Raw genomic sequence first — 72,089 nt, forward strand, 5'->3', positions numbered from 1 at the left:
TACATGTCCTTTTTGTAGATTATGCTAGGGTGGTTTAGTGTAGGATAACTTAGTTTTGGATTAGGATATGCCTTCAACCTTGCGATTAACTTAAATGGTGCCCCTACTATAGGTATGGCGATGCGACCTCACGAAATGGCTCCCCCTCCTCTTATGCTTGTGAACCGTTACGTCTGGTGTACATCCGATGTAACGAGCACTTCCTCTAGGGAGACCACAGAGGAACTATAAGAGCTCTGTGAGACGAGGGCAATATGTGAGGCGGTCCCAAGGAAGGGAACTACGAGCTTTTGGTTCCAGGCCCCCAGGAACGCATCTGTCAACTTAATTTTGATGCCTCCCGCATTCCTGACTGAATGTGGGTGTACAAGCCCATGTTTGGGCATTCGATTTCCCTTTTCTCCTTTTATTCTAGCTCTCTTAAATCAGTGTGATGTTGCTCCTTTTCAATTTCATCCGAACATCTGGGCTGCTATCCGGTGCTTCGAGATGGTCTGCGAGTATCTAGAGCTCCTAGCTACTGTAAAGGTCTTTTCTTCCTTTTTCCTACTTACAAATTCCTCCCGGGAGGGTAAACATAAAAAGGGGTATCTTTCCTTTTGAGTTGTGCAAAACCGAAGGATCTTTGGCCTCTTCGAGGACTCTTTCCACGATTTCAAAGCGACTTTTTTCAAGGTGAGACCAACTCAAGGTCGTCATCCCTTTTGGCTTACCCTTGAGGTGGAAAGGCGTATCCCGATTTACTGGAGCTTTGGCGCTGGCTCCAGTTATTTGATCAAAGTGACCTATAGGGCATAGGTCGGGAGAACCAGCAGAAAGTCGACGTTCTGCTGGTTGTGTTTGGCTCCAACCCCCCTTAATCTTCATCTTTTGATGAGTAACTGGGATGGCGGCCGAGATTGTGTTGGTAAGCCTAGGATGTTTGATTCTACTATCGCTTTCCCGTTTTTGTTTGCTTCTATTTTATTGACGACTTAGTGACTTAATTTAATTTTTCCTTGCAATTGAGATGGCAACTAGGAACACAACTCTTAGTCGCCTGATGACCCATTTCTTCCCTGACAGAGACGACGCCGCCTCTGACTCTCTCGACCCTTAGGTAGAGATCCCCCAGCTTGAAGGGCCGGAGGTCCAACCTCACCCTCAACCTGATCCCCAACCTGGGCATAGTGCTACCGATGATGTTGACCAGAGAAAGGGTGCTGCGGTTGAGCACTCTTTGGGTGCTCGGGTGGAGGAGGATGATGTACTCGTGATTCCCAATCCAAAGAAAAAAAAGGTTAGGTCCAATCCAGGTCAACTTCTCTCCGTGATGGAAAACCACTTTGACGCAGGCACTTTTATTGACTCCTAACTATTGCCGGGTACCAAAAGTTTGATGAAGACCTGGCGATACAGGCCAAGTGGACATATTGGAGCTTTCTCCAAGATGTTGCCATCGCGAGGAAGGTGGAGCTGGTTTTGGTCTAATGCTAGATGCTGGAGGGGAAGTATAGGATAGCTCAGCATGGAATTTCTAAGTTGAAGGCTGAGGGAAAAACTATGGGGACCAAGATAGCAGGTGCCGAGAAGCAGCTGAAGGAGGCCGAAGAGGAGATCCAACGCCTGTCTGACCGAGATATCAAGGCCGTTCAAAGTCGGCAGAGAATCGAGTGAAAGATCTTAAGAAAGAACTGTTCAAAGCCCTGAAGTCAATGGATTCTACTCATCTTGAGGCCACCAATATGCGGAAGAAGAACAACGAGATCATAAAGGATGCCCGAGATGCCATTTCCGCTACCGAGGAGGCGATGAAAACGCAAGTGCTTCTGCTTGCTCCCAGTTTCGACACTTATGCTATTGGAGCTTTCAAAATTATCCAAGATGGCAAGATTGTGGATATGCTGAGGAAGTAGCTGCCTCTGCTCCCGTAGTCAACTATTTCTCTTTGCTATAATTGAACTCTGTAGTTGCTTTTGTGTTGTTGGGCCGACTTATTTCCCTTTTAGTAGACCTTTGAACTTGTGATTTGTAAACTTTGAACTTATACTCATTTTGCATGTTTTAAACTAGTTTGGCTGTTTAGTTGTGTGATGTTTATGCTAATTTGGCCGTTTACTCGTATTTCGATATCTGTTTTTCTCGCATAGGGGCCTCCCGGGTCGATCAGTCCCTGGAACAGTCCTTGGGAAGCCATAGTCATAACTTAAAAAATAATATCCTCAAAAGAAAAAATGAATTTTAAAAAATGGGCCTCGTTAAACCTCTTGTCACTGTTTTGTACTAACGGAAAGGGAAAAGAGTATCCCTTCTTTTTATAAACTACAATAGTACAAGATTGTGTGATAAAAGTAAAGATAAAACAAGGCATAGGCAAATCAAAAGTAAAAAAAATGAGGATGAAAAAATAAGGATGAAAAATAACAAGGTATAGGTATAACCAAATCATGCTCGGGAGATTGTTGAGGCGTGAGAAGCATTGCTCCTTACAAGTAGAATGTCCTTGGGTTCGTTGCATTCTAGGTTCTTGGGAGCTCCTTCCCATCTAGCCGCTCTAGTTTGTATGCACCTTTCCCTTGTACTGCTTTCACCCTATAGGGGCTTTCCTAATTGGGAGATAAGTTTTCTTCCCTTAGCGTCGGTGGCCTGATGCTGTTGTACCGTAAGACTAGGTCTCCTTATTCAAATCTTCTATTACCCCCTTCAGTGCCGCTTCCCACAAGTGGGCCATTGCCCTTTTTCCGTCTACTAAGTCCTTTTCGATCGCCTTGTCACCTCCCTCTAAAAGGAGACTCGGACTGGGTTCCCCCATCTCGACCGGAATAATGACATCGACCCCATAGGTAAGTCAGAAGGGCATTTCTTCAGCGGTGGACTGTGGTGTCGTTCTATAGGACCATAGGACTGACGCTAGCTCGTCTGCCCACAAACCTTTCTTCTACTCCAGGCACTTTTTTAACCCTTTTAGGATGACCTTGTTCACCGCCTCCACTTGCCCGTTACTCTGGAGGTGTTCTACAGAGGAGAATCGTTGCTTGATACCAAGACCTGCTAGGAACTCTCCAAATTTATTAACGGAGAACTGCGTCCCATTGTCCGATATCGCGGCTTCAGGGATTCCAAACCTGGCGATCACCTGCCTCCACAAAAATTTGCGGCAATTTACCGATGAAATACTTGCTAGTGGCTCTGCCTCCACCCACTTCGTATAATAGTCGATGGCCACAATTAGGTACTTGACTTGCCCAAGTGCCATCAGAAACGGTCCTAATAAATCAATTTTCCATTGGGAGAAAGGTCGGAAGGCCATGATGGAGCTCACCTCTTCTGCCAGTGCCTTGTGAAAGTTCGCGTTGTCTTTGTACTTGGTACATTTTTCCACATACTCGCTAGCATCAGTCATGATTGTGGGCCAACAGTATCCAACTCTAACGAGCTTCTGAGCTAAGGATTTTCTGCCGATGTGATGCCCGCAGCATCCTTCGTGTACCTCCTTCAAGACGTATTCCGTCTGCCCAGGTCGTAAACATTTCAGCAGAGGCTGATTAAGCCCTCTCCTGTATAGTTGGCCTTGCACTACCGTATACTTGGTGGCCTCTCTTCTCACGAGCTTGGCTTCTTCCGTGTTCTCGGGTAGGCTTCCCTTTTCAAGGAACCATTGGATTAGGTCAATCCAAGAGAGGAGCTCCTGGTGATTGTCCTGGGTGAAGCATAAAGCTATCGATGACTCTTTTACCATGCCTTGAATGAAAGAATGATTTCTTGTGCCAGTTTTATGCTGGCCAGTTTTGGCAGCAGGTCCGCTCTAGCATTCCTTTTCCTGGGAAAGTGTTTCACAACCACCTCGTTGAAACTCCTATACAACTGTTTGGTCTTTTCTAGGTACTTCTGCAACAGTAGGTTGCGAGCTTAGTACGTTTCGTTCACTTGTGCCATTATGACCTGGGAGTCACTACTGATCTTGAGTCTTGTCATGCCGACTTCTTTTGCTAGCGTTAAGCCCCCGATCATGGTTTCATACTCTTGTTGGTTATTCGAGACCGGGAACCCGAACTTGATAGATTGCTCGTAGGTCACTCCCTCCGAGTTCTCTAATATTATTCCTGCTCCACTGAACGCTTGGTTGGATGCACCATCAATGCGGAGCTTCCACCGTGTGTTCGGGACCTTGGGAGGGTGATGTAAGGTTACCGCCGGTTTAGAATTTTTCACAAAATAATTCCGTTGAAGTATAGATCCAAACCGACAAACAACCCTCAATCAAAATTTAATTTTGGTTGTCACAAGTTTAACCCAATAAAAATATCGAGAGTTTTGCTCCCGGGTCGTTCTCCTTAAAAATTACAATCGAGTGCTCAATTATTAGTTAAGATCAAGTGGGTTGATGATTGAAAGGGGCAAGAAATTAAATGACAATAAAGTAAAGGAAACAACTAAAGATAACAAATACTAAAGAGACGCATTCATGGAAAGGATTGATAATTGAGGTTTTCTATCCTAGTCATTAATCATGACACAATAATTATCAAGAGCTAATCCTATTTTGTTATCTCCAATATCGGGAGAAAGTTAAATAAGCCTAATTGATCCCAATCCATAAGTAATGTTAATGAAAACAAGATTAACTAATCACTCTAGATCACCAATCTAAAGTGGGTATCAATGACTCAAGATTGCCTAACTTCTCTTTTCAAGCCAAGAATGTACAAAATCTACTCTACACCTAAGCCAAGCATTTTAACAAACACTTGGTGTGCATAAAAGGAAAAACATATTAAATTGCAAGAATAATAAAATCTACTACTACCAAATACAAGAAGATAACAATAATAACTCAAGCAAGCAAGAAAGAACATAAAACATCAAATTGCATTAAATGAAATTAAAAGTGACAAGAGTGTTCAAAACTAAAGAGTAGCTCAAAAGAGAAATTAACAAGAGAAAACAAGAGAATTAAACTACTAGAACATGAAAATGTAAAGAGAACTACACTAAAACAAGAAATAAAATCTGAAATTAAAGAGAAAATTAACTTAAGAACCCTAATTCTAGAGGGAAGAGGGAGCTTCTTTCTTTAGAAAATTACCCTAAGACATGGTTCTACACTACACTAATTGCTCCCCCCTTCACCCTTCTTGATTTTGGCCTCTAATAGTTTTAGAAATGAGTTGGATTTGGGCTTGATGCAGCTCAGAAATCGCCAGTCACATTTACTTTAACGAAGTCACGTGCTGCTTGTCACACGTACGCGTCACCTTATGTACGCGTCGCCATGAATTCACCAAATCTTCATTTCTTCATGAATTCTCTATCTTGCATGCTTTTTCTTCACTTCTTTGATCCAATCCTTGCCTCTTAAACCTGAAATCACTAACAAATATATCAAGGCATCGAGTGGAATCAAAGTGGATTGAATTTAACTAATTAAAAGCCTAAAAAGCATGCATGTTTTCAACCATAAAGCACAATTAGGAGAAATTCACAAAATCATGCTATTTCATTGAATAAATGTGAGAAAAGTTGATAAAATCCACTAAATTCAACACAAGATAAACCACAAAATTGGGGTTTATCAACCTCTCAACACTTAAACCAAGTATGTCCTCATGCTAAACCAAGAAAGATGCAAGAAAGGGGTATCAACATTTATTCAATGCAAGTACTATCTACATGCAAACTATCTATATGCATATAACTATTCTAATTACTATCTCTTTATATATATATAAGCATATATATAGTCAAAGTAGATCAAATTTTCAAGAAAGCATGTTTGCACAATCAAGGCCTAAAATAATCATAACAAAATCAAATTCACAATTGAATTGAGTTATTTAAGAGAATTTACAAACTTACAAGATAAGCAATGATAAAAAATGGAAATATGGAATTGAGTAATTGAACCCTCACCGAATGTGTAGATACACTCTAGTCGCTCAAGTGTTTAGGGTTAATTCACTTAATTCTCCTTTAATCATGCTTTCTAAAGTTTGTTCTTCATCTAACCAATCAACAAATATTTAATGTACATATGCAATTATCATAAGGACTTTTCAAGGTTGTAATGGGGATAAGGTAAAGGCGAGGATATATGTATGGCCAAGTGAGCTTGAATTTGAATCTTTGATTAACCTAAGTTCTCATCGAATATCAAACTTAGCTACCCAAAATCTCACTTTTACATATACACACACTCATGCATTTTAATTCAATTCATCACATATGCATTGATTCTTATTGAATTTCTCATAGGGGTAATTTTGTCCTCTTATTATTATTAATATTTTTTTAAGAAACATAATATATACAAAAGACATCAATGCATAGGGTATCTATAGTATTACATGAACATGTACCCTAAATTCTCAATATTTCTCAATAAGCATAAAACACATTTTCATCAACTCAAGTTTCCAAATTTTTCCACACTTAGTTGACACACACACTCACTATCTTAAACTAATCAAAGATTCAAATAGGACAATTAATTGTCTTCCGCTTAAGGTTAGTGATGTGGTAATATAAAGAACAAAGGGGGGGGGGGGTTACAAGGCTCAAAGTGGTAAACAAAGGTAAATGAAATAGTAGGCTATTTGGGTTAAGTGAGCTATAATGAAGTGATGGCCTCAATCATATAAATGCATAAATATACACTAAATAATGGACATATAGAATTAAACAAACCAAATATTGCAATCGTAGAGAAGAGACACACAAAAATCAAAATTATGGTTAATTGATGTAACCATACAATGTAGGCTCAAAAACTCACAGGTTGTGTGTTCTTTAGCTCAAAAATCATATTCCAAACTATATACATCATGCAAGTTTCAGTGAAAAATTTCAACCCAATTCAATTTGAATCTTAATGCCCTTTTAAGAAAAAGAATTCCTTGAAAATTTCATCAAAATGACTAACATTTATTCTTTATATATAATATGATATGATGTGATTGAGAAAATAAAAAATCCTTAGTTTATTTCCTTCTTTCAACCAAATCAATTTCTCATATGTCTATCAGAATAAACTAAGTTCAATTATGCGCATTTTCCAATCACAACTAATCAGCTACACTAAACTATATGTATCTATATACTACCAACATAAAAAGATGAAAACTAATTAAAAATCTAAAATATATACAAGCAAAAGTGTAAAGTGCAATAAACTAAAGAGTGTTTAAACCAACCAATATGTACACAAATCCAAAAGCATACTAAAATAAAGGTGCAAGTACGAAAAATAAAATAAAATAAAAGTGTCTGGAATGGAATGGTTCATCCAAAATAAATCTGCCGATGAAGGCGGCCTCCTCACACTTAAATGTTAGTATCGTCCTCAATACTCCTCAATCAAGCCGGGTGAGAAGGGTCATCGCCATCCTGTCCACCGTCTGCTGCGGGTGGCTGTGGCTCCGCCGGCTGCTCATGCTGATCCTCCTCCTCCTCCTCAGATTGGTCAGATAGAGTGTCGGGGTCAGAGAAAATGTCAGTGTCGCCAGAAGTCACAATCCACTTCAAGTGTGCATAACATCGCTTGTTGCGACGTTTCATCTAATCCATGCGCTTAAAGAGAAGCTGCACTAGATGGTAGATCGGCTGAGATATGGATGATGGTGCTGGTCTAGAAGGTGTTGATGGTGCTGCTGAAGGTCCTGCTGAAGGTCCTGCTATAGCTGAAGAAGTAGCCGGCTCAGTAGCTGCGGCAAGTGCAGCTCGGTCTCGGCGTCGGGCTACTGGATGATCACCGAACCAGTTCCCTCAAGGAATGACTTTCTCCTTCTTGCTGTGAACTGTCGGTGTCTCATCTCCTTACTCCCAGGGTACCTCAGCCTGGTGAGCTAACTGTGTGATCAAACAGGGGAATGACAGGTTGCCTCTGATGTGGGCCCGGGCCATGTATCTCCTGATGAGTCTTGGAAGGTAGAGTTCCTTCCCCTCCAAGACACACCATATCAGAACAACCATATCGGCCGGGACTTCGGTAGTGTGAGTGCTAGGCATGACATAAATACTCAGGATCTGCTGCCACACCTTAGCCTCCTGCATCAGATAATAAAACTTGATACCTTTGGGAGTTGGTTTAGAATGACCATACTCCCAAGGGACATCAGGACGAATAGCAATAACCTGGCGCACTGCGTCCCAATCAAAGTCCATACAATAAATCACCTCCTCGGCCTTATGGAAGTCATCTTTATCACTGATCTTCGGCCGGAAATGAAGGATCTTCTCAATAGCCTCCTCTGTGATCAAAATCTGTCTGTCTCTGAGATTAACTGCATCAAGTGTCACTCGGTAAAAATTACAGTAAAACTCTCGGACCCAAGATTCGTTCACTCGCACTAACTCTCTGTCCAAGAATACCCAACCGCGCTCCTCAATCCGACGCTCAGTAAACTGCGTCATATCGAAGGGTACAACTAATTTTCTCTCCAGACTGAGGTTCCGCTGTAGAAACTGCGGAAATCTAAGCTCACCGTACAGATTGGCGAACTTAATTGGGTTGGAGGAAGGCATATCTTGGTCAGCCTTCTCCTTCTCAGTAAGGTGCCTCGCAGATAAAGCTACATTCGCCAACTCAGCGGATGGCTGTGACCTTTTCCTCTTACTGGAGGTGGCCTTAGCTTTGCCTTTTCCTCTATCAGCCATCCTGAAAACGGAATTCACAGGATATAGAATATCAAATAAAAGCAGAAGAATGGAAAGCAAACAGTATACAATCAAACAGACAGAAAATAGAAAATAGAAAAGTTAGAAATAAAACATGAAGTGAGTGTATAAAATGTAATTTCTTGGAATGGACGAAAGACAGAATTCAAAATCAATAAGAAATTGCATTCCAAGAAATTAAACACAATAAGATTTAGAATGCTTGTCCGTTAAGAAATAAAAATTGTTATGCCTTAAAAGAATTTAAAAAGAGTTGATAGGAAAAGGCAAAATTAAAAAGAAAAGTTAGAAAGTTAGTTAAACTAAAAGTTAGAAAAGAAAGTTAGAAGTTAGAGAACAATTAATGATCTTAACTAAGATAATTTCAAAAATTTTGAGAGACAAGCATACTCACATTCATGAAATGCAATGCAAGTCATTGATGATGAAAGTGTAATGCAACATAAGCACGAAGATAAAATGAAAGTCATCATTAATGCGTTTGATCACTTAAGTGTAAAAATTGGTGTGGAAGAATTAAACATGTACTCATGTAACCGAAAGTAAACTGAAAAATAAGAGTCTATTGAAAACGGTTACAAAAGGAAAAAAATGTACCAATAATTGCAACTTGAAAGAACCTCAGTAAAAAAAAAAAAAAAGATTAGGCCAATTTTGAAAATTTAGGAAAACAACATCAATGGTTAAGGAAAAATTAAAAGTGAAATAGAACCATGAAAAAGAAAAAGTACTGACCTAACTTGAAAAATGAAAAACATAAAAGAGGTTCAAAATCAAATGGCTGACAATGACCTATTTGACACAGAAATCCGTCAAATAGCTCCTTGATGCCGTCAATCATTAATTCAAATAAAAGGGAACCAAAAGAGCGGAAATGCCAACCGACCAATTCATGAATTGAGTTTGGTAATAACCAAATGAAACCAAAGTCAAAATGTACCAAATTCAATTCACAAATTGGAGATTAATAGCACAAAAATTTTAGAAAAATTCGGCAGCATTCCGGCAGTAAATTAAGCGTTCCTGAAATACAATTAAGCAGCAAACTCAGCCCATATGAATTCAAAACAATTCCAACTTAAGCAGCAGCATATGAATTCATATAAACTAAAGTAAATAATCAAACATGAGCAGCGACAAAAGCATCAACACAATATATATATTGAAAAAGGAAATCACCAACATCATCACATACATGAAACAATTAAGCACAAACAGCCATTTAGACAACAAAAATAACAAAATTCAAACCTAAATCCACTACAGATTCAGATTCGCTAACCACCTAAGAAAAACTAAACATGCAATTCTAAACTAACTAATTCAATAGAAATGAAACTAAATACTAAAATTAAAACTGAATTTAATTGACAGAAATGAAAGACAGAATTGAAAAACAGCAAGAAGCTAGAACCTGAAGGAAGACAGAAATGGAAATGGAAAAGGTCAGGGAAATTGGAGGAGGGAAGGGCTGCCGCTCTAGAGGCGGCAAAAATGGCAGTCCGCAGTGGTGGTTGAACGGGAAGTGAGGAACTTAAAAACAGGGGAACAGTGAGCCCTGTTAATGTTGCAAAGATAGAGGAAGGGGAAATGTGGAAGAAGAAAATAGGGGATATGGAAGAAAGAAGTCGGTCGCTGGATTGAGGGGACGCCGGCGGCGAAGGCGTGGCCGCGGTGGTGCTGCTGGGTGCGGTGACAGGGAAGAGAGGGGAAAAGGGAGAAGAGAAAGAAAGAAGAGGAGAGAAAGAGGGAAGAGGAAAGAAAGAGAAGAGAACGGCAGGAAGGACTGGGTGGCAGTGGTTGGTCGAAGGTGCTTCAATGGAGGATGGGAGCAAAAAAAGGGAGACGTTGCAGGGAGACAAATGGTTCACGGCTTCACGCAAATGAGCTAGGGCTCCTCGCGTTAGGGTTTAGTGAATTCAAACCCACGCGTACGGGTGGGTTATGCGTACGCGTGGTAGGGGAAATAGGCATCAACGTGTACGCGTCTCGCATGCGTAGGCGTGGCAAGGGAAAAGAGAAGGAAATGCGTACGCAGGATCCAACACGCGACGCAGCCAAACCTCTCTGTCTTGAGGTTTCGCGTACGCGTGATAATAGCTGCGTGCGCAACTAGGCAAAATAAAGGGGGTCACGCGTACGCGTGGCTCTAGCATACGTGTGACGTGCCTCTTTTTTTTTTTCTTTTTTTTTCAAAGAAGCATATAACAGAAATTAAACTCTCCCAACACTATATATAACTCTAAACCAACCAAAATTCAAATTTAATAAAATCTTTAAGTTTTTGAATATATATATTTTTTTCAAAAATTATACTAGGCAATTCAAGCAAAACTTGCAATTCAAACAAGATGCAATTTAAAACACTAACCTAATTTAGTACATAAATCTAACAAATAATCTAGCAACAAAGCAATATATACAAGAGTATAGGAAGAAGAAAAGTACTTAACAATGGTAATTCAATTCATTCATTGTTTATATATACAAGAGAATGGAAAGAATTTACCATGGTGGGGTGTCTCCCACCTAGCACTTTAATTTATTGTCCTTAAGTTGGACAATTGATGGGGCTCTTGTTAAGGTGGCTTGTGCTTGAATACTTCTTTGAATTCCCACCAATGCTTCCATATCCAATATCCATCAGGATCCCAAACTAGACGCACTAAGCTCTCAAGCAAATTTAAACGAGTGACAAGGCCCCAAGAGTGTTGATTGTTGAAGTGAATTTCGAGGTCCCAAACCTTGTTTTTACACTCCTCTTCTTAATCTTTATGCTTCCATTCAGGTGACAAGGTTGAAGAATTCTCATTCAAGCACCAAAGCTTTCCTCTAAATCCTTTCAATTGAGTACCACACCAATATTTACACTTAAACTTTGATGACTTAACCATAATGAACCTTGACTTGTAGTGCCAACCACTAACCATCTCTTTCTTACTTCCCACTCCACAAAGAGTTCTAAGTTGACCATCCGTTTCAAGCAAACCGTATTCAAGTAGGACAATAAAGCTTAAGGACAAGAATTTTACCCACTTAAATGATGTAATGGATGATGGTAACTTAGGAGGAGATGCTTCCAACGGTCTTGATAGGGCAATTTCCACTCCTATCCATCCTCTTTGAAGGGTCTCCACCACTTGACAAGATGCTTCAAGTCCTACCCCTTGCCAAGCTTCCTCAAATTCACATTCTCTCTCACCAATTTCTTCTAGATCTTCTCCACCACTCAAATCATATCTTGGAGGTTGTGTAAGATCTACATCAACACCCATTTCAATTTCAACTAGGGAAGGCTCAACAAGATCATCAAGGGGATTGGTAAGTATGGACAAAAAATCATTAATGATGAAATCCACTTCTTGATCAATTCCCCTCAATTCTCCAACCACTTCTTCAATGCCCATGATTTCAACTTTCTCCTCTTATTGCAACTCTTGCTTCAACTCTTTTTCTTCACCATGAAGCTGTAAATTCACTTCCTCACTATGCTATTTAGTTGATCCTCCACATTTGTCAATGGGAGTACTTTGACCGCATGAATGTAGGGAGACTAAGTGGTGAATGGCTTCGGTTATGGTGGCCATCATGACTTCCAACCCTTTTAGCTTCTTTTGATCCTCTTCTTATTGCTTTTGAAGACGAGAATAGATATCTTTTTCCTCTTGCATTAAGGGTTAGAGAACTTCATTTAATGAAGGAGATGGTGGAGAGAATGGCTCATTGCTTAGGAGAAAGTTTCATAATTGGAAGGTGGTTCATATTGGTGAAAGTATGAAGGTGGTGTACATGGAGAAGGTGGTTCTTGGGAGCATTGATGTTGGAATGGTGGTGGCTCTAGATATGGTTCATATAGTTGTTGGTATGGTGGGTATAGGCTAAGATCATATAGAGGTGAATGGTGATATGGGGCTTGTGAATAAGGTTGTTGAAAGCTATATTGAGGGAAGTGGTCATATGCATATGGTGGTTGTGGTTGACAACCACAATGAGGTTCACCACATCCATTAGATTGGTTGGCATTAGGAGTTGGATTATACCCATAAGAAACCAAAGGAGGTTGTTGCCAAGAAGGTTGTCTATATGCTTGAGACTCCTCCCACCTTTGATTGTTCCATTCTTGATGCATATCCTCATTGAAGCTTCTATTCCCTACAACATAGTTTGAACTAAACTCATAGCCAAAAGGGTGAGAATTCATAGTGAAAAGAGAAAATAAAAAAAAAAACTAACAAAAAACAAGAAAAACAAGATGCTACAACTAGCAAAAACTAGCGAGCAAACAAACTAAAAATCAAGCTATTTACAATATTAACATATATACAATAACCAACAACAAGCACACATTGCAATTCTCCGGCAACGGCGCCAAAAACTTGATGCAAGGTTACCATCAGTTTAGAATTTTTCACAAAATAATTCCATTGAAGTATAGATCCAAATTGACAAACAACCTCAATCAAAATTTAATTTTGGTTGTCACAAGTTCAACCCAATAAAAATAACAGAGAGTATTGCTCCCGGGTCGTTCTCCCTAGAAATTACAATCGAGTACTCAATTATTGGTTATGAGGTCAAGTGGGTTGATGATTGAAAGGCGGAAGAAATTAAATGACAAGAAATTTAAATGACAATAAAGTAAAGAAAACAACTAAAGATAACAAATACTAAAGAGAGGCACTCATGGCAAGGATTGAGAATTGAGGTTTTCTATCCTAGTCATTAATCATGACATAATAATTATCAAGAGCTAATCCTATTTCGTTATCTCCAACATCGGGAGAAAGTCAAATAAGCCTAGTTGATCCCAATCCATAAGTAATGTTAATGGAAACAAGATTAACTAATCACTCTAGATCACCAATCTAAATTTGGTATCAATGACTCAATATTGCCTAACTTCTCTTTCCAAGCCGAGAATGCACAAAATCTACTCTAAACCTAAGCCAAGTATTTTATCAAATACTTGGTGTGCATAAAAGGGAAAACATATTAAATTGCAAGAATAATAAAATCTACTACTACCAAATGCAAGAAGATAACAATAATAACTCAAGCAAGCAAGAAAGAACATAAAACATCAAATTGTATTAAATGAAATTAAAAGTGACAAGAGCATTCAAAACTAAAGAGTAGCTCAAAAGAGAAATTAACAAGAGAAAACAAGAGAATTAAACTACTAGAGCATGAAAATATAAAGATAACTACACTAAAACAAGAAATAAAATATGAAATTAAAGAGAAAATTAACCTAAGAACCCTAATTCTAGAGAGAAGAGGGAGCTTCTCTCTCTAGAAAACTATCCTAAGACATGGTTCTACACTACACTAATTGCTCCCCTTTCATCCTTCTTGATTTTGGCCTCTAATAGCTTCAGAAATGAGTTGGATTTGGGCCTGATGCAGCTCAGAAATCGCTAGTCACGTTTTCTATAATGAAGTCACGTGCTGTTTGTCACGCGTACGCGTGGGTCACGCGTACGTGTCACCGTACGAAAACCTCTCTCACGTGTATGCGTGGGTCACGTGTACGTATTGCCAATTCACCAAATCTTCATATTTTCATGAATTCTCCATTTTGCATGCTTTTTCTTCACTTCTTTGATCCAATCCTTGCCTCTTAAACCTGAAATCACTAACAAACATATCAAGGCATCGAGTGGAATCAAAGTGGATTAAATTTAACTAATTAAAAGCCTAAAAAGCATGTTTTCAACCATAAAGCACAATTAGGAGAAATTCACAAAACCATGCTATTTCATTGAATAAATGTGAGAAAAGTTGATAAAATCTACTAAATTCAATACGAGATAAACCACAAAATTGGGGTTTATCAGAGGACCCCCGACTACTTCTGCTCCTAGTCGACCATTGCTTGGGCTTTAATGGCGTGATGAGGCTCGTACTAATGTCGTACTGGGATAGCTTTATTTCCCAGGTCATCATCCGCCCTGCCAGATCGAGCTTCTGCAGGATCTGCTTGATGGCATAGTCGGTTCTTACCGCGATCAGATGCGCCTGAAAATATTACCTTAGCTTCCTAGAAGAAATTAGTAGGCGAAAAGCCACTTTTTCTAGCATTGTATACCTTAGTTTCGTCCTTTGGAGCACCTTGCTTAAGAAGTACATAGGCTGCTATTGTTTACCCTCCTCACGCACCAAAGTGGCGGCTAAGGCCTCTTTCGTTACCGTGAGGTACAGGTATAAGGGCTCGCCTTCCTTCGGCTTTCTGAGTATCGGAGGCTCCGACAATATTTTTTTGATGTGGTTAAAAGCCTCTTTGCAAATCGGGCCCCACTCGAAGGCTATCCCCTTCTTCATCAGGTTAAAGAAGACTAGCGCCTTGGCTATTGAGGCGCCAAGAAAATAGGAAAAAGTCGTCAACCTTCCTGTTAACCTTTGTATGTCCTTCACACACTTGGGGCTCGCCATGCAAAGCACGGCTTCACATTTGTTTAGGTTGGCTTCTACCCGCTTTTGGGTGATCATAAACCCTAGGAACTTCCCCACTTCCATGCCAAAAGCGCATTTCAGGGGGTTTAGCCTCATATTGTGTCTTCGGAGGGAGTCAAAGATAACCTGCAAGTTGGACACTAGAGACTCCGGCTCTGCCATCTTGACAAGCATGTCATCAACATAAACCTCCACCGACTTCCCTTTGTGATCCTTGAAGACCTTGTTCATTAGTTTTTGGTAGGTCGCCCCCGTATTTTTTAAGGCAAATGGCATGACTCTGTAACAATATGTCCCCCGTGGTGTTATGAACATTGTCTTCTCCTCATCAGGTTGGTGCATTAGGATCTGGTTGTATCCCGAGTAGGCGTCCATGAAAGTCAGGAACTTGTATCCTGTCGCCGCGTCCACCAGCACGTCTATATTGGGGACGGAAAACGAGTCTATTGGGCAGGCCTTGTTAAGGTCCGAGTAATCCACGCACATCTTCCATTTTCCATTTGGCTTCTTCATGAGAACAACATTTGACAGCCATGTGTAGTAGTCTAGTTCTCTGATAAAATCGACTTCCAACAAGCTGACCGTCTGCTTGGCTACCTCGTTTGCTCTTTCTGTTGACACACATATTCTGCTTAACAGCCAAGTGGTAGGACATAAACTCTGGGTCTATACCCGACATATCGACAGGGGTCAAGGCGAAGAGGTCTCTATTAGCTCGGACGAACTCAACCAAGGGTCCTTTTAGTCATAAGGTAGATTATAGATCACAAATGTGAACTTGTCCTCTGCCCACCTACTTGGAATTTTTCCAATTTGCCTTGGGGTTCCGGCTTAGGATGCTCGTTAATCCTTGTGTCCAAATCTGCCAAGAAGATGCTGGCTGCATCCTTGAACCTTCTTTGTAAGGATAGACTAGCGTTATCACAAGCGATGGCCGTTTCCAGGTCTCCCCGAATCGTCCCAATCGACCCGTCATCCATCACAAACTTCATTATTAGGAATTTGGTGTAAATGACCACCAGCAGTTCATTGATGATTCTTCGCCCGTCATTTGTGTTTAATGCAGTTCGGAACATAATACTCGAGTCAGCCCCTGTGTCCACTAGCATTCGCTTGACCAGGCCCATCCCGACTCTTGCAATTACCACCATTGGAGGGACCTCGGGTAGGTCGTCACACCACCAGTCCCTAGGAATGAATGATATTTCGGGAAGTTCTCTGGGGGAAGGTCTCCCCCCAGTCATAACGGCAAGCACCTTAGCGTTCTTCTTCGATGCAAACTTCAATTTTGGTAGGGCACTTCTTCCAACCACAACATTCACTACTACCGTGGGACTTGTGTCTGGGTTCTCCGGACGCTTTGTTTGGGCTTGATAACCCGACCTTGATCTTTTTTAGACCACTCCCTTTCTTTTCTCCTTGGTTCTCGGATGAACTGAGAGAACTCACTCAACTTGCCTTCCTGGAAGGCCTGCTCCAACGCGTCTTTTAGGTCAAAGCAGTCTTGCATCTTGTGCCCGAAGCCCTTGTGGTAATCGCAATAGAGGCTCCTATTTCCCCTGTCCTATCTTTCAACTACCTCGGTTTAGGCAAAATGTCTATATCTGCGATCTGATGGAAAACCTCGACTATTGGGGGTGGTTAGGGGGTGTGTAGTTCATGAACTTCCCTATCTGGGGGACGGGTTTGAACGTTCTTCCAGTTGTCATCTCCTTTAGGACATCCTGTGCTTTATCTGGGTTGGCGGCCTGGCAGGAAGGCTAGGCAGCTAGCTACCGTTTATTGGTGGCCACTACCTGGCTGACTTCCTCCTCATTTATGTATTCTCTCGCCACACATTGTATCTCCTGCATTGTCCAAATGGGATTGGTGGTTAGGTGCTTCCAGAAGTCCTCTTTCACCAGGTCGTTCGTCAGGTACAAGCTGGTCACAGAGTCTATGAGACCATCGATTTCCAGGCATTTGTCGTTGAAACAGTCCAAGTACTTCCTCGTAGGCTTATCGACGTGTTGTGTTATCCCTAAGAGATTGATCAGATGTTTTGTCTTGGCGTTCTAAGTGGTGAATTGAGCTAGGAACTTCTGAGAGATATCTGAAAAAGTAGTTATGGAGCCTTGTGGGAGGGAGTTGAACCAACGGATTGCTAGCCCAGCCAAGGTTACGGGGAACACCCGGCATTTAACCACGTCCCCCATGCCCTCTAGATTCATCCTGGCCTCGAAGGCCGTAATGTGCTCATGTAGGTCTTTGATACCATTATATCTCATGTCCGTCAGCTTATCGAAGTTCTTGGGCAACCGGACTCTAAGGGTAGAAGAGTGGAAAGGGGTGGCGCCGATCATGACGGGGTCTCGACGCTTCTTCTTCCTCTCCTCCCTTCTTTCCCAGCTTCTCGACTTATCTCGGGAGTGATGGAACTGGGTGCGACCTTCAGTCTAGTCGCGCCCGTCGTCCTTCTCCCCCGTACCCTGCCGCTCTTCCGACCTTCATTGCGAGGATTGGGTACGCAAATAGCTCGTCATGCCTCTGCACGCGAACGAGCATCTTGGCTAGCCTCGGGGTTATAGTGGTCCCTGCCGCCAACTTTCTCTCGAGATTTTGGACCATGTGTCTAAGCTCTTGCATGATCCAAGAATTGTCACTGCCTGTTCCCCCGAAGGGACGCCTTCCTGGGGATTGGTCATGGGAGTGATCCTGGTAAGAGGGGGGTGGGCTGCTATCTTTGAGAGGTCCCTGTGCTCAGCCTACTCATGAGACAACCCCCTGTCGTTCGCTGCTCGTGCCCTCTCCTAGCTCATCCTTTGGGTGAAGAAAAGCCTCCATTCTCTGTGCGTCAGATTCTCATAAATGGCACCATTTTTCGTTAGTTCATTGTGTCAGTTGGTGATGAGATGTTGAGGTAAGGATCAGGACCTGAGCACGCATTTGGAGGAAGGAGCACCGCTAGCAGGTCGTTAGTTGGTTGACGGGTGGAGCCACCTGCAAGGACACTCCGATGCTTAAGTTAGGGTAATGATGACTGACGAATGGATTTTTGACGGTTTAGAATTTCACTAATGAAATCTCGTTGTAAAGTATAGTTTCTAAACCAATCACTAATCCTTTCATACAAAAAGTTGTTTGTCACAAGTACAAACCCCTAAAATTTATAAACCGAAGTATTTAAACCTCGGGTCGTTCTCCCTAGGACTTACAATGAAGTGTCTTGTTATCGGTTATGAGTTATTTTGGGGTTTCGGATAAGAAGCATGAAAAGTAAATGGCAATGAAAATAAACTAACAACTATAAAAGGCTCTTGGCAAGGTATGAAAATTAGAAGTCCTATCCTAGTTATCCTTTTCAATTGTGATGAGACTTGTTCATTGCTACCACTTAGTTAACCCTCACTAATTGAAGGAAAGTCAAGTGGATGAATTGATTTGATTTCTCAAGTCCTAATCAACTCCTAAAGGAATGACTAGCTTTAGAGGTTTTCAAATCAATTAGCAATCTATCCAATTATCAATCAACAAGGGAATTAGATAACTCAAGTGTCACTAATTACTCTACCTAAGCCAAGAGGAACAAAATCTATACTAAAATCTAACCAAGCATTTCATCAAACACTTGGAAGGCACAAAAGAAAAACATAGTAAATCAACAACAAGAATGAAATCTAACAACAATTATTGAAAGGAATTAACAACAACAATCAAGGAAATCACAATTATCATGAATTACCTCAAATTGCATTATTGAAAGAAAACCAAGGAACAACAATATATCCAAAACAAAATGAAGAATTACAATTATTAAAGCACACATCTAGAAAGAAGAAGAGGAGAAGATTAAGAATTGGTAAATGAAAAGTGAATCAAAGCATGAGTTAAACCTAGATCTAAGAAGGGAGATTAACCTAAACCTAATCCTAATCCTAGAGAGAAGAGAGAGCTTCTCTCTCTAGAAACTAATTACAAAGATAAAACTAAACTAATTGGTAACTAACACCTAAAGTATGAAAAGTATGAAAGTGATGAAAAATGATGATGCCTTCTCCTTAATCCTTCATCCTTTTATTCCTTTCCCTTAGCAATTTGGCGCCAAAAATGGGTTCAGAAACCCTCTCAAATCGCCAGGCACGTGTTGCATTAATGAGGTCATGTGCTAGCATCGGCGCGTGCGCGCATGGTACGCGTGCGCGTCCCTGGTCGATTCTGCAATGTGCGCGCGAGCGCCTTGTGCGCGTGCGCGTGCATGGCTGACTTTGCTTCTTTGACTTTTTATGCTTCTCTCCACTTGTATGCTTCCTTCCTTGCTTCCTTTGATCCATGCCTAGCCTATTTCAACCCTGGAATTACTAGCAAACACATCAAGGCATCTTATGGAATCAAACAGAAACTAGAATTCGCCAAAATAAGGCTTAAAAAGTATGTTTTTACACTTAAGCACAGTCATGGAAGAGATAACAAAACCATGCTAATTCTTAGGCTAAATGTGACAAAAGGTTATCAAAATGTTCTAAATTCAAGGCAAAACAAACCGTCAAATTGGGGTTTGTCAACCTCCCCACACTTAAGCCTTAGCATGTCCTCATGCTAAAATAAGAAGGAGCTAAGGGGTATGGCATTTATTGAACGCAACTAAACTATATGAGTCCTATCTAAATGCAACTATCTAAAGCAATTGGAAATGCTTAGTTCAAACAAATCAATTCCCAAGAGAGCATGTGTAAGTACAAGAGCTAAGTAATAAGGACCAAGTCCAAACCACAACTGTATTGAATTGTTAAAAAGAGTTCAAACTTGCAAGAATATAGATAATGTGGGTGAACACATGTGATTGAACTTTTGAACCCTCACCGGATGTGTATCCGCTCTATTCACTCAAGTGTTTAAGGGTTAATTCACTCAATTCTCTTCTAATCATGTTTTCCAAAATTTGATTTTCTTCTAACAATCAACACCTATTCAATGCATGCATACATTCATCATGAGGTCTTTCATTTAGGTTGTAATGGGGTTAGGGTCAAGGTAGGATCATTTATGGTCAATTGGGCTAGAATTTGAATCTTTGATTAGCATAGACTTTCCCACCCAACCTAATTAATGACCTATACAAATAAGTTCTAATCTAACTACCCATTTTTCACTTTTTCTTACATACTCATGCATTTTCTTTTCATTTCTCAATACTTATGCATTGATTCTTAGTGAGCTTCACTTTGGGGCATTTTGTCCCCTTTATTGCTTTTCTCTCTCTTTTTTTTTTTTTTCAAACTAAATACGAGAACATCAATGCATAAGGTCTCTATATTTAATCAATACATGAACGTATGCCCAATTCCTAATCATAAAAGTGTGTTGCCCCTTTTTATCCCATCCAATGTTCCCAAGCCTCACCAACTTTGAATAATAAAACACTCTCATTAGCCTAAGCCAATCAAGGATCTAAACAAGGACTTTTCATTGGTTTTCCGCCTTGGGCTTGTAATGAGCTGAAATAAGGATGAGTTGGTTAAGCATAGGCTCAAAATTGGCTAACAATGGAGAGTAAAAGGTTGGCTATTTGGGTAAGTGGCAAATGAAATAATGGCCTCAATCATATAAATGCACAAACACAAGAAATAAACGGATATATAGAATCAAGCAAATTAAGGATCACAATCATGGAAAGAGAACAATTTCACACAAGAATGGAAAATAAGTGGTTATAAAATGTAACCACATCAATAGGCTCAAGTCTCACAAGCTTGTGTTCTCAATTCAATACATGCTTCACAAGGTATGAATTTCAAGCAAGTTTCAAAAATTTTCTTTCAATCAATTGGGTTAATGCCCTATATTTAAACTTTCTTGAAAAACCTCAATGTTTGACTAAGCATTGTTGCGATTGAAAAATTCAAAAATTTTTCTTAGTTTACCCTTTTCTTTTTCACTCAAAACCAATTTCTTATGCAAAAAGGGTGACTAAGTTTTACTTAAAACATGATTTCTAATCACAACCACAAACTAAAAGGAGAATATACAAAAGGAGATATGCAAAAATGTATAAAGAAAAATCAAACTAAAATATGGAATCTATCATCCAAAATATCTAAAAATATCCAGAAGCATCAAAATATCTAAAATCCAAAATAAGCAATAAAAGTATTCAAAGCAAACTAGAAATGCATCAAAATATATACAAAAATGTGCAAAATGAGATAACTAGGCCGAAAAAAATTCACCGGTTCCCAAATAATGCTACCGGTGCCCTCCCCACACTTAAAATGAAGCATCGTCCTCGATGCTAAACCGGAGGATCAGTGGGAGGTACAACGATAGGCTCTGGCTCTGTCTGTGGCTGTGGGACCGGCTGAGTCTCCTGTGTCTGAGGTGGTGCCTCCATGTGTGCTGGCTCTGTAGTGTCAGGGGCACCCTGCTGAACTGGTGCCTCCGCGTCCTCCTCCTGATGATCCTGCTCATCAGAGGCCGGAGAATCGGGAAGCGGAGGTAGCTCGGCACCCAGAGAGATAAGGGCCTGGTCCATCCGATCCAAACGGCGTCTGACATGGTGTCGCTCGCGCTCTAAGAACCGGAAGAGACGCTGGACCAGGAGATAGGTAGGCTCAGGTGCTGCTGGAGGGTCTGTAGATGGCGGAGGAGCTGCGGCTGTAGAAGATGATGGGCCAGCTACAGGGGCTGGTGGTGAAGGTGTCCCTATGACAGCCCTAGCCCGAGAGCGGCGGCTAGCAGGTGGCTTCTCGTGCACCCAAACACCCCAGGGGATAGTAATCTCCCTGTCATCTGCATCAGCTGGTAGTGGTCGCACATCATCATCTGACCACGGGACATCAGCCAAGGCTGCCATACTCGTGACCAAGGTAGGAAACGGAAGTAGGCCACGAATATGCGCCCGCCACATGCACTGTCGGATAAGTCTAGGGAAGGAGACATCCTTCCCTTCCATAACACACCCGATCAACAGAAGCATCTCCATGGGGACCTCAGAAAAGTGGGTGGTAGGCAGGACGTAGTGGGCGAAGATCATCTGCCAAGTCTTGGCCTCCCTAGTCAAATGAGTGAACAACATCCCCTTTGGCTTGGTGTTGCCCGCATCCATAACCCATGAAGCCTCCGGTATCCCAATCACGCGCCGAAGTGCCTCATAATCAAAAGTCATGGTATGGATGGCTATCTCAGCCTGATGATGGGCACACTGGTCATGTGGAATGTGCCGGCAATGTAGTGCCTCCCCAATGGCGGCCTCGGTGAGCATAATCTCTCTACCCCTCACCTGAACTGAATCCAAGGTCGGACGGAAGAAGTTGCAGTAGAATTCCTTCACCCAAGATATATTGATGTCACCCAAGTCCCGGTCAACAAAATCAATACCTAACTCAAGGATCCGACCATTAATGCGCCGTCTCACATCATTAGGTAGGAGCAACTTCTTCTCAATATTCAGCTTCGTGGTTCGATATCTAGAGAACCGAAGCTCACAGTAGAGATTGGGGAATTTGCCAGGATTGGTAGAAGGTAACTGCTGATTCTCTTTATCCTCGTCCTGCAAAGGATTCCTAGCATAGTTCTTGTAGATGGAAGGAATGGAGGGGGTAGAGTGTTTTCTCTTCTTGGAGGCGGTGGCTATGGCTTTGCCTTTATCCGACATCCTGAAAAGAATGTGAGAGAATATATAAAACATTTAGCATGTAACAAAGAAGACATGTTCAGGATATCAGTATCAAAGAGCAATCATGATGTTGCACTGAATATGTAAAAGTGAACAAGTAAGCATAAGTGACTGAACCAAAACCGTAATCCTCATTAAAGGTAACACCTCATATGCAAAAGGCACTAATATTGTCATATTCATAAAAGAATTGTTAAAGAGGGTTAAAAGTGAGTGTAAGTAAAATGGTGAAAGAAATTAGTGAGTTAGAAAAATGGATTAGCGATATGATGATATATAGGCTCAATTGAACGAAAAACGGCGGTTCATGTTCACGATGATTGTGCAAATCCGGGAAGTCAAAAAGGAAACGGAAATTTGCCCAAAACTGAAATAAAGATCAAAATGAAACTAATTTCCTTGAAAATTGGGCAGCATTCCGGCTTAAAATTGGACGTTCCCGGATAGCAGAGTGGTACAAATAGTAAGAAAGCAGCATCAATTAAGCACAGCAGCAGTGGTATAGCATTCAGGCAACAAGAAGTGCATAAAAAAAACAGTCCAAAATCAGCATACAACATTCAAACAGACAAACAGCAAGTAAGCACATACGGAGCACTTATCAGGCCTAGAATCCTCTATCCAGTCCTAGCTACCTAACCGCAAGTATTTCTAACTAATCCTAACATACAACATTCCAATGCTAACTAACATGCAATTCTAGGAATTAACATAAATGAACAAATAAAAAGGGAAAATAGAAACAGAGATAGCAGAAATGGAGCAGGAACCTGGGAGCCGGGAAAAACTGAAAATGAAAAAAAAGGGGAAATGACGATAAGGCAGGGGGCAGCGGAGACAGACTGGCACCGCCGTGAATGGTGGCGCGGTGGTTCGGCTGAAGGGATGAGAAACTGAGGGGAGGGGGAAGGGTGATGGTGAGAGGGGAGAAGGAAAGGAGGATGTGCAGGGGGGCAGAGAGGGGGAAGCGCGCCGCCGGCAGTGAAGACGGGGTGGCGGCGGAGAGATTGGTCACGGCGTGGTTGAGAGGAGTGAGAGGGAGAGAGAGAGAACGGGTAGTGGTGAGAAGGGAAGAGGGGTTGAGGGTGAGTAGCCGGCGGTGATGATGCCGCGGCGGCGGCCGGCGCTGCTGCTGCGAGGGCAGATGGGGGAGAGGAGAAGAAGAAGATGAGGTTGGGGGTTGGGGTGCGCGACTGCGCAGTGTGCCTCGCGAGCTAGGGTTATCCCGATTTTTGAATTGGCGCGTGCGCGCACCTTGCGCGTCCGCGCCCATTGATAGAATGTTGTCCCGACGCGTGCGCGTACAACGCGCTTAAGCGGGGATGAGCAGAAAGAGGAAGGGACGCGTGCGCGTACCGTGCGCGCACGCGGGCATGGAGTTGGGCCAGGGGCTTAGAGTTGGCCCAGATCAGGCCTAACTCTCTGGAAAATGGCCTGAAGGCTGCGCTACTAGACCTGCGCGCACGCGGCATGTGCGCATCCGCGTGTATTGACAGTTTATCGTAGGACGCGCAAGCACGATGCGTGCGCTTGCGTCTTTTCCTGCTTTTGGCATATATGCGCGCACGCGGCCTGTGCGCGTCCGCGCGAGGTGAGTTGAGCTGGGGGCTTAAAGTTGGCCCAGATTTAGCGCAACTCTCTGGATATTGGCCCAGAAGTTGCATCAGCGAATCGACGCGGATGCGGCAAGTGCGCGTACGCGTGTAGTTTCCCATAGCTGTATGTGCGCGTACGCACGTAGCGCGCGTCAGCGTGGAATGAGTTGGGCTGGAGGCACAACGCTGGCCCAGGAGAGGCCCAACTCTCTGGAATGTGGCTTGTGGTGCATGCGCGTCAGGACGCGTACGCGCACGTTGCGCGCGCGCGTCCATGCCCATTTCTTCATCTCTCTCTCTTTTTTTTTTTTTTTTGGAAGAAAAACTTGCTGGGTGCTCCCCTTAGTGTTCACAACTCTTATTCACTCAACCATCATACAATTCACAAAAATGCACTTTTTTATATTATTCATCTACTACTAAACACAACATGCATGTGACTAAGCTAACAATTAAATTGTACAAACAAATTATGTGAAACATCTACCTACAATGGTAACTCAAATCACTTATTAGGCAAATTTAAAAGGGAATGGAAAGAGTTTACCATGGTGGGGTGTCTCCCACCGAGCACTTTTAGTTTAAGTCCTTAAGTTGGACATTTTGAGATGCTTATTGTCATGGTGGCTTATGTTTGTACTCATCCTTGAATCTCCAAGAATCTTTGCTCCTCAATTGGTCGACAGAATTTCCAACCATATTCATCAAACTTGGGCAAAGTTCTACCCAAGATATGAGTCCCCACAGTTGGTCTTCACATAGCGAACCGGGATCCCATATCTTGTCTTCACACCCATCCGTTAATTGAGTTTCATGGTTTTGTCGGATGAGCGGTTGACATAAAGGTGATTGGCACATAGAATTCTCTATACTCCACCAATGCTTCCTCCTAGATCCATATAAAGTAATTCTTGTCCCAACATCATCCCTATACCTTGAAGCTTTGGTCTTGATAAGCTTAACACATACTTTCCAACCACTACCCAACTCGTTTTTACGTTTAATACCACAAAGAGTTCTAAGTTGACCATCATTTTCAAGCAAACCATATTCAAGTGAGAGGTTAAAGCTTAGAGATAGAGATTTCCCCCACTTAAATGTTGTATTGGATGGTAGCTTGGGAAGGGAGACTTCCCCACACTTAGACAATGCAAGGTCTACTTCCTTGTGCTCTTCTTTGTGTATGTCCACCTCTTTGCGAGCTTCCTTGATTCCAACCTTTCCCCTTTTATCACATAGCTTGGTGTTGTCTTCAAGAACTTTGATTTCTTGCCTAATGGGAGGTGGTTCAATTTTGGATAGGAATTCATTGATGAATAAATCCATTTCTTGGTCAACCTCTTCATATTCTTCAATTTCGATATACACCATGCTAACATTTTCCTCTTGGTAGCTCTCTTTCTCATAGCTCACTAAGGGTATGGGAGGTTGTGCACACTCTTTTATACTTTCAACTCTATATCCAATGGGAGGGGATCCCATTGTAGAGAGAAATTCATCCATGATTGAATCCATTTCTTGATAAACCGCTTCCAAGTTTCCAACGATGATATGTCTTGGAGATTGCGCGCCCTCCTCAACATCAATATCAAGCTTCTTGGAAGAGTTCTCCATGATGCTACATTCCCATGGACTTTCAACATCTCCGAGATCTTCAACCACTTCTCTCCTTTCTTCAATGATTATAGGCTTCTCCAATTGTTCCAACACAAAATTGGACTCCTCCTTTTCCACCGAATTTTCCAATTTCTCCTTCATGCAAACCCCTAAAAATTATCCCCGGCAACGGCGCCATTTTGACGAATGGATTTTTGACGGTTTAGAATTTCACTAATGAAATCTCGTTGTAAAGTATAGTTTCTAAACCAATCACTAATCCTTTCATACAAAAAGTTGTTTGTCACAAGTACAAACCCCTAAAATTTATAAACCGAAGTATTTAAACCTTGGGTCGTTCTCCCTAGGACTTACAATGAAGTGTCTTGTTATCGGTTATGAGTTATTTTGGGGTTTCGGATAAGAAGCATGAAAAGTAAATGGCAATGAAAATAAACTAACAACTATAAAAGGCTCTTGGCAAGGTATGAAAATTAGAAGTCCTATCCTAGTTATCCTTTTCAATTGTGATGAGACTTGTTCATTGCTACCACTTAGTTAACCCTCACTAATTAAAGGAAAGTCAAGTGGATGAATCGATTTGATTTCTCAAGTCCTAATCAACTCCTAAAGGAATGACTAGCTTTAGAGGTTTTCAAATCAATTAGCAATCTATCCAATTATCAATCAACAAGGGAATTAGATAACTCAAGTGTCACTAATTACTCTACCTAAGCCAAGAGGAACAAAATCTATACTAAAATCCAACCAAGCATTTCATCAAACACTTGGAAGGCACAAAAGAAAAATATAGTAAATCAACAACAAGAATGAAATCTAACAACAATTATTGAAAGGAATTAACAACAACAATCAAGGAAATCACAATTATCATGAATTACCTCAAATTGCATTATTGAAAGAAAACCAAGGAACAACAATATATCCAAAACAAAATGAAGAATTACAATTATTAAAGCACACATCTAGAAAGAGGAAGAGGAGAAGATTAAGAATTGGTAAATGAAAAGTGAATCAAAGCATGAGTTAAACCTAGATCTAAGAAGGGAGATTAACCTAAACCTAATCCTAATCCTAGAGAGAAGAGAGAGCTTCTCTCTCTAGAAACTAATTACAAAGATAAAACTAAACTAATTGGTAACTAACACCTAAAGTATGAAAAGTATGAAAGTGATGAAAAATGATGATGCCTTCTCCTTAATCCTTCATCCTTTTATTCCTTTCCCTTAGCAATTTGGCGCCAAAAATGGGTTCAGAAACCCTCTCAAATCGCCAGGCACGTGTTGCATTAATGAGGTCATGTGCCAGCATCGGCGCGTGCGCGCATGGTACGCGTGCGCGTCCCTGGTCGATTCTGCAATGTGCGCGCGAGCGCCTTGTGCGCGTGCGCGTGCATGGCTGACTTTGCTTCTTTGACTTTTTATGCTTCTCTCCACTTGTATGCTTCCTTCCTTGCTTCCTTTGATCCATGCCTAGCCTATTTCAACCCTAGAATTACTAGCAAACACATCAAGGCATCTTATGGAATCAAACAGAAACTAGAATTCGCCAAAATAAGGCTTAAAAAGTATGTTTTTACACTTAAGCACAGTCATGGAAGAGATAACAAAACCATGCTAATTCTTAGGCTAAATGTGACAAAAGGTTATCAAAATGTTCTAAATTCAAGGCAAAACAAACCGTCAAATTGGGGTTTGTCAATGACGTATCTGGGGAGAGGGATAAGTCTCTTTTCTTTATCGCTATTTGTTTGGGTGGGCCTTCCTTCTGCTAGGGCCTAGTCCTTCAGAAGATTCCACCAGCTGTCAAGATCTCCTTAGAGGAGATCGGGGCACCTGATGGGCGTCTCATCGTACGGACGGGACGCGATTTTGCTTGATGGATCTCTGGCTCTTATTGGGTTGGACCAGAATAAAATCCAATACCAGCCTCGGGAGAAAGAGAAGGAGACCAAGAAAAAAAGAAGGGTATAAGTCAAACAAGCCTAGAAGATATCACACTTACACTCCTTTGCGAGTCTAACAAGTTGATGTCTACAGAGAGATCTCCCACTCTGAATAGATAGCACCTCCCATGCCCATTAAAAGTAAGAAAGGGAGAAATCCATCAGACTGCGAATACCACAAAATCTACGGCCTCTCTACCAACGATTGTTACGTCATCAAAACTGTGATTGAAAAGTTAGCTAAAGATGGTCGATTGGATAAATATCTGGTGAGAAGGTTGGACAACAGTAGCAGAAGAAAGAGAGATGAAGACCGACCACAACGAACTCTTGAGAGGCATATCCATATGATTGTTGGAGGATTTATAGGAGAAAAAATTACAAAATTCTCTCATAAAAGACATCTAAAAGAGATTTATCAGATAGGGGAGGAAACTGAAATACTCGACTTGCATGCAATAACTTTTACTAGGGAGGATGCTAAGGGTGTTATGCCCGAACACAACGATCCAGTAGTAAACACGATGATCCGGTAGTAAAATTAGAGTACTTCACTAAGTTTAAACACAGAGAAAATTCCATTTTTATAATGTATATTTTCGCCTTATAGAAATTAAATAACATATACTTTAGTCGATATATATGTATTATGAATATAATAATTTTAATTTATTTTTAATATTTTAACTTGTCACAAAATTTAATTTTTTTAAATTTTTTACATGTTTTATGATTTAAGGATAAAATATCAAAAATTAAATAAAACTTATTAATTTAATAATAAATATATTTGTTACTATAATCTTTACACAATAAAAAATTTTTTAACATTTTATTGAAGTATTCGAAATGCTTTATTTTTATGTCAATAATATATTTTTTAGGTATTCAAATATTTTTTAAATATTTAAATACTCTTAATAGTAGTAGTAGAACTGGTCTAAGTAATAGAAGAAATCGTTATATGCATTTAACATATGTGCTTTTGAAATTTATCACTTTAATTTTTATTATTTAGTGTTTGTAGACTTTTGAATATGGATAGTACAGTTGTTGATTTAATTTTGAGTTTTAAATTTGTATTTTTGGACATTGAAATAATCGAATTTAATTAGGAGGAACTCAATAAAATAAGAAAAATTAATATAAAAAGCCAAAGAATTCAACAAACAAAATAACATATAATAAGAATAGTGAATAAAAAATTGTGGGTGTATTCTATAGATAGTGGAATTGTGTCGTCTGAAATATTTTGAACATCATGTTGAAATTTGTAGTAACATAAAGGGATGTCCGATAACTATTTGTTTTGGGCCCAATTGGTTTTGTTGATTTTCTATGAGAGTTACTATGGAGGTCTTCTAAAAAAGGTGGCTTAATATTTGTATTGGGCTGGTGACTTATGTAGACATGATCATGTTGATGCTAATTTTGAAAATAACATATGTGAACACACTATTTTTAAATTAATCTTTATAATTAAGATAAAAAAAATCTTAATTTAAATTAACTTATCCACATTTATTACTCTAAAAACCTTTGTTGGTACTTTCTCATATGCTCATTATTCATGTACCAAAGAGTATTACAAACCCAGTACTTAACTATAAGTCAAATAAAGAAAACAATATCACAGTCAGCAAGCCCATAAAACATTATAAATATACGTATATTATTATTAGATCATAATCACAACTTTGAATGGGCCACACCTTATTCCATGAAAAGATCTAGAACTTGAATTTTATATCACCAATTTACATGGTATTACATCTTTGAAGGACACTTATACCAGCCCCACTGTTCATCAGAAATATACTTTGTGACTTGCTTCACACTCAGGAAATTATCAAGTCCCCTAACAAAAAAAAAAAAAAAAAGAAAGTATAAAAAATGAAAACAGAAAATCAGATCCATATTCTCAAATGATAAAACGGTCAAAATAGATGAATGCCGCATGTGTCTAGCATTGACTACGTTTGTGTGCTGAATCAAATCAAATTTTCAATAAAATCCAAATACTTCTGAAGTACCGCATCTGTACTTAAATAATTATTAGTCACTAAAAATGCTTAGGTCCGATTAGAGCAAGGCAAGCCTCTTACTTTGATATATATTAAAAAGGACATTCAAATTTACTTATGCAGTAGTTGAACTGAAGCGTATTTGTAAGTTGAGATTTTAAATAGAAAATAAAGGAATATAGAGAATGACTTCATGTATAAAGTAGAGTCCATTTTATTCTTTAAAACTTTTCTTTTCGTCTTCTTAACTCCGGCAATACCTCAAACGCCTAAGACACTCATAAAAATTACAATAATGTTTGGAAAATAATAAAAAAAGAGCCCAAATATTCCAAAATTATCTTATTTAGTGTTCATTCATTATCACTAGAATAATTGTGTTATTTTAGAACAAATATATAATTATAGATGTTATATATTATTGATGTTAAATTAAAAAAATAACTTTAATTTTTGCCTCCCTAGCATTACTGAAAAAATTAAGAGCATACCATTCTCCTAATTCGCGACCAAACCCACTACGTTTAATGCCACCCCATGGGGCTTGAATGAAAGTTGGTTGAGAACAGTTGATCCATACAATTCCAGCCTGAACAGCCTGCAGAAAAAGAAAAAATTGTTTAAAAAATAAAAACATAAAGTTGTATACTATTTTCAACTATTGGAATCGGATTATTTTGTTTTGTAAATATTATATTATGGTAATCTAAGAACATTCTTACCTTGGATATCCGCTCACATCTTTCTGGATCATTTGACATCACAGCTGACCCTAAGCCATAGCTGTCAAAGAACAAAGTAATTCAATTTGCCCCTAAGTGATTTTCAGCAAATTAAAAATCACCCTCACCCAAACACAATCTTAACAAATCATTATAAGATTGCAGAAAATTAAATAATGGTCATGAACTCACTGGGTATCATTTGCTAGTTCAATGGCTTCTTCCTCACTGCTAAATGTTTTGGCACAGAGCACAGGTCCAAAAACTTCCTCTCTCCAAATTTGCATTGAGGTACTCACATCAGTTATAATGGTTGGTTCAACAAAGTAACCCTTCTTTAAATTCTGCAAATGCCATCAATAATTCAGAGACAGGAAATTCTTCAAAGACATTCCCAATTGCAAGCATCGGAAGGTAATATCATACCTCAGGGCGAGACCCTCCGGTCAAAATTGTTGCACCCTCACTCTTAGCAGTTGAAATAAACTTGAGAACTTTTTGATACTGAATCAATCATACATTTCAAAATTTAGAGGATCCAAATTCCTAATAAATGCTTAAATTATTTAAATTGTTTTCAGGTTACAAGTCTAGAAAGAAATCTGAACCATAGGAACTACACAAACAATTGTCAAAGATAAATATCTGAAAAATATAGTCAACCAGGCAATAATTCCTTTCTCCTATATATTAAAACTTAATTCATTTTCAGTTTTTTCTCCTCCCTTAATTTTTCTAAATGCTACTTCAAACTCAATCACAACAACAACAACAAAGCCTTACCCCGCTAAATGGGGTCGGCTATATGGATCAAACAACGCTATCGAGCACTATCATGTATCATATCTGTAGTGAGAATTTGAAAGTTTTGTTTCTCGAAGTTGTTTAAACACTGATGTTAGACAATAGAATTCATAAGAAATTTAACAAGCCAAGTAAGAGCCAAACATAAGCAGTGTAACAGAACCAAAGAGGAACCATCACCTAAAAACAAATGTAAATGGAGAATATGACAATAAATATTTTCCTTATTTATTAAAATAAGAAGAACAGGAGGAGCCTAACATAACATACCTGAGCTTCGCTAACAATGGCGCCTAATTTGCAACCATCTTCCAAGGGATCTGAAACTTTGATGTTTTTAGCCCATTCCACAAGCCTATTCAAAAACTTTGTTGCTATATTTTCCTGAAACAATCAAAGTGTCTGTTTTAAGAAATTCAAAAAAAGAAAAAGAAAAAGGTAAACACAATTCCTACAAAGTTAGAAGACAAAATTCTACAAGAATCTACGTAAGTATCAACATTCCCATCCTCCCATTTATGAAGCAAAACCAAAACTACAACTGCTTCATGAAAATGGAGTAAAATTTATCGATTAAGCTTTTCGTAAAACCATTTATTCTACAAGTTTAAACTGTTGGGTAAAAAAACATGAATAGTTTTATATTTAACAAAACTTACATGGACAATAAGCCGAGATGTTGCACTACATATCTGACCATTGGTAAAGAAACAGCCCAGCATGGTCCATTCAGCAACTATTTAAATTAAATCATGGACAATATAAGTGATTCATAAATTAAATATCAAATTGTATATGATAGTATGTTTTAATCATGTAAGATTTTCTCATGACTCTACAATGACAAAAGATGTTCATAATAATTACGTTCTCCTTTTTAATAAACCATGACTTTCATTTTTTTGGTACACTAAAATATCAATGTATTTAAATGCAGGGAGTAACAAATCAACTATACTTGAGAAGTCACTTACCCTTATCAATGTCAACATCGTCAAAAACAATAATTGGACTTTTTCCACCAAGCTCTAGTGAAACAGGCTGCCAAGAAATCATAAATCTATATCACATGAACTTGGAAAAATAAATTTGAAAAAAAACATGTTTCCAATCTCTTCTGGGGTGTGCATTTTGCATTCTTCTTTATATATCTGAATAGGTAGAACTATTGCTTCTTAGAAATAAATACCTTGACTTGCAGAGCTGCAGCTTGCATAATTTTGCTTCCAGTTGCAGAACTTCCAGTAAAGGATATCTGTTGCAACAAATAAAAAATATCATTTACAACATAGTACCTTTACAAACTCAGCTAAATTTGCATGATATAGAAGGGGTCTACATGGGCAGGGTCGGGCTAGACCTGCACCAATCTAAATCTCATTTTTATTGGGTTATTTATAAAGATCTGAACAACAACAACAACAACAACAAAACTATCCCACTAGCTAGTGCAATGACATTATTGTACTCTATCATGTATCATGTTTATAATGAGATTGTTTACATTATATCTTTTTTGACCACCTCGTATATGATCTTGGATTTTGCTCTACATTTCGCCACCTATCTATCTTCCATCTGATCCGCCTTTCAAACTAGATGCTTTGCCAATCTTCTCCCCACATATCCAAACTACCTGAAATGAGATTCTACAATCTTTACAACAATAAGAACTACTCCAACTTCCCTCTTATATCCTTGTTCCTTATTCTGTGAGTGTTTGACAGCTCATTCATCTAAGTATCCTTGTGTCTGCCACACTAAACTCATTTTTAAGCTCACCTTTTGTTTGCCCAACACTTTGTTCCATATAACATAGCTGGTCTAATAGCAGTATGATTGTGTACTAAAAATATAAACCTTTTTTGTACATAATTAATTTTTATAATGACCTACAAACATGATCAAAAAAGAGTTAAGTTCCTCCTAAAGGTATTGGGTTAAAAGGATGGAACCCAAAAGAACACCTTGAGGAGTTGAATTTCTCTTTAGTGGGAACTATATTGATGGAAGTGGATTGGTTGGATTTGGAGTGTAAAGGTGTCATCTAGTTGAAAGAAAACCAAACTAGATGTCCCTTCACTAATGTCACATGTCAGGAGCTTTAGTTTAACGTGTGGGAATCAACTTCCTACCTTTTCAGTTAACAAGACTTGAGGTGACAGGAGTACCTAAAGATATTTTGGAAAGAGCAGTAAACCAAATATCATACTAAAACTATTGGCCAAGGGGTGTCCTCTTCATCATGGTTTTACACTATAAAAAGGACCCCAAGCCACCTCTGTAAGCAACCCTTTCATCCTCTTCTGAGAGTTTCTTTTCTGAAATCTTTTACTTCATCCTTCATCCTTCATCCTTCATCCTTCATCCTTCACTCTCACTCTTCACTTTCACCTTGATCATCTTCTTCTTCACAGATCTTGAAACCCTTTTCATCCTTTACTTCACTTTTCACCTTCACCTTCAACCAGACTTCACCTTTCACCTTCACTTTCAACCAGACTTCACTTTTCATCATTCATCCTTCACTCTCACTTTTCACTTTCACCTTGATCATCTTCTTCACAGACCTTGAAACCCTTTTCACCCTTTACTTTCGCCTTCACCTTCACTTTCACTTTTTCACCTTCACCTTCATCCTCTTCTGAGAGCTTCTCTTCTCTGTAAACCATTCATGTCCACTTTAAACAAAACTCATTCATCCTCTTGTGACATTAGTGGAGGTTTCAACACTTGTTCTCCACCTCTCTTTCTCACTATTAGTTTTTGTATTGTTTATTCGCCATTAACAGAAGTGTCTTCCTCACAAGTTTCATTACCCCTAATCTCTCACCTTAACTATTATTTTTCACTTAATCTATTTCTCACGAAATCCATCCGAATCATCTGGCGACTCCACTGGGGAGGAACACTTCGACGTGATGGCTAGAGATCAAACGAGGTATAGAACCCCCTCACCACCTCTGTTCGCGAATCTGAAGAATATGGAGGAAGACGAGAACACCCCAGTTACTTGTAGGGAGTTGACGCGTATTCTAAAAGTCAAAGGATCGTGAAGCTGAGTTGCAAGAGTTGGAAGGAAAAAGAGAAGTTGTGGGAAGCAAGATGAGAGAATATCACCGGAGACTGGCATTAACTTATGACAAGCACATTCAGTCCAGGGTGTTCCTAGAAGGAGATCTGGTACTAAAATCAGTAGACGCAGTAATGAGGAAGATGCCTTTACCAAAATGGGCTCCCAAATGGGAGGGTCCTTACATCGTTTCTGAAGTACACCCCAACGGACACTGCATCCTGCTGGACCTGGATCATGAAACAACCACCGGCCCCATCAATTTCAAGTACGTTAAGAGGTACCATGCCTAATTTCAATTTTAGGAGTTAGGATTTTAATTCCAAAAGGCTTCTTTATCAAGAGCCAATATTTATGTTATATTATTCTGCAAGCATCCTGCAATACATGAGAAAACTGCTTTAGCAATCATACACTCAAAATGTGAGTGATGCATCTTAAGAAATTTGCAGTACAAAATAGTTCCAAAAAAGTGAAGCGTCCCACCCTCCAAGCTCCTAAAAAGAGTTAAGCATAAATAGGGCAAGAAAGTTATGGGTACCTTCCTTTTTTTTTGGAACTGTTTCAAAAAAGTGAAGTGTCCCACCCTCCAAGCTCCTAAAAAGAGTCGAGTATAAATAGGGCAAGAAAGTTATGGGTACCTTCCTTTTTTTTTTGGCCTAGAAAAAAATGGCTACTGCTTTTCTTAAAATCATACACTCTCCCTGCAAAAAAAAATTAATTAAAATAAATTATTTTTATTTTTAAATATATATTTATGGTTACAAATGAACATTGCTCATAATTTTAATTCAATTTCTTTTTTATTTGTGACTTCGTTGGAAACGTATACAAATGAGGATATAACATCCAAAGTTGTAAGAAGAAAGATCTTTATCAAAGAATCCCTATAGCTAACTCCAAAATTAGCAACCCAATATACATGGAGCTGAGACGGGTTAAGACAAAAACAAGAAAAGAAGAAAAAGGGTCTTACCAAATAAAAAGAACAGAGCGAAGTTGAATGTGGGAGTGTCCTTTACCCTAAGAAAAACTCCCAATAGTTGAAGAAGATAGAGGATTTGGATGGTGGTGGTGATAGCAGTGATGATACTGCGCTGTGTAAAAAATGCCCTAGCAGATATGATGAGGAACACCTCTCCCCTACTCTTCCAGGTGTTCTCTCTCCTTATGTGTCTCTCCAAATTCAGGTACTCAAATTTAAAACGCGTCCAATTAAAAGGGTAAGAGTTTCTCCCCTTCTTATTTCCTTATATATTAAATTATTATATTAAATCAAATCATCCCTCTTTTTTCATACAAATAAATTATGAATATATTTATTTACTAATCTTATTTATTTATTTATTTTATTAATATTTAAAATATTTGCACAATAATATTCTTTTATTCATTTTTTTATGAGTACATAATTATATTCATATTACACAGAAATATTTATATTTAAATATTATAATATTTACAAATACATATTTCATTATGACAAAAAATCAATAAAAGAGGGGAGATTTGATTCCTTAGAGTTATGATATATTAATAAAAAAAACTTATTCTTGTTCTGTGAGTACAAAAAAGTTTAATGCAGCTTGAGGGAATACTTTGTACCCTCAAAGACTGCATGGGGGCATATGATTGTGTACTAAAAATATAAACCTTTTTTGTACATAATTAATTTTTATAATGACCTACAAACATGGTCAAAAAAGAGTTAAGTTCCTCTTAAAGGTATTGGGCTTAAAGGATGGAACCCAAAAGAACACATTGAGGAGTTGAATTTCTCTTTAGTGGGAACTATATTGATGGAAGTGGATTGGTTGAATTTGGAGTGTAAAGGTGTCATCTAGTTGAAAGAAAACCAAACTAGATGTCCCTTCACTAATGTCACATGTCAGGAGCTTTAGTTTAACGTGTGGGAATCAACTTCCTACCTTTTCAGTTGACAAGACTTTAGTGACAGGAGTACCTAAAGATATTTTGGAAAGAGCAGTAAACCAAATATCATACTAAAACTATTGGCCAAGGGGTGTCCTCTTCATCATGGTTTTACACTATAAAAAGGATCCCAAGCCACCTCTGTAAGCAACCCTTTCATCCTCTTCTGAGAGCTTCTTTTCTGAAATCTTTTACTTCATCCTTCATCCTTCATCCTTCATCCTTCACTCTCACTCTTCACTTTCACCTTGATCATCTTCTTCTTCACAAATCTTGAAACCTTTTTCATCCTTTACTTCACTTTTCACCTTCACCTTCAACCAGACTTCACCTTTCACCTTCACTTACAACCAGACTTCACTTTTCATCATTCATCCTTCACTCTCACTTTTCACTTTTCACTTTCACCTTGATCATCTTCTTCACAGACCTTGAAACCCTTTTCACCCTTTACTTTCGCCTTCACCTTCACTTTCACTTTTTCACCTTCACCTTCATCCTCTTCTGAGAGCTTCTCTTCTCTGTAAACCATTCCTGTCCACTTTAAACAAAACTCATTCATCCTCTTGTGACATTAGTGGAGGTCTCAACACTTGTTCTCCACCTCTCTTCCTCACTATTAGTTCTTGTATTGTTTATTCGCCATTAACAGAAGTGTCTTCCTCACAAGTTTACTTACCCCTAATCTCTCACCTTAACTATTATTTTTTACTTAATCTATTTCTCACGAAACCCACCCGAATCACAGTATGACAAAATTTACTCTTAAGTAATAAATGTACTTTTTTGTCACATAAAAAACTAGAAACAATCCGCTACTTTAACCAGTTTACTTGAATCCCATGTTTTACACCATTCTTGATTTCTCCACCATCCATTATAATACACCAAAGATACTTAAATCTCTTTACTTGTGGTAGGATGTTTTCTCCAATTTTTGCTTTTGTGTTAGTGTTTCCCCTCCTCCTGCGACCTTTCATTCCATATTATGTCTTAATACAGTTTTTGTGCAAACCATACACTTCTAAAGCTTCTCCCCACAAATCTAGTTTCTAAATAAAATCTTCTCTTGATTCTCCCAAAATGATGATGTCATCAGCAAAAAGCATGCACTATGGTACAAGTTCTTGGATATGCTAGGTGAACACTTCCAAACCAATTTGAATTGGACCATATTAGTTTGATATTAAATCAATATATATATAAGTTTAGACATTTTAAAATCAGATATAAAATTAAAACTAAAATATGTTATACAATACTAATACCAAAAATTATTTATTAAATAGAATATACTTTTGAAAGAAATATATAATTTTGGACTAAGACAAGCCTATCCAAATTGTGACCCATATCAGACCCAAATATTGTGCGGGATTAATAATACAAACTTAAACTTGACTTTATAGCTACATATAAATTTTTGGGCTAGACCGGATCTTGAACACACATAAAATTGCATTAGCTGCTAATGTAAGCTAATAAGTAATAACTGAAACTCAATCTCACCTTGTCTACATCAGGATGTGAAGCCAAAGGAGCCCCGGCTTCAGTGCCTAATCCAGTGATCACGTTTAACACCCCTGCTGGAAGACCTACTTCTTTGCATATTTCGGCCAACTCCAAACATGTCCTAAAATCGTAAATAATAATACAACATGAGAAGAAAGCCCAATAAAGAATCAAGTTAGTGATAGTTGAGATTTGTGAGAATTGAATTGAGATCATACACAGATGCCAGTTCAGATGGCTTCAATACTGCAGTACAACCAGCAGCCAGAGCAGCACCAACTTTCCATGCCGCCATTAGCAATGGATAGTTCCTATTACAAAAGATTTAACTCATCATTTCATTTTTCATTCAAGACATCAATTACCAGTGAATAAATGCTCAATTTAATCTTTATATTTCAGCATAAGTCATTGAAGTGTCACGTGGCACACTGGCGATGATGCGTGGCATGCGACGTCACTAACACACAAACGATTTTAAGATGGAAAAGAGCTTAAGGGACTAATTTTAACTAAGTTTTGAAGACTAAAATGACAAAAATTATTGACTAAAGTGACTACTAAGCTGAAAATTAAATATTTTCTATTTATTAGGATTCAGTTGTTAGAAAAATAAACTACAAGAGAACTGAAAGTGAAACTGTGATTATATTTACAATATATTTATTGTAAAGGAGGTAGAGTAACTTGTTCAGCAAGCTACTATAGCAATTTCAAGTACTAGTTTCCATGTTACAACTGCCACTAACTGAATTACAACCATCACAGTCCAAGTGTATTTTAATCTTAGTGTACTCTGGCATCTCATATCTACACAATTATAAATGATATGGATGTCAAGTGACTAACTGACTAACTGAGGCTGTAAATGAAATGATTACCTATGTAATAAACCGTAACAAGGATCAAATTTCTGATTAATTTTACAGCACTAGGTGCTCAATTGAATATTTTTTTTACCATATTCAATTAAACTGAAAATGATTTTGGAAAGTCCAAAACCATTTCACAACTAAATTGGCAGGGGTATCCAATTTTCCACGTGTTTCATGAGCCAAAGTCAAAAACTAATATTCACAAAATTTATATTGGAGAAACAACAAAAATCGTATATAACTTTATGTAGCAATTTTTTGAAAAAATATAATAGGAAATTAAAATGAAGGAGCAAGAGATACCATGGAGTAATCAACGCAACAACACCAATTGGCTCCTTGATCACATAACTCTTGAAGTTCTCCATAGGAAGAGACACATGTGCCTTTTGCTTTGCATCCAACCCTTCAGCAAGTTCAGCATAGTAGCTAAAACAACCAATAACATCATCCTACAACACAAAAATAAAAAGTAAAATTCCCGACAACAAAATGAAATAAATGAGTGAAGTACCAAATTTAAGTAGAAATGTGAGTCGCAAAATTACCCATATTTTAGATAAATTTGACAAATGAATAAAATTTTGTGGGTATGTTATAGCATTTCTTGGAACATTGGTTGAGTTGTCTTCTTATGATTTCAAGATTGTGGATTCAAGCCATGGAGTCAGACACTAATGTAATTATTGCATTATCACGAGATGCTTGTGCACTGGACTTCCCTATAGCATTTTTATTATAGCATGTGAATTTTTGTCCTTTAATTTCATGGGTATAGTGATTTTATTACTTCTCTCTGTAGTTGAAAACACATCAATCATTGTTTGTTTGCCAGTTTGTCAAATATTACCATGTCGGCTGCTGCTTCATCAAGCGGTTTCCCATTATCAGTAGCTTCAAGCTTTGCAAGCTCATCCTTTTTCTCCGTTATCTGTCACAAACAAAAGTGAGTTCTCATGAAATCCATAGATTACAAGTTACAACATGGGTCAATCACACTATTAACAAGAATTAATTCTCTTATTCTCACACATCAAATCTTACCCTTCACCATCACCCCACGCTCTGCTTATTGTATCAATTAGCTAAGCAATTAATAAGAAATTATTACTTTGTTAGATTGTCTCATAAAAAGAATGTGATAATAAGTAATTTAATATTAACACAATAAAGTAATTCGCTTATTGCTGTCTTGAGTCTTCCACTTTAACTATGTTTTTAATCCAACAACTTAAGTAGTTCTAGCAATAAAAATGTTAAAAATGAGCACGTTTTCCTTGCTTCCAAAAAGCCAAAGATTGACTCATCCTTGGCATGGTTGGTAAGATCTAACCCTGAGACAATAAAAAAAGTAGACACGATTTTGAGAAAATGTTTAGGTGATATTTAAAATTCTAGGCGTGAATTAATTTAGTTCCTAAAATTTAGAAAATAACATCATTTATTTTTGAAATCTTATGGACTAAATTGATTCATATTAAATTTCAGAAGACTTTATTGGTTCATACCCCAAAATTTTTCAATAACAAAAATAGTGAAAACAAAAAACATTGCAAGATGCAACCTTTGCAGCAATGGCTCTAAGATATGTAGCACGAAGAGAGCCAGAAGCCGTTGACCAATCTTTTCCCTTGTTCCGAGACAGTGCTCTTCTTGCAGCATCCACCGCAAGTTCCACATCTTCCTTAGTAGCTGCTGGGATATCCCCTGAAATAACAATTTAATTTGCATTATTTGCCACAAAAGTTATACAAATGATTATTACGATGATGCTATCTTACATTATGCCTATATGCCTATATGTGATTATTGATATAATATATAATAAACAAAAAATGAGTAAAGTGATAAAATAAAAAATTAATTACTTTTGACTTTATAATTTTTTATTGTTTGTGAGTTTTATCGTCTTAATTTAAGAATGATTGGCTATTTATTTTTTTATTTTACTCATTTTCATTTAGAATTTGATCCAAAAAGTGATATTTTTTTAATTTTTCACAATACAAAAGATTAATCCGTCATGGATTGGAGCTGTATTTATTTGTTATTAATTAATGATACTTTAGTAAAAAAATTGTAATTTATTCTTGATCTTAAAATTCCTTAAATATTTCGTAAATAACCAAAGTACTGATATGTGAACCATATGCTGCAATGCAATGGTAACAGTAAAAGAAAAAAAAAAGGAGGAAAGAGTGTATGGAATAGGGAAACAAACCTATGATGAGTTCAGTGGAAGGGTTGATGATTGGAATTCGGTTGTTGAGGAGAGGGGCTTTCCACTCTCCATCTATGAAGAGCTCTCTTCTTGGTGTTGAGATCGCCATTTTCTTCCTTGCTTTCTTTCCCCCACTCTTATCTGTCTCTGTTTCTAATAACTAGCTTCTTGGAAACGGATCAATAATAATGATTGTTGACGATATTAATATATTATATTTAATAAGGAGATTGAAGATACGTCATGTAATGTGATCATGTTCATGGTGGTGGACACCTTAGCTTGTATCTTTTTCTTTTCTTTTCTTTGTTTTTTAGTGGTCCTCTTCTTTGTACTCTTTTAGTTTCTTTTCAAATATTTTCTTTGTTGAGTTTGGAATAGAAATTAAAATGGATAAAACTTCTTTAACGCGGAAAAATTAATAAAGTAATATTTTAATTATTTTTAAATTAAGATAATAAAAATTATAAATTTAAAGATAATTAAAATATTATTATATTATTTTATCAAATTTTTTATTTTAATTTTTTTTAATTAAAATAACTATGATGATAAATATAATTATTTTTTGAAACGGATAATTCTGTTAAGATGAAGAACACATTACATCAAAAAGTCCCAAATTAGTTATATTATTGGAGCCTCTTCCTAACCATGTTAAATTTGGTTGGGTTAGAACTAATTTGGCCAAACACTAAAGCATGTGCTCCTTGATTCCCATCCCTCTTTACATGTGATGATAATTAAAATTGTTTAAATTTTCTCAACAGATTTTTACAATTGGACACTATCAATCCAAAATAATTGCTGTAACAACACTCCAGGACCAACTTCAGCCCCAAATAAGATAGTTGGGACCTCTCATATCTCCCCCTCATAACTCCTAATATAGTTGAGTTTATTTTGTTATTTGATGTGTGTGTCAACTTATCCATGTACCAAAAGTGAAAGCAAAAATACCATTCCAAAATTTTATAAAAATAATGTTAGGGAGGTTATTTAAAATTATCTCATATATATAATATAACATATATAATTTTATACACATAACATTTGTAATTACATCTAAAATTATATAATTATTCTAACAATAATTAATAAATATTAAATAAGATAATTTTAAATTATTTGGACTAATCTTTTATTGTGTCTTAAACATTATTAATTTTATAAATACCTTTCCAACATTTCCTGGACCTAAACTAGCCAATCCAACAATCTGTCAGGGAAAACACATAGCCTATGATCAAGAGGATCAATCTTAAAAAGCTTTTCATGATTTAAAACGGTTACTTCTTCGCCAAAGTCTCCTAAAGACTTGGGAAAATGATGGGGATGAGCTCATAAAGAGAAGTAATCAGCTTACCAAGTTATGATCTAATATTCTACACTCAAATTTTCAAAGCCTTTATTTGATTCTAAAATCTTTTAATTTAGGCATCAAAACCCCTTCAGATTCCTTTGATTCCGTAGGATTCAATTCACCGTCTAGGTACATCTTGAACATTGACATGGCAGGAGCTTCAGAGAACCATCCAAATTCAGATCTCCATTCCAACCAATCCCTCCAAACATTGTTCAGATGTAAGTGACGTTAGGTCATGCTTACAACAATTTCTAGACCACCCAAGGTCAGAAAGCAACTGACCTCTTAATACCTCTTAGATGATGACTAACTTGATCATCAGAGTCTCGAAGATTTACCCGGATAGTTATTGCTAAACAGATTGCATATTTTTATTAGCTACTATAAAGGATTATCTTTCTACGAACTTCTCATTTGGCTGTGTTGTTGGTGTTGCTGAGGAGCTACGAAACAAATCAGAGGAAGAAAGAGCCACAGTCATTGTACTACTACTTGTACAATGTTGTGGTCACTTGTCAATGCTTGAGTCGTCTTGTTGTTGCCATTATCCCTCTGTGTCTGGCCTGAGCTGCTATTGCCTTGCTGCCGTGGAAGAAGAGGAATTTCTTAATGCCGTTAATAAATCTTTTGCTTGTTAAAATATTCTTTTTGTTTGATATAGTTTTCTGATTTATAGCTCATTAAATAACAATGGTATTCATCGTACTTATGCTAAAGATTCTTTTAAAATTGGTTTTTAAAAGATCAAATTCATCTTTAAAAAATTTTAAACTAGTCACGTTCGTTCGTTAAGTGATAATATCTAACAATACCCATTTGATACTTGACTTTCTAAAAATTCATTCCTAACTACATAAGTTCTATTTCCAAGAAATACAATACTGTTAGGTGTGTATTATTTTGTCACTTAATGAGTTAGGCCAACAATTATTAACCACATCAGTTCTAGAAGTGCGAAAAAAAAATTAAATGGATTAATTTAAAATTTTTAAAAAATAAATTTATTTGATAAATCTTGTAAGAATCAATTTAGGGAATAAATTCTCTTTTACGGACTCATAATGGAAAAGATTATCTGATTATGTGAAAAAGGAAAAATTATAAAGGCTATAGCATGAAAAAAATTGATTTAATTTTATATATTTTTTATTTATTTCATTAATTAATAAGAGAGAAGAATTTAGGATGACTATTTTGATGGTTTTTATATCATTGAACTCTCCTCAAAATTAAAGGATTCTAAACTCTATTAGTTAGGAGTTTTTTTCTATCAGTTGTAATAAGTAAGATTTGAATCCAAAATAAGTAGGAAGGAGGGCTCGTTGGCAAATAGGTTATGTTTTAGTTTGTTAGAGGATAATTATTGTGTAGTCTATTTTTTGGACGTTGATGAGGCTAGACAAAGCCAGCCCAACCGAAACACACAGCAGCTAAAACATTAAGGAGAATGCACCAACGAGCAACAAGCCAACAACTGAACTAGCCACCACTCCCTACTTTAAGGGGCTGGGAAAAAAAATAGACTTTTATAGACAGCGCACCAGTAGATTCTTTTTGTGGGTTTTGTTTTTGATAAAGAATTATTCTTCACATACAAGTTATTTATACATATAAGTTCATACAAATCATTTATATTGTATTGTTTAAAAATTTTTGGTGTATGTATATTGATAAATTTTGTATAATTCAAATTCTTCCTTTTCTTTCTTGCATTATAAAAGTAAATTTTATTAAGTTAAGATTAACTTGTATAAATTTGTATGCCAAAAAACTTGTATGTATAATAGGTCTCTTTGATAAACAATCCACCAGTAGATTCTCTTTTTGGTAATATGCATCAGTAGATTCTATTGCATGCTATTGCCTAAAAAAAATTCTATTGCATGCAAGTTCTCGTTCATATAGGCAGGGGAAAAACATTGATTCTATTTTGATATGGATAAAAGATATTATTTTCCTTAAAGTTATTCAAAAATTTTAAAACTATTCATAAATTTTATTTTATTTTAATTTTATTTTAAAAATTTTTAATTTGTATCAAATATATTTTTAGTATTTAAATTTTTAAGAAGTTTAGGATCAATTTAACAATAATATCTGATAACTAAGAACTAGTTGTTTGTGTTAAAGGTTAAAGTTTTTGTTAAATTGATTCTAAGATTCTTGAACAATTAGGCTGCGTTTGTTTCTGTCGACAGAACACAGAGACATGAACAATACATATGTAAAACGTGTTTAAACAGAAAGACATGGACACTGCACACAATGTCTCTCAGACACTTTTTTTTTGTATCCGCTTCTAAACGAAGGACACGGATGGACACGGGAATAGAAAAGTGGATATAGAATTTTTAATGAAAATTTTTTCTTTTTTTGTCCATAGTTATTTTTCATTATTCTCCTATTATCCCTTTTTATTATCTTGTGAAAAATCTTATCCATTTTATTAGATAGTCTATTTTAGTAATTTTACATTATATTTTAGTCTTGTTTATATTTATCCAAATATAATACTAGACATTATATTAGTGTCTTATCCATTATATCCAAACACAATACATAAAAAATAATTTTTAGTGTTTCTGTCTCAATGTTATATCCTGTCCTGTTTACAAAAACAAATGCAACTTTAGTTAATAAAAGTACTTTTAATGCCAAAAAAAAAAAATTTGGAACAAAATTAAAACAAAATAAAATATAAAGATATTTTTTAAATTTTTGACATTTTAATGCAAAAATATATTTTTTTAAGAAATTTGAAATTAAGAAACTTTGTTTTCTTTTTTTGTTCCAAAATAAATAATGTTGGTTGGGGATTCTTTATTGCGACAACATTTTGTATGAAAATTTGTCGAACTATTAGATACTTTGAGGGTCATCTTTATGTTATATTAAAAAGTTTAACTTAAATTTTGTATCCTCAATTTGAATTTTAAATTTTGAATTTTTAGATGATAGTTGAGTTAGTGTACAAATTATATGAATTTATGAAGACCAATGGCATTTTTTGTTAGACTGTTGTTGTGGTAATGGTTTAAAACTATGGAGTTGGTGTAATTATTTGAAGTTTTTATCTTACAACTATTACTGAGGATCATTTTTTTACTATGAGATTTTAGTGAAAATTTTATAGGAATGGCAAAATTGGAATCAAACGTTAAGAATAAAATTAAAATAAAATTTAAAATAGAGAGGGATAAAAATAAAATATATTATTTAATAATTTTTTTTGTTAAAAAATATTATCTTTAAAATATATTTCTTTTATTAATATTCATTTTAATATAATAATATTTTTTATTAAGAATAAAATTATGATAAGTATTACATATTCTTCTTAAAAATAACTTAGATACCTTTAAAAATATCTTTTGTAATACCTTTAATAGTTTACTAACAAATATGTGATTAGGGCAAATAATTGTTATATATTCTTATTAGTAAATCATATAAAAATAATTTCAAGGTATTTAAGTAATTTTTATATAATAAAAGTGATATAATTTTTGAAATATTTTTATATATTTTCTAAGAAGAATATGTAGTATCTATAATAATTTTTGTTTTTAATAAAAGATGTTATTATATTAAAGTGAGTCTCAATAAAGTGATATATTTTAAGAGTATGATGATCAATATGATTTTTATTTAAAAAAAAAACTACAATTTCTACCTATGAAAATTGAAAACGCTGACGAATCTACGCATAGAAAAAAAAATTATCAAATGTACCCATCAATAATGACATACGTGGGACAAAACTAACCAATCGTTACTTCGGCGTTGGCTCCGTTAGTGACGCTCCCTACATGGCACACTACGGCGTTACATAGCCTGAGGGTCTTCATACGTGGCCTCATGAGCTGTTTGACCATTATAATGAACCCTAAATCTCAAAATTTTTCAAATTCAAAACTTTTCTTATCCCAAACACGAACCCTAACCGTAGGTTAACAAAATTCTTCGAAAATATTTCAATGTCAAGGCGGAGACTCTTTACCCCACCTTTGAATGGAAATTGTGGTAGTGTATCTGGAAGCTCAATTTTAAAGCGGGTGCATGATAGAAAATTCAATGGGAGATGCTTCTGTGGGTTGGATGTGACCTTGTTGTAGTCGAATCCTAGGAGGTGGTTCGTCTGTTGTCCCAAATGGAAGGTATACCCTTTGTACACTTTGTTCTATTCAAAGTGAATATGTCTCTGATCTAATTTTTCTTTGCCATTGATAAACTTCAGACTGCAACTACTTTGTATGGGTAGACGAAATCGAAGGTTAATGGAAGGACTTGAGGAGAGCATTTTCAGAAAGAAAGATGCACGAAGATCTTCTTGAGGCAGAGGCTGAAGTGAAGATGCTCATGAAGTTAGGAAAGATTGAAGCTGAAGTTAATAGACTTAGGTTGTGGCTTGTGACTATGTCAATTATTGTGGTGTTTAACTTTGTGTGTAATGTGTATCTGATTTTGAACAGGTTTTGAATCTGAATAATTGTTCGTGTATGATTATGCAATGCCATGGCTAGTAGTTTTGTGTCTATTTGATGTTATTGTGGTTGATGTTCTTGATTGTGTTGTCTTTGTCATGACAAAAATACCCATACTCGATTGAGAGATGGACATTTGTACATATGACAAATTAAAAAAATGTTAAATGTAGTCTTACAAAATATATAACTTGCAAAATATATCCCTTGATAATTAGTATTTTTTAATTTTTATGGTATACCAAAATGACATGAAACATAAGCAAAACAACCTGCCATGTAAGTAGTAACTGAGTTATTGAGACATGCAAAATAAGTTTGATTATCAATCATGATGATCAATTCAAATAAAAAACCAAAACATAATTAAAATAGAGTAAAGTATGTGACATATCTAACAAAATAACATAAACTACATATCCAACAAAATAACATAATTTAAACATGTTTGCTTCGTGAATTTGGAGTAGAATTGCTGCTTCTGTTTGATCCTCCATTCAATTGTGCAGTGGTTGACCCTTTTCTTAGCTTGCTGGTGGATGAAAGCTTGGCTGTGGCCACCTAGTTGAACTTGATCCTCTAATTGTAGGAGTTGGCATAAAGTCCATGAACCTTGAAGTAGTTTTCTGAGAGGCATCTTGCATGGTTTGAGGTGTCATAGTGGGGGCACATGAGTAGTTGGAGGTGATGGCTTTACTGATAGTTACACATTTGGTGTTGGTGGCCTCACAAGTGATTGAGCACATGGTGGTAGATGAGTAGTTAGTGGGGTCTTTTCAGATTCTTCTTCTTCTTAGGGGGTCTTTTTGCACTTGGTGGCCTAACTGAATGAGGCATAACTGAATCAAGAACAGGTTGTGAAATTGTTGGAGATTTCTGCAACAGTTGATACATATTAGTGTCATTTAAAAATAAATTTTAAAATTAAGTAGTTAAGCATATTACTAGATGAGCTTCCGGAGGTTGAGCTGCTGCTGCTTCAGTTGCTTAACATCTTCCATTGATTCCTCACAGAACATCTCTTCTAGTCTTGTTGCCTCCTCTTCATCATCCACAGCAGCTCACTAAAAAAAAAGGCCTAACCGTGACCATAGCTAGTAAAAAGGGTGACCATAGATCTATGGTCATGGTTTAGGACCTATGGTCACAGTTTTTTATCTATAGTCACGGTTTCAATTTTCAAATTTTGACACTTTAGGCCACGTTTTTTCACCGTGACCATAGGTTAATCTATGGTCACACGGAAAAACCGTGACCATAGCCTTATCTATGGTTACAGTTTTGATCGTGACCATAGCCTCTATGGTCATCCCTCCTTAAAACCGTGACCATAGTCTTATCTATGGTCACGGTTTTGACCGTGACTATAGCCTCTATGGTCACCCCTCCTTAAAACCGTGACCATAGTCTTATCTATGGTCAAGCCTCTATGGTCACCCCTCCTTAAAACGATGACCATAGCCTTATCTAAGGTCACAGTTTTGACCGTGACCATAGCTCTATGGTCACCCCTCCTTAAAACCGTGACCATAGCCTTATCTATGATCATCCTTCCTTAAAACCGTGACCATAGCCTTATCTATGGTCACGGTTTTCACCATGACCATAGTTTATCTATGGTCACCCTACCTGAAAACCGTAACCATATATAGCCTGTTTTGTTTTATGCGATTTAATTTTTTTTAAAGCATAATCACATCCTAAAACGATGATAATCACCAAATAAATCTAAAAATAAGAAATTCAAGAAATTTAAATCATAAAAGTTTCATTATAAGCTAGATACATTTTTAGTCCAAACAATACAAATAAAAATAGAGTGTAATTTGTCCATTACATGTAATACCAGATAAAATCTCTTTTCAAAAAGTACAATCAAAATATTACGTGTAGATAACTAAAGTCATTATAAGACCTATTCCATCCCATCCAATATACAAGTATGAGAATAAAGACAGCACCCTTTCCCTTCTGAATTTTCTTCATATAAAATTCAAGCTCACCTTCCAAAATATAGCTGCAGCATTTAAGAAGGAATGAAATAAGTAACAGATCAAGAATCAAATTAGACAAAATTCAGTGCAACCCAAACAAGCAATAGTTATATGCATTACCCGTCATCCCTGCCACATTGATCAGGTCGAGAAGCAATGCAAGCCAGCAATCTCCCATGGTTGCTTTCCTTGGCTTCCTCTGCAGGGTTCTCACCATCCTGCAAATAAGACATCGATGGATAATAGAAAACACATCAGCCTCTACACACGTTAATGTAGTTGACCTTATAAATCAATTATAGGTTAACTAAATATCACTATAGAAAAACACTTGTACCCTCTGCAATGCATTCTTTATTTTGCGTTTTATGTGCATTTGGCCTAATAGAAAGAATAACTTGCAAACAAACATAATGCAGCATGTAATTACTTCAGATTATTTTCAAAAGGCTTATTCATTTAGAATATACTTAAAATGAAACAACTACCCGGGTACATTTGTCAGAAATAGTATACATGCCTTAAACTCAATAAATGTTTGGCTGAGTTGAATCTGCTCCCCTTAATGAATGATCTCTTGTCAATTTCAGTTTTGATTAAGTCATGGTTTTTGTATGATAATTAAGTATACAATCCAAGAAGGGTTTAACTATGAATATGTATACATTAAAAGTTGTATCCAAAGCAAAAATTGGTTGCATTATTTTGAGAAAAAAGCAGTTACCAAACGCCAAAGCATGTAGACTTAGAATTTTCTCATTTAAAGCTCTACACGACTCCATCATTTAACAGAATTAGTTACTGTCTCATATATAATCACAACCAACAAGTTTATAGCAGTTATTATATCAGATAAAGTAAATCTAAATACTATATTTTACTAAGTTGTGTCAAATATGCCATACATTACCTGACAGCAACAGGCTACTACATCTCCTCAACACATTCTGCAGTGCATCAAGGATTAGTCTGAGCTAGTAATAGAAGAAAGAAAAACAGTAACTTTTGTAGCAACTCAATTATTACTTATTAGCCTGGCTTGTAGGACGGTACTACTATCACTATAATTATGAAGAGCAAGATCCACTCCACTTTATTTATATAGCCTTATTGTTTTTCTCCCAAACATAAAGGCTCATCATTGCATAACCCATACCTTAGAGGATCTTGTGATTTGAACAAGTCATCCAAACAAACATTGATTTCAAGCATTAAACCAAAAATTTCATTAAAAACTTTTTGAGACATTTTTTTTCTCGAACACTTAGAGTGCAAAGGCATTAAACAAATCAAATATCACAAACAAGTATTCATTCAACCTCCATTCACAAAATCAGCATCAATTGTGCACAAATCAGCAACATACCTCAGTAATTCAACAGTAATTCAGTCAAGCCAGACCAAACAAATTAAAATTCAACTCAAGAAGCATAACATGTTTATCTATGTATGAACTAACATCAGAAAATTCTAATTCTACTCTAATCCAACTAACAGCAGCAAGTTTACAGCACAAATAATCTTAATGCAGTGAATTATTGCGATCAACATCACCGAAACAATTTCAACATCGAAAGTCACCAAAACCAGCAGTAACCAAGCATAATCCCGCAATGTCAACAGCATTTTCTCAGCAAAAATTAGTCTAAAGTGCAGTAAATCACAAGCAGACAATCCAACATATCCAATTCTAACCAGAAATTCCTCATTCTAACCTAAACTCAACTAACAGCAGCAATTTTCCAACAAAACAGTCAGCAACTTAGAGTATTTCCAATTTCTCATGACAATCACACAATTAACCCAATATCTCCAGCAACATATTCATAAAAAACGTGCAGTAAAGCAGCGAATCATAAATATAGTCAACAATTCAATCAAACAATTCCAAACAGCTCCAACAGTGATATCCATAAATAAAAAGAAATTACAAATAATTTTAGCAGTCAATTCTCAGCAAAATCAGCCATTAACAAGCATGTCATAGAGTTTGACAATTAACCAAATGAACTCAAGCAAAATACTAGTTATAACTAAACACAGATGAAATTCCAAAGGAGAAGTTGAATTGAAACCTGTTTGAAGAATAGGAAGGAAACCCTACACTCGTTCCGTTTCCTAGGCAACAACCACAGTGGTTCTCCGGCAGCTCCAGTGATGATAGGAAACCTCAGCAGCAGCCAAACAGCAACAGTAACGATACATAATTGAGCTAGAGCAATGACAACAATACCTCCGCCAGCAAGAGAACAAATGGGTTCATCTCCAATGGCGATGGCAGCGACGCTCACTCTCTTCGGGCCTTATTCATCTCTCTCTCTCTGGGCTTCTTCCACTACGACGGCGGCACCTTCAATCGACGACGATGATGACTGCGACTCCGACCACACCAGCGGTGATGGCGAAGGTCCCTCTCATCTCTGTCGTGAGCTTCCTTCTCCCTCGCGCCTGTCTCTCTCTCCCTCTCACTCCACTGCGAACCTCTCTCTTTCCCTCGTGCTCGATGGCGACGGCGACGGCTTCCTCCTCCATCGCATGACAGTGCCGGCGACGCAGTGGCGGTGCGGGACGGCTCCTCCTCTTTGCGTCTTCTCACTCTCTGCTTCTCCTCAGCTCGATCGCCCTCACTCTCCCTATCTTCCTTGCAAGCATCGACGGCGACGGCGGCTGCCTGTCCCGCCGACGCCATCTCCTTCCTCCCCCCTCTCTTCCCTTCTCTGTTTTCCCTTTCTCTCTACATTCCGTAGGTGTGTGCATGTGTAATGTGTTACATTGAAGAGGGGGACGGGGGGTTTGAGGGTTTGTATTTTGGAAAATTATTGTAGAATAAATAAATAATGAAGAGGAAACAGATTTAAAACAAGAAATATAAATAGATAGTCTTAGTATTAATATTATATCTATCAATATAATTACTTAAAATAATAAAGATAATTCATATATGTAAACATATGTAGCAATGTAAAAGAGAGGAAGAAATATTAGTAATGTATAGAAAGCGTATTATTGTTATGTATAAAGAGAGAGAGAATAGTATTTATTATTGATTGTAGTATGTTTTTATTCAGATGCTTAAGCCTCTATTTATAATGAAACATTTTCAAACTACATTTAATAGAGTCATCCTTGGTAAAGAGAGTTTCATTGAAAATGGACATCTACATCAGTACTTATCACAACACTCCCCCTTGAATGACCATTTAGGATTATTGCCTCGTTAAAACCTTACTAAAGAAAAACCCAATGGAAAAAATCTTAGTGAAGGAAGAAGAGTACAATATCCTTTGGTGATGGGGACCGCCTCATTAAAAACTTTGTCAAGAAAAATCCAATGAGAAAAAAACCTGACCAAAGAAAAAAGAGTACAGTCTACCCCACTTGTCGACATCATTTAATGTCTCGAAATCGGCGCATCCCATTCTCATGTACCAATCTTTCAAAGGAGGATTTTGGGAGTGACTATGTAAATAAATCTGCCAGATTATCACTTGAGTGGATCTGTTGGATATCAATTGTCCCTTGATTTTGAAGATCATGAGTGAAGAAGAATTTGGGAGAAATATGCTTTGTTCTATCATCTTTGATGTATCCGCCTTTAAGTTGAGCAATGCAAGCTGTATTATCTTCAAACAGGACAGTTGGAGCTATCTTATGATCAATCAGTCCACATGATGACAGAATATATTGGATCAAACTCCTGAGCCAAAAATACTCGCGACTTGCTTCATGAATTGCTAGTATTTCGGCATGATTAGAAGATGTTGCAGCAATCATTTGTTTCGTGGACCTCCAAGATATAGCCGTTCCACCATATGTGAATAGGTATCCTGTTTGAGATCTCCCTTTATGTGGATTAGACAAGTATCCAGCATCTACATAGCCAACTAGTTGTGACTTGGATCTATATGGATAAAACAATCCCATATCAACCGTTCCATAAAGATATTGAAAGATTTGTTTAATTCCACTCCAATGTCTTATGGTTGGAGAGGAACTATATCTTGCTAGTAAATTCACAGCAAATGATATATCGGGTCGCGTATTATTAGCAAGATACATTAGCGCTCGAATGACACTAAGATATGGTACTTTAGGACCAAGGATATCTTCATTTTCTTCTTTAGGACGGAATTGATCCTTTTTCACATCCAAAGATCTTACGATCATTGGAGTACTTAATGGATGTGACTTATCTATATAAAATCTCTTCAAGATCTTCTCTGTGTATGTCGTTTGATGAATAAAGATCCCATTTTTCGTATGCTCGATCTGCAGGCCGAGAAAAAATTTAGTTCTTCCAAGACCTTTCATCTCAAACTCTTCTTTTAGAGTTTTTATAATTGTTAGAATCTCTTCAGGAGTCCCAATGATATTTAAATCATCAATGTACACAGCAATTATAATGAATCCAGATGCAGTTTTCTTTATAAAAACACATGGACAGATATCATCATTCTTGAATCCATTTTTGGCCAGATACTCAGTAAGACGATTATACCACATTCATCCAGATTGCTTCAAACCATATAAAGATCTTTGTAATTTGACTGAGTATAACCCTTGCGAATATTCATTGGATGGTTTAGATATCTTTAGTCCTTCAGAGACTTTCATATAGATATCCCGATCTAATGAGCCGTATAAATAGGCTGTTACCACATCCACTAAATGCATATGCAGCTTATGATATGCGGATAAACTGACCAAATAACGCAATGTTATCGCATCCACTACAGGGGAATACATTTCTTCATAATCTATACCGGGCCTTTGTGAAAACCATTGTGCCATGAGTTGGGCTTTGTAGCGCACAACTTCATTTTTCTCATTTCGTTTTCTCACAAATATCCATCGGTATCCAACAGGTTTTACATCTTTTGGTGTACGGACTACAGGTCCGAAGACTTCATGTTTTGCAAGTGAGTCTAATTCAGCCTTCATGGCTTCTTTCCATTTTGGCCAATCAATTCTTTGTCGACATTCTTTGACTGATCTTGGCTCAAGATCCTTACTTTCATGCATGATATTTAATGCCACATTATATGCAAATATTTCATTGACAAATGTCTTATTTCAGTCCCATTTCTCTCCTGTAAAGACATAATTTATCGAGATCTTGTCATTTTTACAATTTTCAGGTACCTGAACGTCTTCTGGCGTAGTTAAAACTATATCGGAATTTTGGACAACTGCAGGTGTCTCTACTATGTCTTTTTCAACAGGAATAGTATTTACCTCTTTTCGGTTTCGAGGATTTTTGTGTTTGGAACCGATAGGCCTGCCACGCTTCTGGCGTGTATTTACTTCGGTGGCATTTGTCCAACTGGGACATCAATTCGAATTGGGGCATTTTCCGCTGGTATATAAGACTTAGTTATCCTCTTTGTATCGAAAAATGCATCAGGCAATTCATTTGCTATTCTTTGCAAATGTATAATCTTTTGAACTTCTAGTTCACATTGCCCTGATCGAGGATCTAAATGCATCAAGGATGATGCATTCCAATTAAGTTTCTTTTCAGGAAGCTTATTCTCTCCCCCTAATGTTGGAAATTTTGATTAATCAAAATGACAATCCGCAAATCGGTCTTTAAATACATCTCCCATTTGTATCTCAAGATACCTCACTATAGAGGGAGAATCATATCCAACATATATCCCCAATTTTCTTTGGGGTCCCATTTTGGTGCGAGGTGGTGCAATGGGAACATATATCGCACACCCAAATATTCTTAAATGGGAAACATTTGGCTGCTGGCCAAATGCTAATTGCATAGGAGAGAACTGATGGTAACTCGTTGGCCTCAAACGAATAAGTGCTGCGGCATGTAAAATAGCATGCCCCAAACCGAGGTTGGGAGATTTGTTCTCATAAGCAAGGGTCTAGCAATTAATTGGAGGCATTTAATAAGTGATTCTGCTAACCCATTTTGTGTGTGAACATAAGCTACTAGATGTTCAACACTTATTCCATTAGCCATACAATAAGCATCAAAGGCTTGGGAAGTAAATTCACTAGCATTATCAAGACGAATTACTTTGATTGGATTTTCTGGAAATTATGCTTTTAATCGAATAATTTGAGCCAGTAATCTCGCAAACGCCAAGTTGCGAGAAGATAATAAGTACACATGTGACCATCTTGAAGATGCGTCTATTAGGACCATAAAATATCTAAAAGATCCACATGGTGGATGAATAGGTCCACATATATCACCTTGAATCCTTTCTAGGAATTCAGGGGATTCAAATCCAATCTTTACTGGTGGTGGCCTTAAAATTAACTTCCCTTTAGAACATGCAGTACAACAAAATTTAGTAGTTTTAAGGATCTTCTGGTTCTTTAGTGAATGTCCATGGGAGTTTTCAATAATTCTCCTCATCATGGTTGTTTCCGGATGACCCAATCGGTCGTGCCAAGTTATAAATTCATTTGGGCTAGTAAACTTCTGGTTTACAATGGCATGTGATTCAATTGCACTAATCTTGGTATAATACAACCCAGATGAAAGTGAGGGTAACTTTTCTAATATAACCTTTCTATTTGAATCATGAGTTGTGATACATAAGTACTCATGATTTCTCTCATTCATTGTTTCAATATGATATCTATTTCGACAAATATCTTTGAAACTCAACAAGTTTCTCAGAGACTTGGTAGATAATAGTTCATTGTTTATTATAAATTTTGTTCCAAACAAAATTATAGCTCTTCCAGAGCCTTCTATCATATTGTCTGAGCCAATAATAGTATTAACACGTTCTTCTTTTGGTACCAGATGGGTAAAATATATATCACTTTTGAGAATAGTGTGCGAATTTGCACTATCCGCAAGGCATACATCTTCATTATATATCCTTGCCATTTTCTTCAAAAACAAATAATAATAACATGAGAAATACTGTACATAAAAATAATGCCAGATACTAAAATTTTATTTTAAAACATGACACATTTAGTGATTTCAAAGCATAAACATTAATATTTCATTATTTATATACATCATATTTAAAACTTAAATACATAGAAAATAAAACTTAACAATAAGTTCTTTACATTATTTATTTACATGGATACTTAACAATCTTACATATTAAACTATTCCATCATTGATCAAATGACCAATGTTTCCTTCAGGATCTTCAAAGAAATCAGATACATCATAATGAGTGGTGAAATTTTCAGCATCATTTGAAACAAAATTTGTTTCCTTTCCTTTGTCATCCTTTTTCAAAGATGCCTGGTAAAGACCGACTAGGTGTCTTGGGGTACGACAGGTACGTGACCAATGGCCCTTTCCACCACAACGGAAACACTTATCCTCTGTTGATTTATTTTGCCTAGAATTTCTTTCTTTATCCCACTTCTGGTGAGATCCTCTCTTGTGAACATAATTCCTTTTCCTTCCATAATTTTTCTTGTTACTAAAACCTTGTCATTTACCTCTTCTGGGGTAATTTGCCGTATTTACTTCAGGAAATGGGGCGGCGCCAGCTGGGCGCACTTCATGATTCTTTAAAAGTAACTCATTGTTGCGCTCAGCAACAAGAAGGCAAGAAATTAACTCAAAATATTTTTTAAACCCTTTTTCTCGATACTGCTGCTACAGGAGCACATTCAAGGCATGGAAGGTTGAGAAAGTTTTCTCCAACATATCATGATCGGTTATCTTTTTCCTACATAATTTTATTCATGAGGTGATTTAAAACATTGTAGAATTATATTCATTTATGGATTTAAAATCCTGCAAACGCAAGTGCGTCCACTCATATCGGGCTTGGGGAAGTATCACCGTTTTTTTATGATTATACCTTTCTTCAAGGTCTTTCTAAAGATCTGCAGGATCTTTTAATGTGAGATATTCATTTTTCAATCCTTCGTCAATATGACGACGAAGAAAAATCATGGCTTTGGCTTTATCCTTCTGGGATGCATTATTTTCAGTCTTAATAGTATCTCCAAGATCCATTGAATCAAGATGGATTTCAGCATCTAATATCCATGATAAATAATTATTTTCAGATATATCAAGAGCATTGAATTCAAGATGAGAGAGTTTGGACATAATAAAAATTTGTTACCTGAGTCTTCCTAAAAGTTTGATCAGAGTCTCGTGCTGATAACGTGTTGTAGAATAAATAAATAATGAAGAGAAAATAGATTTAAAAAAAGAAATATAAATAGATAGCCTTAGTATTAATATTATATCTATCAATATAATTACTGAAAATAATAAATATAATTCATATATCTAAATATATGTAGCAACGTAAAAGAGAAGAAGAAATATTAGTAATGTATAGAAAGAGTATTATTGCTATGTATAAAGAGAGAGAGAGAGAGAGAATAGTATTTATTATTGATTGTAGTGTCTTTTTATTCAGAGGCTTAAGCCTCTATTTATAATGAAACATTTTTAAACTACATTTAAGAGAGTCATCATTGGTAAAGAGAGTTTAATTGGAAATGGGCATTCACATCAGTACTTATCACAACAAAAATTAGGAATTTGGGGCATTAGTCTTAGGGTTTGTAATTTTCAATTTGAAAATTAAGATTAGAAATTAGAAATTTTATAAAAAAAATTGGATAAAATAGATATTTTGAGAAAATTAGTGAATAGAATAATAATTTTAAATTAAATATATTTTTTACTAAAAATATTTTAAAAATATTATTTATCAATATACTGTTGAGTAAAAAAAGTTATTTTTAATTTATATTATAAAATAAATACATTAATTAGACAAAAATATTAATTAAATTAAATTCGAAGTACTTATAAAATCAATTTAGTCATTCTTAATATATTATTTTATGAAAATAAAAACTCGAATTAAATAATGAATTATTCATAATAAAAATTATTTAAATTAAATTACATATTGTTCTTCTATTACTAAATTTCAATCTCTATTTAGTAAAATATCCAATTATAATAAAATTATATAAAAATCTTGATTAATTTAAAATCAACTTATCTCCTAATTTATTTAATTACTTTTAGTAAAATATTTTTTTAAATAAAATCCTCAACAAATATAATAAATTATAGATAACTCATTATTTAATTTTACAAAAATTCGGGTTGTTACAACATGCGACAAACGATGCAAAGAAGCTTGTGATTCACGAGTGTACAGAGGGGTTGGAGACGACCGGTTGGACAATGGAGAGACAGATGGACCATAGGGGCAGCGGCGGTGAGAAGAACGGTAGCGACGATGGAGGCTAGGGTCGAGCGCGACGAATGCGTCAGTGGTAGAGGCTAGGGCTTCAGTTTTTCTTTGGGGACTGGGGAGAAGGAAGGAGAAGGGAGAAAGGATGCTCTAGGGACTGAGGGCAGACGCATGCTTTCTGAATATTCTCTAAGCGATACGGCGTCGTTTCATTTGAACCGGCCGGATTTCGGTTTGGTTTGACCGGTCAGATTCCGGTTTGGTCTGACCAATTGTTGTTTTCACCCTTTACTCCTAAGTGAAGAACAACGAGTGAGGGAATGAGAATTTTGGGAGGGAATTGGGGAGGGGTTTTAAAAAAAAATTGAAAAATCGTACTTTATGGTCACCTTCCAAAGCCGTGACCATAAACCTCTTTAGGCCACCCTCCAAAATCGTGACCATAGACCCTTTTAGGTCACCCTTTTTTGAAGAACCATGACTATAGAATATTTAAGATCACCCCCCAAAACCGTGACCATAGACCCCTTTAGGTCACCCCAAAAAACCGTGACCATAGACCCCTTTAGATCATCCTTTCGTAAAACCGTGACCATAGACTCTTTTAGGTCACCCCTCAAAACGTAACCATAGACCATTTTAGGCCACTCCCAAAACCATGACCATAGACCCTTTTAGGTCACCCTCCAAAACTGTGACCATAGACCCTTTTAGCTCATCCTTTTTGAAAAAACCGTGACCATAGACTATTTTAGGCCACTTGCAAAACCGTGACCACAGACCCTTTTAGGTCACCTCCCAAAACCGTGACCATAGACCTCTTTAGGTCACCCCAAAAAATTGTGACCATAGACCCCTTTAGGTCATCCCAAAAAACCGTGACCATAGACCCTTTTAAGTCACCCTTTTTTGAAAAACCGTGACCATAGACCCTGGTGGGGTACAAATCGTCGGTAAAGAATTTCACAAAAAGAATCGCATTGCAAGTATAGATCTAAACCGACAATTAAACCTCAATTAAATTAAATTTGTTTGTCACTTAAGCAAACCCAATAAAAATCAAACGAAGTATTTAAACCTTGGGTCGTCTCTCAAGGAATTACAGAGAAGTGTACTTATAATTGGTTATGAGATTGTATCTTTTTGGGTTTTGAAATAAGGAACAAGAAAGTAAAATAACAAGGAAATAAAATAACAACTAAGAAAAATCCTAGCAAGAGTTGAGAATCAGAATTCCTATCCTCATAGTCATTGTCAATTATGATGATAATTACAAATTGCTCTCACTTAGTTAACCTCTAACAATTGAAGGTAAGTCAAGTGAGCAATTCAAATTGAGTTCACAAGTCCTAATCAAAGACTAGAGTAAGTGAAACTCAAGCCAACTAGCAACCTTCAATCGCCAATCAACTAGAGACTTTGACAATTCAAGAGTCTCCAAAGTGCTCAATCTAAGCTAAGAATACCAAAAATCTAAATTAAAATCCTCCCAAACATTTTATCAAACACTTGGAAGGCACAAAATAAAAGCATGGAAAAGAAATAAGAGAATGTAAAATCTAAAACCAATAATTGCAAAATCAATGATAACAAATAATGGAAGAAGCAATAAACATGAAATACCTCAAATAGCATAAAAAGGGAAATCAAATCTAACATGAGAATTCATAAACTAAATTGGCAACATAAAGTAATCAACAAAGGAAATAAATAAACTAGAATGCTATAACAAATAAAAGTAGAAGAGAAACTAAATTGAAATAAGATAGAATTCAGAATTTTAGAAGAACTAAAGCTAAAAATCTTAAAACCTAGAGAGAGAGAGGAGAGAGCCTCTCTCTCTAGAAACTATATCTAAACCTAATGTGTGAATGATTCCTTCCCCCATCCAGCTCCACTCTGTAGCCTCTAAGCTTCACTTTCGGGCTTGAAACTGGGCCAAAAACAGCCCAGAAATTGCCCCCAGCGTCTTCTGTATAATGCAGCACGTGACGCTTTATCACGCGTACGCGTCACTCATCTACTGCACTGGTCACGCGTACGTGTCATGTCATGCGTACGCGTCGCTGCCAACTTCTCTAAACATCATTTTCTTGCATTCCTTCCACTTTTGCATGCTTCCTTTTCGTCCTTTAAGCCATTCCTGCCCTATAAACCCTGAAAACACTCAGCAAACATATCACGGCATCAGATGGTAATAAGAGGGGATTAAAATTAGCAAATTTAAGGACAAAGAAGCATGTTTTCAATCATAATACAAAATTAGGAAGGAAAATGTAAAACATGCGAATTACATGAATAAGTGTGAGAATAATGGATAAAATCTACTAAATTAAGCACATGATAATTCCTAAAAATGGGGTTTATCAGACCCCTTTAGGTCACCTCCCAAAATCGTGACCATAGACCCTTTTAGGTCACCCTTTTTTAAAAAACCGTGACCATAGGTACTCTATGGTCACCCTTTTTCCAAAAATCATGACAAAAAAATGTGGCCATAGACCCAACATGTTGTAGTGGCTCCATCAGCAGAAGGCTTTTGAGTTGAACTTTGTCCTCCAGCACTCCCAGCCAGGGCTTCCTTCTTCTTAGGACAACTACGATTGTTGTGACCAGTCTGCAATACAAATTTAGTGAACATAAAAGTGGCATCAATTATGAAACTAATGTAAGTAGGGATGAATTTGTATACCTTTAAGCAATACTTGTAAGCGATGGGGCCATATTTTCTGGAAGCCCTATGAGAATTTGGGTTGGGATCTTTTGGTCCATCATTCTTTTTGTCTCTTTTCAACTTTGGTCTCCCAATTTGCTTCTTGTATACTGGGGGTAAATAGGAGGTTGATCTACATGTTGCCAGTATTCTTGACTTAGTACAGGTTGGATAACCAACTGGTATGTGCTATTATATGCCCCTATGGAGAGCCAATTGTGTGCATGTTCTATTGGCCTCCTATTCTGGTATGCAAGGACAGCACATGCATGCCTACAGGACAACCCAATTAGTTATCAAAATCTCCAACTACATGTCCTCTATTCAATATCTATCATAACCTTGTGTGGCAAGTACTGAACTTCATAGATATTTTTAGGATAATCTCATGTGAGAAACGGCCTCCACTTGTTACTCTCTTTTTTCTCTTTTTCCAACCTACTCTGCTGCACAGGAGTGATGACTCCATTATATCCCACCAAGGCCTTCTTGTTTCTAGCAATGATGCTCATCATATAACACCTCACCTCTTCAAGCATAATTATAATAGGCTTCTCTCTCATCTTCTTGATCCTAGAGTTGAATGACTCACAGTTATTGTTCGTGTAATTGTCAGACTTTGGATATTCGCTAAAATCAGACCTACTCCAAATACTCCCAAGCATGGGAATTAACCCGTCTGATCATATCCATAACAGCATTGAACTCTTGAGAGGTTGTGACTTTGGCACATCATCACATAGCCATTTTCAATTCTATATCCCCCCACTGTTTCCTAAAATTTTACCATATGTACATAGCACAAAATATGTGATGTGATTCTGGATTTACTTCATGCATAGCAGGGATGAGTCCCTGATGGAAACAAATAAAACAATAACATTGATGGTACTTAGTCATTGACGTTGGGATTTTTGCCAGTAAAGAATTTCATAAAAACAGTCCCGTTGTAGATATAGTCTCTAAACCGACAGAAATCCCTTCGTACAAATATTTTGGTTGTCACAAGTAACAAACCCCTTTTTAAATTGATAACCGAGTATTAAACCTCGGGTCGTCTTCTCAAGGAATTGCAGGGAGGTATGTTCTTATTATTGGTTATGGAGATTGTAAATTTGGGGGTTTGAGAAATTTGGAGCTTAGGCAATGTGCACAGGTATATTTAAATGACAAGTAAAATAAATAAATAACTGTAAAATAAGCTTTTGGCAAGGTATGAAGACTGGAGGTCCTATCCCAGTTATCCTTATCAATTGTAATGAGAATTGGATTTTTCTCCCACTTTATTAACCTCTAACTATGAAGGTAAGTTAAGTGGATGAATTAATTCTTGAAGAATTCCAATTCTTAATCAACAATGAGTTTGATAACTCAAGAGTTACCAATTATTTAACCAAAGCCAAAAGGAAGAAAATGTGTAAGTTAAATTGAAAGCACTTATAAATAGAGCAAAGCAATCTTAAGTCTGAAATACCTCAAAAATATATTAAATAGAAAATCAATCTAAACATAGAGAGTCATAAACAAAAGTGAGAAAATAAATAAAAATAAAGAACCTGGGATTGAGAGTCACTCCTAAAACTAAGAGAAGTCCTAAATCCTAATCCTAAGAGAGAGGAGAGAACCTTTCTCTCTAAAAAAACTACATCTACTCCTAAAATTGTGAATGTGGAAGTGTGATATGTATGGATACATTCCCCCACTTTATAGCCTCTAATCAGTGTTTTCTGGACCACAAACTGGGTCAAAAACAGTCCAGAATTTGCTGGTTTCGAATTTTGCCACGCTGGATTTCTGTCACTGCGACGCGGTCGCATGGATCACGCGGTCGCGTCGCCTAGCGTCAGGGAAACTATAACATATTATATATCAAATCGAAGCCCCCGACGTTAGCTTTCCAACGCAACTAGAACCGCGTCGTTTGGACCTATGTAGCTAAAGTTATAGCCGTTTGAGTGCAAAGAGGTCAGGCTAGACAGCTTAGCAATTTCTCCAACTTCTTGTATTCCTTCCACTTTTGCATGCTTCCTTTCCATCCTCCAAGCCATTCTTGCCTTATAATATCTGAAAACACTTAACACACATATCAAGGCATCTAATGGTAATAAGAGAGGATTAATAATAAGCAAATATAAGATCAAAGAAGCATGTTTTTAATCAAAGCACATAATTAGGAAGGCAAATATAAAACCATGCAAATAATATGAATAAGTGGGTAAAGATTTGATGAAATCCACTCAATTGAGCACAAGATAAACCATAAAATAGTGGTTTATCAACCTCCCCACACTTAAACAATAGCATGTTCTCATGCTAAGCTCAAGAGAAGCTAAAAAGATGAAGAGGGATGGTAGAATGTATGAAGTGCAATCTATGAATGTAACTACATGCAAAATGTTTCTACCTACTTGGTTAAAAATAAACAAATCTTTCAAGAACAAATATGAACTGGATTTCACTAATTCAAATCATAAAAATGAAGCACAAATAGACTTGCAAGAAGAAAATAGCTTATGAAAGCAGGGAACAAGGAATTGAGCATCGAACCCTTACTGGTAGTGTATACACTTTAATCACTAAGGTGTTTAAGGTTTGATCTCTCAATTCTCTACTAACCTTGCTTTCTAAGGCTTTCTCTTCATCTAACAATCAACAAAAATTTAATGCACAAATACACATATCAAGAGGTCTTTTAAGGGTTGTAATGGGGTTAGGGTCAAGGTAGGATTGTATTTGGCCAAGTGGACTAAAATCTGAATCCTTAATTAACTTAAACTTTCTACCTAACTTTAGACAATCTATGTAATCACAATACAAAATCTAACTACCCATCAACCATGTTTTCCACATTATTCATGCATTCTAATTCTAAGTATCGTACATATGCATTGCTTTCACCACTTACTTTGGGACATTTTGTTCCCTTTCTCTTATTTGCACTTTTTCTTTTCTTTTTCTCTCTTTTTTTTTCTTTTTTTTTTCTTTTTTTTGTATATGTATATATTTTTTTTTTCTTTTTTTTTTTGTTTTTCTCAATGCATATGATTAATTTATTGAATGTATGAACATGTCCTAAACATTTCTTTCACATTTTTAGAAAATTTTAACATACTCAATTCTCAAACCAAATATTTCCAAACCCAATTTTCCGCACTTAAATCATAAGCACTCTCACTAGTCTAAGCTAACTAAGGATTCAAATTAAGGACATTATTGTTTTCCGCTTAGAGTTAATGATGTGCTAAAGTAAAGAACAAAGGGGTAAAATAGGCTCAAATTGGTTTGCAAAGGATAATGAAAGGTAAGGCCATATGGGTATGTAAGCTCAGTGAAACAAAGGCCTCAATCATGTAAGTGCATGCATACATTAAACCATGGAAATATAGAATTAAGCAAGACAAAGATCACAATTTTAGAGAGAATAACACACACCAAAAATAAAATATTGGTTGATAAAATGCAACCAATTAAATAGGCTCAAAATCTCACAGGTTTTGTGTGTTCGAGCTCTAAACTATGTTCCAATATAATATTTCTTCAAACAAGTGTAACAAAAATTTTATTCAAATTAGTGAAATACTTTAAAAGGTTTCTTGAAAAAGAAAATATTACTTTAACCAACTGGTAAAATATGCAAAAATCAAACAAATATGCAAATGCAACAACTAACAAGGAAAATAAAACATTGGTGTTTGAGACAAGAAAGTACTAACCCATGGAGATCGGTATCGACCTCCCCACACTTAAAGATTGCACCGAGGATGTGCAAGTGGACGGATTGTTTCAACTGACGCTTTTCTCATCAAGGAATGTGCGTAGGAACTTGTTTGTCTCTCCCATGTAAACGTCTTCGGTTCTATTCCTGGTGGCCATCCTGAAAGAAAAAGGAAAGGAAAGTAACCCAAAGCAAAGATAGAAGACAAATAAAACATGGATTGGTTAATGCCAAAAGTGAGGGTCTCAATTATATGGTAGCTACAACATGCAAGTGAGAAAATAATAGAAGCACATGGCATACTAGTGGTGCAAATTATTGCAACAATGAGGGAGAGAGTGTGGGTAAGGAGAGATAATATAAATTCATATCAATGTAAAAGTAATACAGGTATAAAAGATTGGCATTGATATAAATAATATTACCTATTCAAAATAAAACAAGTCACTAAGCATCAAGAAAATACCAGAAAAGATGTAACAGTTGAATAAGAATATTTGAACACCAATAATAATTTTTAGAAAAATAAAAATATGCAATGAACGAGAGTATGCAATTAAATAAAATAAAATGAAAGTGAAAAAGAATGAGAAGTAGAAAAAGAAAGTGAGAAAGGAGAGAGAAGGGAGAATTTAGGATTAGAAAAGAAAAGATAAGAAATTTGGCACTAATCTGGATAGGTTGTGCGACGCTGGCGACGCAATCGCGTGGGTGACACGGTCGCGTGGTGCGCGATAAGGGTGGGTGACGCGGACGCGTGGGGCATGCGATCGCGTGACTCGATTTGTGCTAGTGGCGCGAGTGCAGCCTCGCGGTCGCACAACTCTCTGTTCGAAACTCTTTTTGCCAAAATTCTGGGTGACGCGATCGCGTGGTCGACGCGATCGCGTGAGTGGCCATCATGGGGATATGACGCGGATGCGTGGGGCACGCGTTCGCGTGGTGAGGCTTGGGCTTCCAGCACGATTCCAGCCCAACTCCAGCTTAACTTTCGGCCATGCACCCTTTTGACGTCGATTTTCAGGTCACGCGGCCGCGTGGGTGACGCGGTCGCGTGGGAGGCCAAAGTTCCCATGGGACGCGGACGCGTCGGCGACGCGGTCGCGTGGGGTGATTTGTGCTATTGGCACGCCTCCAGCGCTTCTCCTGCATAACTCTCTGTTCAATTTCTTTTCCTCCTAACGCACTGGTGACGCGGACGCGTCAGCGACGCTGCCGCGTCTCGCGTGCGTGCTTTTTTTTTTGTAATCTGAAAAATGCAGAATGCAGTGTTAATATGAATGTGATGCAAAACTCCAGGTTCAATATAACAAAATAGAATAAAATTCAAAAACTAATAAAACCAAATAAAAACTAAAAAGAAACGATCATACCATGGTGGGTTGTCTCCCACCTAGCACTTTTAGTTAAAGTCCTTAAGTTGGACATTTGGGGAGTCCTTTGTTATGGAGGCTTGTGCTTGAACTCATCTAGGAATCTCCACCAATGTTTGTGATTCCAATGTCCTCCGGGATCCCAAACTAAGCATGTAAAGCCCTTAAGAAGCTTCAAACAAATTCTTAGGCTCCCGAGGTGACAAATGCCAGAACAGATTCCAGGATCCCAAATCTTGCTTTTACACCCATCTTTGTCGGGATCTGTATTTTTTCAGCCGGGTGATAAGTAATTTGAGTTCTCACTGCAGCTACCAAACAGCTTCCTAGACCCATTCAATTGAGCTCTACACCAACCTTTGCGTTTAAATTTAAAGCTTCCAACCATAATGAACCTTGCAGGACAATTCTTACCACTGGCCATCTTCCTCTTACTCTTAATGCCACAAAGAGCTCTAAGTTGACCATCCGTCTCCAGTAGCCCATATTCAAGTGGGATTAGAAAGCTATGAGATATGAATTTTACCCACTTGAATGTTGTGAAGGATGATGGCAACTTAGGGGGAGGTATTTTTAATGAAATTGCAAGCTCTACTCCCTTGTGCTCTTCTTTGATAATTACCACCTCTTTGCAAGCTTCTTCAATTTCAACCTCTTCCTCTTGGTGGCTCTCTTTCAATTCAACCTCTTCTTCATTGCTTTCCAGGGGCATGGGAGGTTGTGCTTCTTCTTCTTGAATCTCCATCTCTTGATCAACCTCTTCCAAGTCTTCAACTATGATATGCCTTGGAGGTTGTACACCCTCCTTAGCATCTATTTCAAATGTCTTGGAAGGGGGTTCTATGACTGGACTTTCCCATGGAGGTTCTGCATCTCCTAAGTCTTCAACCAACTCTTTTTCTTGAACAATGATAGCTTCTTCTACTTGTTCTAGTACGAATTCATTCTCTGTCTTGTCCACTGGGGTTTCTGGTATCTCCTTCATGCTACGCTCTTCACTAGACTGTCCACATGAAGCTGTGGCTGATCCTTGTATATTTGAGCGTCTAGAAGCCCATTGAATTAATACTTGCTCCAGTTGTTGAACGGTTACCTGAAATTTAATTACTGTTTCCCTGAGACGATCCTTTGCCTCTTGATGCACTTGGCTTTCATAAATAGGATCATAGTGCTCTTGGATTGATGGATATAGAGATGGTGAATATTGAAGTGGTGGTTCTTGTGAGTAATTGGGTTGGAATTGGGGTGGTTCTATATATGGTTCATATGGCTCATAAGGTGGTTGGTATGGTGGTTGAGGGTTAGGGTCATATGGAGGTGAATGGCGGAAAGGGGCTTGTGAGTATGGTGGTCCAAAGTCATGTTGAGGAAAGGGTTCATAGTTATAGGGTGGTGGTTGTTGATAGTTCACTGGAGGTGGTTGTTGCCATGAGGGTTGATCAAATCCATGTGGCTCCTCCCATCTTTAATTGTTCCAACCTTGATGCCTGTTCTCATTGTAATTTCTTCTTCCTGCAACATTGTTGTAACCAGACTCATAGCCAAAGGGGTGAGAGTTCATAGCAGTAAATAAAAATTAAAAATGAAAATAAAAATAAATTTAAATTAAAAGGTTATTTAAATTTTGAATTTTGAAAATTAAATTTTGAAATTTTGAATTTTAAATTTTTGAAATTTGAATTTTTGAAATTTGAAATTTGAAAATTTTTAAATTTGAATTTTGAAAAAATTTTAAATTTGAATTTTTGAAATTTGATTTTTGAAATAAGATAAGATAAGATAAAAAATTTTAAAATAAAAATCAATAACCTCTTAATTTAATAAAAATAAAAATAAAAACAAATCAAAAAGCAAATATTTACAATAACCAATAATAAGGCACACGTTTGCAATTCCCCGGCAACGGCGCCATTTTGACGTTGGGATTTTTGCCAGTAAAGAATTTCATAAAAACAGTCGCGTTGTAGATATAGTCTCTAAACCGACAGAAATCCCTTCGTACAAACGTTTTGGTTGTCACAAGTAACAAACCCCTTTTTAAATTGATAACCGAGTATTAAACCTCGGGTTGTCTTCTCAAGGAATTGCAGGGAGGTATGTTCTTATTATTGGTTATGGAGATTGTAAATTTGGGGGTTTGAGAAATTTGGAGCTTGGGCAATGTGCACAGGTATATTTAAATGACAAGTAAAATAAATAAATAACTATAAAATAAGCTTTTGGCAAGGTATGAAGACTGGAGGTCCTATCCCAATTATCCTTATCAATTGTAATGAGAATTGGATTTTTCTCCCACTTTATTAACCTCTAACTATGAAGGTAAGTTAAGTGGATGAATTAATTCTTGAAGAATTCCAATTCTTAATCAACAATGAGTTTGATAACTCAAGAGTTACCAATTATTTAACCAAAGCCAAAAGGAAGAAAATGTGTAAGTTAAATTGAAAGCACTTATAAATAGAGCAAAGCAATCTTAAGTCTGAAATACCTCAAAAATATATTAAATAGAAAATCAATCTAAACATAGAGAGTCATAAACAAAAGTAAGAAAATAAATAAAAATAAAGAACCTGGGATTGAGAGTCACTCCTAAAACTAAGAGAAGTCCTAAATCCTAATCCTAAGAGAGAGGAGAGAACCTCTCTCTCTAAAAAAAACTACATTTACTCCTAAAATTGTGAATGTGGATACGTGATATGTATGGATACATTCTTCCACTTTATAGTCTCTAATCTGTGTTTTCTGGGCTGCGAACTGGGTCAAAAACAGTCCAGAATTCGCTGGTTTCGAATTTTGCCACGCTGGATTTTCGTCACTGCGACGCGGCCGCATGGATCACGCGGTCGCGTCACCTAGCATCAGGGGAACTATAACATATTATATATAAAAATCGAAGCCCCGGACGTTAGCTTTCCAACGCAACTGGAACCGCGTCGTTTAGATCTCTGTAGCTAAAGTTATAGCCGTTTGAGTGAAAAGAGGTCAGACTGGACAGCTTAGCAATTTCTCCAACTTCTTGTATTCCTTCCACTTTTGCATGCTTCCTTTCCATCCTCCAAGCCATTCTTGCCTTATAATATCTGAAAACACTTAACACATATATCAAGGCATCTAATGGTAATAAGAGAAGATTAATAATAAGCAAATATAAGATCAAAGAAGCATGTTTTTAATCAAAGCACATAATTAGGAAGGCAAATGTAAAACCATGCAAATAATATGAATAAGTGGGTAAAGAGTTGATGAAATCCACTCAACTGAGTACAAGATAAACCATAAAATAGTGGTTTATCAGTCATTCATCACCATCACCTCTTTAAGCATAACAGCACTAAATATATACAATAGATTATCAATTACTATTAATTAACATTTAAATAAAGGTAGTTAGCCCATCATTACCTTCTGCATGTCTGACATGAAGTTGAACCCATTGATGGTTGTGTCACCAAGATCTTCTTCGAGGAGTTCCAAAAACCATTTCTAACTATCTTTGTATTCACATTCCACAACAGCATATAATATAGGATATATATGGTTATTGACATCGTGGCCGATAGCAGTCAGCAATTATCCAGGATAGTAACCTTTAAGAAAAGTACCATCCAACCCTATGAATGGCCGGCAGCCAACCGAAAATCCCTTCTTATAACCTTCCAAACATATGTATATCCTCTTGAATTCATGTCCAGTGTCTTCCACATAATTGGTGCTGATTCTTACAGTAGAACCAGAATTGGTCCTCATAACTTCATTTGCATAGTCCCTAAGAAGTGCATACTGAGCTATTTTCGACCCTTTAATTCTTTCCTTTGCCTTCACTATATCCTTGTATATTTTTCTCTCATTGACTATTACATCATAATCCTTTTTAAAAAAGTCCTGTGCCTGCCTTTGCGTCATTTTTGGATGATCACGAATTTTATCCTCAAGCTCATCAACAACCCACTTTGCATCTGCAGATTTGTTCTTATTGACTCTGCTGCATGTATGTTTATTAACAAATGTCTTCACTTGAAAGGTTAACAGGTACGACCTTTTTGCACAGTATATCATAACATATTGCCTTACACCTGGTAGAATCCACTCTTGGAAAGAATATGCTTCGGCCTATGTTGATGTTGTATTTTCTGACCGCTTTCTTGAACTGTTCTAGATTTTCAAACTTGATGCCTAGCTCCAATCTTACTTCCCTAACTGGAGCATCTACATTTCCTTGTGGAAATGCTGTCTGCTGACTCTCTTCATCATCACTTGCAATGGAATCCAATTCTTCTTACTCATAACAGTGAATGCCTATACCTGCATTCGACATATCTTCACCTTCCACAGGTATAAATATTGAAGGATGCTTATTTAGATCCTGGTTAGGTATGAAAGGTTTCGCTATTGGAGAAGGCTTCATTGTTAACCGTCTCTTTCTCTTCTTTTGACTCCCACCACCAACTTCTGGGTTTATATTTGGTTCGGACTATGAACCACTAGGTTGACCTCCTTCAACGGGTGTTTCCTCCTCGTTCTGGATGCCATTATCCTGAGAATCTAGTTCATTGCAAGGCTATGGGATGTATTGTATAAAAGCCTCAACAGATTATGCAGTACCTTTATCGACTGTGGGAGCAACTGACTCTGTAGAGACTGAATTTTGGCGTCCAGTTCCTTCACTTGCAACTGATAATTATGATGGTTGAGTGTGTGAAGGAGTCTTCTCCAAAGGTTGAGAGGGTGTTAAGGGAGATTAAGATGTAAGTAAATTGGGTTGGGTGGATACATTCGGTGGCTAAATGCTTCTTGATGGCTCTTGGAAGGTTATTTTTGGTAATTGGGTGGGTACATTTGGTGGCTCGATGGTCATTTCTGGTTGATGTGTACTTTTTGTATTAGGTTGGAGATCTTTTTCTAGTACCTCATCTCCTGTTTGGGCCTCTAGTCCAAGCATGTCAGTATCCTGGTCGTGAGTATTACCTACTTCTATCTCACTCAGCTTCAATAGTCTATTTGCCCTATTCTTCTTCTCTAGAGTTAGGGTTCTCCTAACACAGGATTTAGGTCTGTGCTTAATTGGGGTTCTAGTAATATTTAAAATCTCAACTTCTGGTTCAAGAGCTTTGTTTTCTTCTATGAACTCAGAAAAGTTAACTAGATGCTCAGTGAACAGCTCAACTCTCCTCTCATTAGCAATGGCTGCTTCGTACATAGTCACAATATCCATGTCAAATCTCAGCAACTTCAACCCACCATCAAACTCCTTTCCAGGTTATAGCCAGTAAAACTCGCTCACATCAGTGTACCCAATATTCTTTACTAAGTCAGTTATGAAGAACCTATTTAAAGTATCCACATTCACTCTTTCAATCTTCGTTTTTTCACTGCCAACGTATGCCAATTTTCCATCATCACTATTTTCAAACTTTTCTCTGTAACTAATAACCAACGTAATATGGATGGTAGCCATCTGTAAAGAGACATACACAAACAAGAAAACCATTTCAAAACTACATCAAAACCAGTAAAAACAAACCCTAATCAAAACCCCATACCAACAACCATGCATTCAAAACCAAAAAATTGATATAAAATGGATGACAGGTTACAACTTACTTATGGATGACACCACGCACTTCCAACAGGTAAGACGTTTCACACCAACAAGCACTCTTTCTTCAATATGATTATTATCACCTATAGCTAACCCACACAGAAATGGGATGTGATGTAATATTTGAGTGAAGAAGAAGAACAATTTGCCTCTCCTAGGGCTCTAACCTTTGTTTTGTAAAACGCGCAAATATGAATAGTCTTCCTAACTCATGATTTCTAATTTCCAATTTTTAAATAAATTTCTAACTACCATTTATATTTTAAAACCAAATAAATTATAATTTCCACGTATGAAATGGCGGTTATAACCGCCGTTTTTACTAGAATATAGTGGCATCTTTTCTGTTTAAAATGGCGGTTTCTAACTGCCATTTTTACCAGGGTTTAATGGTATCGTTTACGTTTAAAATGGTAGTTTCTAACTGCTGTTTTTACCAAGATATAATGGTATCATTTTCGTTTAAAATGGCGGTTTCTAACCGCTGTTTTTACCAAGGTATAATGGCATTGTTTTCATTTAAAATGGAAATTTCTAACCGCCGTTTGTACCTAATTATGATGACAATTTTATACTTTTTAAAATAAGAT

General features: G+C 37.0%; 2 protein-coding genes across 5 annotated transcripts; both read right to left on the reverse strand.

Moving 5' to 3' along the window:
• Positions 1–29,433: 29,433 nt before the first annotated feature.
• On the reverse strand, positions 29,434–41,428 carry LOC112750675 (aminoaldehyde dehydrogenase 1, peroxisomal). 2 transcript variants are annotated; one of them, XM_025799487.3, is made up of 16 exons: positions 41,077–41,394; positions 40,420–40,562; positions 39,706–39,786; positions 39,159–39,307; positions 38,199–38,291; positions 37,978–38,101; positions 34,722–34,766; positions 32,653–32,718; positions 32,438–32,504; positions 32,123–32,199; positions 31,734–31,847; positions 31,086–31,163; positions 30,852–31,003; positions 30,660–30,720; positions 30,429–30,535; positions 29,434–29,771 (listed from the first exon to the last, which is right to left on the reverse strand). In XM_025799487.3, exons 1-16 carry the CDS (start codon positions 41,183–41,185, stop codon positions 29,681–29,683), a joined length of 1,557 nt encoding a protein of 518 aa, XP_025655272.1. In that variant the 5' UTR covers positions 41,186–41,394; the 3' UTR covers positions 29,434–29,680. The 2 variants fall into 2 exon arrangements, with proteins under 2 accessions (XP_025655272.1, XP_025655273.1); XM_025799488.3 differs by lacking the exon at positions 34,722–34,766 and having other exon boundaries at positions 41,077–41,428.
• A 7,249-nt stretch (positions 41,429–48,677) lies between these two features.
• On the reverse strand, positions 48,678–51,790 carry LOC112750677 (uncharacterized). 3 transcript variants are annotated; one of them, XM_072216763.1, is made up of 4 exons: positions 50,996–51,781; positions 49,831–49,867; positions 49,041–49,138; positions 48,678–48,943 (listed from the first exon to the last, which is right to left on the reverse strand). In XM_072216763.1, exon 1 carries the CDS (start codon positions 51,607–51,609, stop codon positions 51,256–51,258), a length of 354 nt encoding a protein of 117 aa, XP_072072864.1. In that variant the 5' UTR covers positions 51,610–51,781; the 3' UTR covers positions 48,678–48,943; positions 49,041–49,138; positions 49,831–49,867; positions 50,996–51,255. The 3 variants fall into 3 exon arrangements, with proteins under 3 accessions (XP_072072864.1, XP_072072865.1, XP_072072866.1); XM_072216764.1 differs by having other exon boundaries at positions 51,025–51,748; XM_072216765.1 differs by lacking the exon at positions 49,831–49,867 and having other exon boundaries at positions 50,996–51,790.
• Positions 51,791–72,089: the final 20,299 nt, after the last annotated feature.

This window comes from Arachis hypogaea, chromosome 15 (genome assembly GCF_003086295.3).
Source record: "Arachis hypogaea cultivar Tifrunner chromosome 15, arahy.Tifrunner.gnm2.J5K5, whole genome shotgun sequence".
NCBI lineage: Eukaryota > Viridiplantae > Streptophyta > Magnoliopsida > Fabales > Fabaceae > Arachis > Arachis hypogaea.

Coding starts and splice junctions, on each gene's coding strand:
- LOC112750675 (XM_025799487.3), bottom strand. CDS start 41,185: ATGGCGATCTCAACACCAAGAAGAGAGCTCTTCATAGATGGAGAGTGG. Junction 30,536..30,659: donor GATGTGAGCGGATATCCAAG/GTAAGAATGTTC, acceptor CTTTTTCTGCAG/GCTGTTCAGGCTGGAATTGT. Junction 29,772..30,428: donor GGTCGCGAATTAGGAGAATG/GTATGCTCTTAA, acceptor TTTTTTTGTTAG/GGGACTTGATAATTTCCTGA.
- LOC112750677 (XM_072216765.1), bottom strand. CDS start 51,609: ATGGCGTCGGCGGGACAGGCAGCCGCCGTCGCCGTCGATGCTTGCAAG.